The 72,089-nt window shown below is 37.0% G+C and overlaps 3 protein-coding genes across 4 annotated transcripts; all 3 read left to right on the top strand.

The window, feature by feature from the left end:
• The first annotated feature begins 31,346 nt into the window (after window positions 1–31,346).
• LOC145094767 (uridine kinase-like protein 5) lies at window positions 31,347–45,294 on the top strand. The gene is made up of 15 exons (XM_079032820.1): window positions 31,347–31,493; window positions 36,121–36,244; window positions 36,372–36,463; window positions 36,634–36,703; window positions 36,793–36,908; window positions 36,996–37,092; window positions 37,370–37,449; window positions 42,714–42,908; window positions 43,000–43,083; window positions 43,167–43,227; window positions 43,394–43,454; window positions 43,566–43,656; window positions 43,808–43,880; window positions 43,973–44,055; window positions 45,038–45,294. The coding sequence occupies exons 2-15, from the start codon at window positions 36,136–36,138 to the stop codon at window positions 45,218–45,220; spliced, it is 1,395 nt and encodes a 464-aa protein (XP_078888946.1). The 5' UTR covers window positions 31,347–31,493; window positions 36,121–36,135; the 3' UTR covers window positions 45,221–45,294.
• Window positions 45,295–50,149: 4,855 nt separating this feature from the next.
• LOC145093462 (GDSL-like Lipase/Acylhydrolase superfamily protein) lies at window positions 50,150–52,042 on the top strand. Its single transcript, XM_079031593.1, has 5 exons — window positions 50,150–50,384; window positions 50,495–50,704; window positions 50,778–50,950; window positions 51,356–51,629; window positions 51,746–52,042. Exons 1-5 carry the CDS (start codon window positions 50,150–50,152, stop codon window positions 52,003–52,005), a joined length of 1,152 nt encoding a protein of 383 aa, XP_078887719.1. The 3' UTR covers window positions 52,006–52,042.
• A 1,484-nt stretch (window positions 52,043–53,526) lies between these two features.
• LOC145093461 (uncharacterized) lies at window positions 53,527–57,445 on the top strand. Of its 2 annotated transcripts, none has more exons than XM_079031591.1 (15): window positions 53,527–53,770; window positions 54,176–54,343; window positions 54,411–54,522; window positions 54,593–54,742; window positions 54,824–54,928; window positions 55,026–55,109; window positions 55,222–55,337; window positions 55,439–55,540; window positions 55,634–55,747; window positions 55,827–55,883; window positions 55,993–56,059; window positions 56,729–56,782; window positions 56,895–56,969; window positions 57,080–57,115; window positions 57,206–57,445. In XM_079031591.1, exons 2-15 carry the CDS (start codon window positions 54,324–54,326, stop codon window positions 57,317–57,319), a joined length of 1,206 nt encoding a protein of 401 aa, XP_078887717.1. In that variant the 5' UTR covers window positions 53,527–53,770; window positions 54,176–54,323; the 3' UTR covers window positions 57,320–57,445. The 2 variants fall into 2 exon arrangements, with proteins under 2 accessions (XP_078887717.1, XP_078887718.1); XM_079031592.1 differs by having other exon boundaries at window positions 53,539–53,770; window positions 54,259–54,343.
• The last annotated feature ends 14,644 nt before the right edge of the window (window positions 57,446–72,089 follow it).

Raw genomic sequence — 72,089 nt, 5'->3', positions numbered from 1 at the left:
AGATCAGATAAAATGTATTTGGATATCAAGCAAAGTATTGGTGGCTTAATATGAAGGCAGGGATAGCCACTTTTGTGGGAAAGCGTCTTACTTGCACCAAAGTGAAACTGGAATACCAAAAGCCCTCGGGACTACTGCAACAACCAGTGATACCCGAGTGGAAATGGGAAATGATTACTATGGACTTCGTGACCAAATTGCCAAATACAGTAGATGGATTGGATGCTATCTGGGTATAGATTAACAAAATCCGCTCATTTCCTGCCAATAAAAGAATCCTACGAGATGGAAAAGCTTACCCGAATCTAAATCAAGGAGCTTGTGAGACTCCACGGAGTGCAAATATCTATTATCTCGAATCGAGATAGCAGATTCACTTCAAGATTCTGGCAATCTCTTCAGAAGGCAATGGGAACACAGCTAGATATGAGCACTGCCTACCACCCACAGACGGATGGTCAGGGTGAGCGCACCATCCAGGCACTCAAGGATACGCTCCGAGCTTGTGTGATTGACTTCGGCAATTCATGGGATACCCACTTGCCTCTGATCGAATTCTCCTATAATAACAATTATCACACGAGCATCAAGGTTGCTCCCTTCGAGGCTCTCTATGGTCGTAAATGCAGATCGCCCCTATGTTGGGCCGTGGTGGGGGACACTCAACTAGCAGAAGGGCAATCGCCGGCCAGTGCTCTTACAGGACCCAAAATCATCCGTGAGATGACCAAAAAGATAGTCCAAATCAAAGCTCGACTTCAAGCATCGCAAGACCGACAGAAGAGCTATGTTGACAAGCGGCGAAAGCCATTAGAACTTTAAGTTGGGGATCGCGTTTTGTTAAAGGTTTCCCCTTGGAAGGGAATGATTCTCTTTGGGAAACGAGGAAAATTGAACCCGCGATACATTGGACTGTTCGAGATTCTTTCTCGGATTGGTCCAGTGGCTTACAAGCTGCAACTACCCATCGAAATCAGCAACGTACACCCTGTGCTCCATGTCTTGAATCTGAAAAAGTGTCTATCAGATGAAACCCTTGTCGTCCCTTTGGAATAGATTGAGATAAACGAGAATCTCCTGTCCGTCGAAGAACCAGTGGAGATTATGGAGAGGGAAGTGAAGCGTACAAAGCAAATTCGCATTCCGATTGTGAAGGTTCAATGGAGCGCTAAACATGGATCGGAATTCATGTGGGAACGTGAAGACCAAATGAAGCAAAAGTACCCTAACTTATTCTTTCCTTCACAAACCTAGTCTTCGGAAGAATTTCGGGATGAAATTCCCTCTAATGGGGGGATGATGTCACAACTAGCATTTTAGCTAGGAAATTCTATTCTCGTGTAACCATTCAACTATTGTAAAACATATACTCTACGTAAATATCACTCAATGCTCATTTAAATTCACCTTTCATGCTCAACAAAGTGTAACACCCGTTTAATTATTAAATAAATTAATTAATTAATGAACAAATGGTAGCCCTAAAATAAACAATTATATATGCAGGGTATTGGTTTCGAGGAGTTAATTGGCATAATTTAGAAGTTGAGGGTTAAAGTGTAAAATCCAAGCATAATTGCTAAGTAATATTGAAGACAGGGGCTGCTTGGTAACAATTGGGACTCAATATGAAAGGAATAAGGAACCAAGGGATAAAATGTAAATTCTGGATTTATATTGTAAAGAATTATGAAGTTTGAGGTGAAAAAGGTAAACTCGGGATTAGTTTTGCAAAGATTCTCAAGGGGGAGGGCTGTTTTAGTAAAATTTGGACTTAATTTGTAAAGGAATTGAAAGGGCAGGGTTCAAATGGTAACTTATAGACTTCTTTTGAAGGGATTTCATGGAGGAGGGGCCGAAAATGTCATTATGCCAAAGATTTGATGGGGGCGGGGTATATAGCTTCATTACCCGTCAAGCCCTAACCCTAAGCCCCTTATGTTGCAGCCGCCATCGTCAGGGTTCTCCAGCCGCCGCTCTCACCCTTCTCCGACTTACAGCGTCGCACCACCACCTTTGTTGAGGTCTTCAACTACCGGACGCCACCACAATGCTGCTGCCATTTCTATAGAAGAAGAGTCATCAACCTTATGTCTCCCCTCCGCCACCAACCTTTCTTCGTCACCGTATAGTCGCGATTGAGGTCGGAGACCACCAGAGTAATTCATTCTATGTTGGAAGGGGGTAGGGCAGTCGGAAGTACTGATGTGAACCGCCAAACCCAACCGCCGATGTGTGGACGAGCCTACTGTCGCCGCTCCTTAGCCATTGACGCCACAACGTCGTTGTTGGGTTTCTTGTCGGAGGTTACACACCTTCCTCGTCTACGGGATTCTACTTGCGTAGGTTTTCGGGAGCTTCTGTTAAAGGCCCTATGGTGCTGGTGGGGTCTCTGGTCGAGTATAACTATGAAGAACCACTATGGCAGCCGGCCATGGTGGCTGCTGCCGCGACTCGTGAGTACGCTACCGCCACCGGACGCCGCTTGATCGATGGTTCGATCATATGTGCAATTCAGAACCGTATAGGAGTATGTGTTTGGTGTTGTGTTCCTTGAGCGTGTGTGTTTGGTTGCTGATCGGAAAAGCTAAAGGAGAAACCACCATGGTGGCCGCTGCCACACACCACCGCCGTCCACCGCAACGTGGCTGTTTATGCATTTTATTTTTGATATGTTATTTTGAGATAAGCATTGTAAAATTGTAATAGTGGCTAGAATAATGAAATGGAACTCAAAGCCACCACCTAAGGGTGCCTCCTGCCGCTACCGGCCGCCGTGTCGAGTGGCGGTGTGCTTTGCCTCGTTGTGATCGATTCGTTTGGGGTGCTTGAAACCCTAATGGGCCCAATGAAGCCTAATGGGCTTAGTGAAAACCTTAATGGGTCTAATAGACTCAAATTGACCCAATGCAAACCCTAATGGGCTTAATGATATTCTAGTGGGCCTAATAGGCCCAATAATGCCTAATTGACCTAAAATCCCAACAAATTAATAATGGGCTAGTATTTGAGTTGGAAAACCCTAATGCCAATAAAACCTTAATTTGGGGAATTAATTGAGACACACGGGAATTATTTAATAACTGGAGATATTAAATAATGATCATTGGTAAAAATTAATCTAAGCAATATTGGACTTAATGGATTAAGTCCTTAGTACATTAAGTACTTAATGGGTTAAGTGAGAAACACTTAACCCTAATCATCATTTTATGTGAAGCCCTAACTTCACTTGGGCCATAGTTGGGCCAAGATGATTATGAGACATTGGGCCATTAAAATGTCAATTGTTTGGACTGGAATTAATGGTTGGGCCTTAGGGTAAGACCTTTTAAAGGTTGGGCCCAATTTGGAAAATTTGGCCATATGTTGGGCCTTGATTCCTAGTTTGACTTTGGGCCTATGGATTGGGCCTTGGGCTTGAATAAAGCCAAGCAAGGGGCAATATAGTAATTACCCAAAGTATGTACTTATGGTTATGTAATGGAACCGAATTATTAATTGGGTGTTATTTTGGTGTTGACAGTTCGGGAATCTATCATCCAGCAACTGAGGTTGAGTCAACGGGAATTCAGAAGTGTAGGGTTGTGTCTACGGGACTTCAGTAGTCTGAGGTGAGTTACCTTCCAGTAGGAGTGGGTCTAAGGCCACAATGTCGGCCCACTAACAGGGTAGTTGGTAGATAATTGTCTTTGTGATAATTATCTTGGTATGTTTATGTGATAAGTGCATGAGTTATGCGTATGTGATATGCTTATCAGATATGCTTATGTGATATGCTTATGTGATATGCTTATGAGATATGCTTATGTAATATGCTATGTGTGTTAGTTGTAGTAGTAGGGAATAATTTTTCCCTGACTCGGTCGTTAGGACCGAAGGGTAGGTCAGTACCCCAGATATGTCTGACTGTATGATTATATCCTATTATTGTATGATAGTGATAGGGGTGAAATAGTCCCCGGTTACCGGTTGAAAGATACTGATGGCAGATACCGATGGCGGATACCAGTTGGAAGATACCGATGGCAGTTATTGGTTGAAAGATACCGAAGGGGTATACAGAACCCATGCAATGCTAATATGTTTGTTTATGATATGTTAGTATGTGATCAGCATGTTTATGATGTTAGTATGTGATCAGTATGTTTATGATATAATATTATGTGATAGTGGTAGGGGTGAAATAGTCCCCAGTTACCAGTTGAAAGATACCGATGGTATTATGTGGTATGTAGTATGATGGGGGAACTCACTAAGCTTCGTGCTTATGGTTTACAGTTTAGGTTTCATGTGCTTTGTTTTCAAAGGATAGGAGTCGGCTTGATCGCAGCGCATCACACTATGTTTTCCGCACACAGAATCATTGGGATTACACTCTGATACAGTTTTATGATAATATGTTTTGATTATTGACACTTTGGTTTTAACATGAGATATTATTATGAAAGTTTTTATATTGATCAGTTTTATACAATAACTTAATCAAAACGAAATTTTTGGCCTTGAATTTTGGGATGTTACAAGTTGGTATCGGAGCCTTGGTTTGAGGGATTCGGGCACACTCTCGAGTGTGTCTGGACTCAAACTGAGGGCTTGGCATGAAAATTGTCAAAAGAATATCATTTTTATAAAAAGAATTTGGAAGGAGAAAAGAACTTTCAAAATAACAAGGTGTGTGATGTATGCAATCTGTCGAGCTCAAGTAAGTTTTCCCCAAGATACCCATACAAGTTATGATATGATATGATATGATATGATATGATATGATATGATATGATATGATATGATATGATATGATATGATATGATATGATATGATATGATATGATGAGAACTGGATGCTAGATTAGGGCTAAGGATCTAGGAAGATGCCTTATATGCCTGTTGTATGTGCTTGTTGAGTTGCATGTTAGTAATGATCAGTTAGTGATAGGATAGCCTGTTTAGGTTATGCCTGACTGTGTGAGCCTTAGAATCGCATGCTAGTATAGATCCCTGACAAGAGGATAGACTGGTCTTATTAGAATATGTTGGTTAGATTTTCCATTGTCTGAATGTTGTTTGCTTGGTTCTTTGAGGGACTCTTAGTAATGTGAGCTAGCTACTAAGTGAATATGCTTAGTCACGAGTGGCTATATTCATGAGGTAGCTAGTTGACATTAATGGGAAATCCTTTAGCAGCTAAGGATTGGGTGAGTACGGGAACCTAGGAAAGCCTAGGATATGTTCAATGGGTTAGTAGTGAGGTTCAGTGAGACTTAGGTGTACCGGTTGAGGAATTGACTTGGAAGATTCTGAAGGATTGCTGAGGAAAGTATGGATAGGTTTGGAAGGTAGAATTGGACCCGTACTACTGAAAGCACATGATCCATACTCGAATCAGTGAGAGTCTTGGAGAATCTAAGAAGCTTCGGGGAGGAGTTTGTGACCCAATTTGGGGACAAAGGATGTTCCAGTTGGTGCAGTTTATCTATTGGCAAGTGAGCTAGTGAGTGTGACAAGGTGTTGGAACCTGAAGGATATGACTTCCAAGAGTTTGTAGATGCGAGATTGGTTTGGAGTGCCCGGGAAGAGACCCATGACTTCTGATCATCGAGTGAAAGGCCAGCAGGGTCGGAGTCAGTGCAGCACGTACGAGAAAGTGCACAAGGGAGTTTGTCACTCCAAGGGTTTAGGTTGCTACAAAGTAGCGGGGTTGGTCATGTCGAAAAAAGGTGGTAAGGATTATTGAGTATATTCGAATCCTTGGAATGTCAGTTCAATATGGTGTTAAGCACCCAAGAGTGATATTCAGATTCTGGTTCCAGCTCAAGATCAAGACATGGGCCAGGCAATGCGCGATTACAGGAGTTCATCTCATCAGATATTACTTATAGAGTTATGGGAATGGACCTGGATGGTCTTCCGTTCAGCCAAGGAAGGACTTTAGAGGCGCCCAGTAGTTGTCTCGGGGCCTTTTTGGGACAGAATTTCGTGGGGAAGTTAGGGGTTCATTGGAAACCCAAGGTCTGTGGACCCTTAGAATCCTTTGGGAAGAAAGATTCTATAGTTGGTTCCTGTCATCGGGATCACAATTTCGCCAGATGTTGCGGGAATGTCATCTTCTTTTGATACTAGATGGATTTCGGGAATCAATATCGCTTTGGAATTGTGAGTGAGTTTGGACAAGTTAGATCTCAGATCGGTTTTCTACTAGCGTTTGGGTTATCAAGGATCATATATACCATCCTGCATGCCGAAAGGTCCTTGATGAACCCACATAGGGACGCACCTAGCGGAGTGGATCCCGCATGTACCGTTATCATTTCGGGTCTGTGTCGAGATCTATGCAGGAGTAATGTTTAGAGGATATCAAGCCAGAGTTAAAGCGATAGTTCTCCAGGGAAGTCAGAGTTCAGTAATTCTACTATTGTTTAGGTATGGTCGTCAGCTATCTATGGGAGAACTTTGGAGTTTAAAGCACCACCATTTCTAGGAGAAGACTGGTAGAATGAAGATAGTGGAGTCAGTTGCGGGTGTTAGATGTATAAGTGTTCAGACAATGGTTGTTCAAGAGAAATGTACTTCCATATGGGTTGTGTTCGGTCAGAGTTCAGTGGTGCTGCAAGATAAGAAGTAGGGATGAGAATTCGTCAGCTAGGGTGAAGATTAAGGCCTCCAGTTGTTAGCATTGGTGGTGGATTGAGGTGTCAGACTGGACCATATTTCAAGAGTACTCTTCTAGATTTCAGAAAATGGGCGATCTTGAGGTTTGACTAATAACTGATCGTCAGCACCGATAAGCTTAGATTGTTGACAGTGGACTATTAGAAAGTAAGAAGGATCGGGGAACCCTTTAACTCTCACGTGCCGGGAAGACTTAGCTGAAGCTAAGTGGGGAAGAATTGATCAGGTATTCAGGAGTAGCATTAGGTGTGAAACTAGGATGAGTTTCACATCCCCGCCATAGTTGGAGGGCAGTCGAGTGGCCGTCTAGGTTGAGGATTGGGTGAGTTGGAAGTTTAGAACACGTTCCAACATTTGGTTCATGCTCTTCTTTGGCATCAGATAACAGGTTTTGGGAACCAGGTTAGAGCTTTAGTTATGACTCAATTTCGGTTGGTTGTTAAGTCGAGTGCGTGTTCAACCCGGTTTAGAAGTGTTGTAAGACTACGGGGGTAGCCGTAGCATTCACTAGCGTTCAGTCATCATGGAAAGTGTTGTAATACTATGGGGGTAGTCGTAGCATTCACTAGTGGTTAGATAATTTTAGGGTGTTGTGAGTCTACGGGTTTAGCCGTAGCATACACTAGGGTGGTAGATATCGTGTGCGCGTTGTTAGATCGCGGAAGGAACAGTAGTACCACCAGTTCGGGTGTCGCATTGAGGATATGGAAATCCACGGATGGGATTTCGGAATTACCCAGAAGGATTGGATCAGGTTGAGCCAGTGACAAGACTGTAGGAGTGCCCCTACGGTTATGGGATCAGGGAAGCATTGGAGTGTATAACATTGCTTGTGATAAGGCTACCGTCGGTAAGGTAGCAATCACTTTTAGAATATATGTCACACCCCAAAACCAAGAACGGCGGAAACATTCTGGGGCGGAGGACGTTATGTAAAGTATCACAACACAGTATAACAGTAAATAAGCAAACAACATCATCCATTGCATTAAATATATAATTTTAATACAAGTGTGTTATGCACAGTTATAGACACCAAAAGTAAATCAAAATAATAAGATAAGTCTTGGATGCACTCCATCTTCTCAAAGCTGGCCTCGGTACCTGTCTACTGACGACCTGAGAATACAAGTTATTATGAAAGAGTTTATCAACATTAAGCAGGTGAGTTCATAAGTAATTTAGTTTCAGTGTTTGTATCAAAACGTTTGAATATGGTTTTAAGTATGAGTTTGTAAACATTGGTGATAAAAGTATGTGAATGTTTGTAAGTGTTTGTAAAAGTTTGAATCTCTCAGAAAAACCTATATTTTCTATAAAAAGTAGCCTTCTACCAAGGCGTAACTGTTTTGTATGTTCATTTATTGTAAAAGTGCGTAATTTCCCAAGTGTAACTATCATTAACAAAATATAGTTTGTACATTAATGTTTAAGTGAAATAATCACTAAATATATGTGAAGGGTAAATTATTGTAGTACTGTAGTGTTGTATTATAGTAACTACTGTTGTACTAACTACCTTAAACCGGATTTATATTAAGGTATCATGTGATTAATTGTACCATACTATCGCCTGGGTAACGACAAATGTAGGTCGTAAAAAGATATGATGTTTGGCACCCGTAGACCAGCAGGTCCGGCTGTAGCTAGCAGCAAGGTGTAGGATAGTCAATCCAGTATAGATCTATACGCAAACTCACGCTCTCCCTCCAAGAGACTCTGGCTACAACTCGGGTCATGTCATTGAAGGCATGCTCCGATACAATGGATCACAATTTGTTAACGTATTCATGTATATGTAATGTATTGTTACTCGTTCTAGTATCGATGTATATGTTCTCTTTCTAGTATAGTTGTATATGTTCTTCTTCTAGTATAGTTGTATATGTTCTTCTTCAAGTATAGTTGTATATGTTCTTATAGTAATGTAATGTATATGTTCTCATAGTAATGTAATGTATATGTTCTCATAGTAATAAATATTGACTCATGAATGAACTGACTCATTCAACATCTCATTGATCTAGCAATTATATAAGTATTAACCCGTGGTACCCATATGGTAACACACTAATGAAGTAACTAGTACGCATGAATATGGAACAACTTTTATGACTATATATGTACACATGATATATAATTAATATTGAAACGACCTTCGGACGGCTACCCGATATCCCACCAAACCACATCCAAATCGAGGAAAAGGAAATAGGGCGGACGGCCTTCCTAAGCCTTTTAAACATTGCTTTTATAAGTATACATATATGGGCATGCAATTTATAATAATTATAACAAAGTTTAAGTAAAAGTATTTGATAAGTAAAAGAGTTTGTAAAACAGTTTGAAGTAAAACAGTTTGAACAGAAATAAAATCATTGGCTTTGTAGTTATTAACCACATGTGATTGATGTAATAACTATAAGTATTCAACTTGTATCCCCCCCCCCCATTAAAGCATTTAAAACATTTAAAAGTATTTCAAAGGTTAGTTAAAGGGGTATGAACTCACTTGTGGTGAGTGGATTGGATTGAAGTGTCGGGTACGGTGCTAGGTGACAAATGAAGACTTGTACACACGCACGAGCCTAGTTATCATATAATGAACATATATATAAGTAATTACCCAATTTATAACTAATAAATTAATTTGGGACACCCTAGAACATGAAAACACTTTGTTTTAAGTGTTAAAGATCACAAGGATTGCATCAGAGTGTTGGTAGGGCAAAGCTAGTGTGTTTGGAGTTCAAGGGTAAACTCCCTTGGAGATTACAGTTTTGATGGTCATAACCTAGGGAGTTTACGGCAGTAAACTCTAGAGTTTACGGTCGTAAACTCTAGTCCTAATGACCATGTGTTGGTTTGTGGTATAACAAGCCCATTGAAGCATTTCTACTAAGTGATTTGGCCTTTGGAAGGGACTAGGGCATCAAAAACACTCCTTGGAGGAGTTTACGGCCTCATGGACATTTACCTTTGGGTTTACTACCGTAAACCCTCATGGAGAAGGGTATTGCCATGTTTTCAAGTCCTTAACACAATTAGGTAAGTGTATAAGCTAGTTTCTAAGCCTAAGGAAGGAAAATGACCAACTTAAACACACTTTAGGGTGTTTACGGTTTTGGGAGATCCCCAAACCGTAAACACCTATAATTGTTGGTCTTTGATGTTTTTCAAGGCTTAAACACAATAAGGAAGGGTTTAAACATGTCAAGGATGGTTTATACATCAACTAGGACTTAGATTAGGGACTTAGGCACACTTTGGTGCCATTTATGGTGTTTACGGCCTAAGAACATTGTTGGACCGTGAACACCTCTAATCTTGTGTTCTTGACATGATTTCTTGATGTTTAAACGTAATACTAACTTAATAACACTGAAGGATGGAAGCACTTACTATTAGAAGGCTTGATTTGAGCTAAAAGGCCAAGAACACTTAGTGTGTGTTCTTGGTGTTCTTGGTGTTTTGGAAATCTAGACAAAATACACATATGAGTGGATGATTAGATGTATAAACACTAGATTAACTGTTTTACTAACTTGAAATGGTTAGAACACTTACAAGATTGAAGATTTGGAATCAAAACTAGGATGATACTTGAAAGAGTTTTTGGAGTTTACTCTTTTGTGAAATTGGGGAGTAAACACAAATGACTAGACTTTTGGGGAGTAAACTCATACATAGGTATGAGTTCACGGTTTTTGGGTGATTTTTCACCAAAAACATAAAAGTTTGGTCTGGAATTTCTAAGACGCGAGGTGTTTGTGGTTTTTAAACTTCAGAACCTGAGACGGCACTTTCTTTCACCCGTTCGTTTAAAAATAATATTAAAATAATCAAACGAACTTTATATTTCTTAAAAATAAGAAATAATGACATTGAATTATGATACAAAGTGGTTGACTTTTAGGGTTTGACTGAATGGAAATTTTGGGTTGTCACACTATAATTGGTGATGTCAGGATTCAACATATGGACCCGATCGGTTGGATCAGGAGGTTGTTAGAGCCACCGTGGCATGATAACTAGTTGCACCTAGTCCCAAAGAAGGATTTCGTTCAGAAGACTTTTGAGACGACTAAGTGGGAGTCCTTTGGCTCCGCAGCCGGGCGGAAACTCGATATTTCAGGCGACTGACGGATGAATTGAGACCAGGATGGTCTCAATATATTTTGGGAAGCAGCTATGTAGCAGCATACTACTTCAGGCAGTTCAGTGTTCAAGCAGTTTCAACATTGGGAAGTGTTAGCATTTGTGTTTCAGGTTGCGAGTATGGGCGGAATAGCTAGATGATTTGGGTCTGTGACCTTGTCTTATAGTAGGAACCTCGAGCTATCAGAGTGAGTAGCCTGTTGAGGGATAAACGGGCTAGACTAAATGCAATGATTCAAGATGAGTGATCTGTCATAGAATCAGACCATCTCAAGATAACATATTTTAGATGGAGTAGATGAGGTCTTGTTGCGAGAAATACATTCATATGAGGAGTTCAGTTCTTGCGAAGATTGGTCACGGCTACTCTGGGAAGACTAGGGTGTGCCTAGAATGGTGACCATGTTACGAAAATGATTAAGCGTGTAAGGAATGGTAAGGAATGATTTTCGAGGACGAAATCTAATTTAAGTAGGGGAGAGTTGTAACACCCGTTTAGTTATTAAATAAATAAATTAATTAATTAATTAATGGTAGCCCTAAAATAAACAGTTATATATGCAGGGTGTTGGTTTCGAGGAGTTAATTGGCATAATTTAGAAGTTGAGGGTTAAAGTGTAAAATCCAAGCTTAATTGGTAAGTAATATTGAAGACAGAGGTTGCTTGGTAACAATTAGGACTCAATATGAAAGGAATTAGGGAACCAAGTGATAAAATGTAAATTCTGGATTTATATTGTAAAGAATTATGGAGTTTGGGGTGAAAAAGGTAAACCCGGGATTAGTTTTGCAAAGATTCTCAAGGGGGAGGGCTGTTTTAGTAAAATTTGGACTTAATTTGTAAAGGAATTGAAAGGGCAGGGTTTAAATGGTAACTTATACACTTCTTTTGAAGGGATTTCATGGAGGAGGGGCCGAAAATGTCATTATCGCAAATATTTGATGGGGGCGGGGTATATAGCTTCATTACCTGTCAAGCCCTAACCCTAAGCCCCTTATGTTGCAGCCGCCATCGTCAGGGTTCTCCAGCCGCCGCTCTCACCCTTCTCCGACTTACAGCGTCGCACCACCACCTCTGTTGAGGTCTTCAACTACCGGACACCACCACAATGCTGGTGTCGTTGCTGTAGAAGAAGAGTCGTCAACCTTATGTCTCCCCTTCGCCACCAACATTTCTCCGTCACCGTATAGTCGCGATTAAGGTCGGAGACCATCAGAGTAATTCGTTCTACATTAGAAGGGGGCAGGGAAGTTGGAAGTACCGATGTGAACCGCCAAACCTAACTGTCGTTGTGTGGACGATCCTACTACCGCCGCTCCTTCGCCATTGACGCCACGACGTCATTGTTGGGTTTCCTGTCGGAGGTTGCACACCTTCCTCGTCTCCGGGATTCTACTTGCGTTAGTTTTCGGGAGCTGCTATTAAAGGCCCTATGGAGCAAGTGGGGTTTTTGGTCGAGTATAACTATGAAGAACCACCATGGCAGCCGGCCATGGTGGCTGCTGCCGCGACTCGTGAGTACGCTACCGCCGCCGGACGCCACTTGATCGATGGTTGGATCATATGTGCAAGTCAGAACCGTGTAGGAGTATGTGTTTGGTGTTGTGTTCCAGGAGCGTGTGTGTTTGGTTGCTGATCGGAAAAGCTAAAGGAGAAACCGCCATGGTGGCCGCCGCCACTCGCCACCGCCGACCACCTCAAGGTGGCTGTTTGTGCATTTTATTTTTGATATGTTATTTTGAGATAAGCATTGTAAAATTGTAATAGTGGCTAGAATAATGAATAGAACTCAAAACCACCACCTTAAGGTGGTGGCTGCCGCCACCAGCCGCCGTGTCGGGTGGCGGTATGATTTGCCTCATTGTGATCGATTCGTTTGGGGTGCTTGAAACCCTAATGGGCCCAATGAAGTCTAATGGGCTTAGTGAAAACCCTAATGGTTCTAATGGACTCAAATTGACCCAATGCAAACCCTAATAGGCTTAATGATATTCTAGTGGGCCTAATAGGCCCAATAAAGCCTAATTGACCTAAAAGCCCAAGAAATTAATAATGGGCTAGTATTTGAGTTGGAAAACCCTAATGCCAATAAAACCTTAATTTGGGGAATTAATCGGGACACATGGGAATTATTTAATAAATGGAGATATTAAATAATGATCATTAGCAAATATTAATCTAAGCAATACTGGACTTAATGGATTAATTCCTTAATGCGTTAAGTGAGAAACACTTAAACCTAATCATCATTTTATGTGAAGCCCTAATTTCACATGGGCCATAGTTGGGCCATAGTTGTGCCTAGATGATTATGAGACATTGGGCCATTAAAATGCCAATTGTTTGGAATGGAATTAATCGTTGGACCTTAGGGTAAGACCTTTTAAAGGTTGGGCCCAATTTGGAAAATTTAGCCATATGTTGGGCCCTTATTCCTAGTTTGACTTTGGGCCTATGGATTGGGCTTTGAGCTTGAATAAAGCCAAGCAAGGGGCAATATAGTAATTACCCAAAGTATGTACTTATGGTTATGTAGTGGAGCCCAATTATTAATTGGGTGTTATTTTGGTGTTGACAGTTTGGGAATCTGTCATCTAGCAGTTCGAGTTGAGTCAGCGGGACTTCAGCAGTATGGGGTTGTGTCTACGGGACTTCAATAGCGTGAGGTAAGTTACCTTCCATTAGGGGTGGGTCTAAGGCCACAATGTCGGCCCACCAACAGGGGTAGTTGGTAGATAATTCTCTTTGTGATAACTAATAATTATATTGGTATGTTTATGTGATATGCGCATGAGGTATGCTTATGTGATATGCTTATGAGATATGCTTATGTGATATGCTTATGAGATATGCTTATGTGATATGCTTATGTGATATGCTTATGTGATATGCTTATCTGATATGCTTATGAGATATGCTTATGTGATATGCTATGTGTGTTAGTGGTAGTAGCAAGGAATAGTTTTTCCCTGGCTCGGTCGTTAGGACCGAAGGGTAGGTCAGTACCCCAGGTATGCCTAACTGTATGATTATATCTTATTATTGTATGATAGTGGTAGGGGTGAAATAGTCACCGGTTATCGGTTGAAAGATACCAATGGCGGAAACCGGTTGGAAGATACCAATGGCAGATACCGGTTGGAAGATACCGATGGTAGTTTCTGGTTGAAAGATACCGAAGGGGTATACAGAACCCATGCAATGCTTATCTATTTGTTTATGATATGTTAGTATGTGATCAGCATGTGTATGATGTTAGTATGTGATCAGTATGTTTATGATATAATATTATGTGAGTGGTAGGGGTGAAATAGTCCCCAGTTACCAGTTGAAAGATACCGATGGTATTATGTGGTATGTAGTATGATGGGGGAACTCACTAAGCTTCGTGCTTACGGTTTACAGTTTAGGTTTGTGACAACCCGAAATTTCCATTCGGTCAAACCCTAAAAGTCAACCACGTCGTATCATAAGTTAATGTCATTATTTCTTATTTTTAGGAAATATAAAGTTCGTTTGATTATTTTAATATTATTTTTAAACGAACGGATGAATGAAAGTGCCGTCTCGGGTATTGAATTTCAAAAACCACAAACACCTCGCGTCTTAGAAGTTCCCGACCAAACTATTTGGTTTGGGTCGAAAAACCACCCAAAAATCCGTAAACTCATGCATATGCATGAATTTACTCCCTAAGACTAAGCCATTTGTGTTTACTCCCCAATTTCACAAAAGAGTAAACTCCAAAAAGGCTTTCAAGTATCATCCTAAATTTCATTCCAAATCTTCAAACTTGTAAGTGTTCTAACCATTTCAAGTTAGTAAAACACTTAATCTAGTGTTTGTACATCTAATCATCCACTCATATGTGTATTTTGTCTAGATTTCCAAAACACCAAGAACACACACTAAGTGTTCTTGGCCTATTAGTTCAAATCAAGCCTCCTAATAGTAAGTACTTCCATCCTTGAGTGTTATTAAGCTAGTATTACATTTAAACATCAAGAAATTATGTCAAGAACACAAGGTTAGAGGTGTTCACGGTCAAAGAATGTTCTTGGGCCGTAAACACCATAAATGGCACCAAAATGTGCCTAAGTCCCTAATCTAAGTCCTAGTTTGATGTATAAACCATCCTTGACATGTTTAAACCTTCCCTTATAGTGTTTAAGACTTGAAAAACATCACAGACCAACATTTGTAGGTGTTTACGGTTTGGGGATCTCCCAAAACCGTAAACACTCTAAAGTGTGTTTAAGTTGGTCATTTTCCTTCCTTAGGCCTAAAAACTAGCTTATACACTTACCTAATTGTGTTAAGGACTTGAAAACATGGCAATACCCTTTTCCATGAGGGTTTACGGTAGTAAACCCAAAGGGAAATGTCCGTGAGGCCGTAAACTCCTCCAAGGAGTGTTTTTGATGCCTTAGTCCCTTCCAAAGGCCAAATCACTTAGTAGAAATGCTTCAATAGGCTTGTTAAACCACAAAACAACACATGGTTAATAAGAATAGATTTTACGACCGTAAACTCTAGAGTTTACTGCCATAAAATCCTTAGGGTATGACCATCAAAACCGTAAACTCCAAGGGAGTTTACCCTTGAACTCCAAACACACTAGCTTTGCCCTACCAACACTCAGATGCAATCCTTGTGATCTTTAACACTTGAAATTTCATGTTCTAGAGTGTCCCAACTTAATTTATTAGTTGTAAATTGGCTAATTAGTTATATATATGTTCACCTAGAACCGTACCCAACACTTCAATCCAATCCACTCACCACAAGTGAGTTCATACCCCTTTAACTAACCTTTGAAATACTTTTAAATGTTTTAAATGCTTTAATGGTGGGAATACAAGTTGAATACTTATAGTTATTACATAAATCACATGTGATTAATAACTACAAAACCAATGATTTTATTTCTGTTCAAACTGTTTATCAAATTGTTTTACTTCAAACTGCTTTACAAACTCTTTTACTTAAACTCTTTTATACTTATTATAAATTGCATGCTTGTATATGTATAGTTATATAAGCAATGTTTAAAAGGCTAAGGAAGGCCGCCCGCCCTATTTCCTTTTCACGCTTGAGATGTGGTCTGGTGGGATATCGGGTAGCCGTCTGAAGGTCGTTTCAATATTAATTATATATCATGTGTACATATATAGTCATAAAAGTTCTTCCATATTCATGCGTACTAGTTACATCATTAGTAAGTTACCATCAGGGTAGCACAGGTTAATACTTATACTATTGCTATATCAATGAGCCAGTTCATTCATGAGTCAGTACTTATTACTACGAGAACATATACATTACATTACTATGAGAACATATACAACTATGCTAGAAGAAGAACATGTACAACTATACTAGGAAGAGAACATATACAACAATACTAGAACGAGTAACAATACATTACATATACATTAATACGTTAACATTTGTGATCCACTGTATCGGAGCATGCCTTCAATGTCATGGCCCGAGTTGTAGCCAGAGTCTCTTGGAGGGAGAGCGTGAGTTTGCGTATAGATCTATACTGGATTGACTATCCTACACCTTGCTGCTAGCTACAGCCGGACCTGCAGGTCTACGGGTGCCAAACGTCATACCTTTTTATGACCTACATTTGTCGTTGTTACCTAGTCGATAGTATGGTACAATTAATCACATGATACCTTAATATAAATCTGGTTTAAGGTAGTTAGTACAGCAGTAGTTCCTATAATACAACACTACAGTACTACAATAATTTACCCTTTACATACATTTAGTGATCATTTCACTTAAACATTAATGTACAAACTATATTTTGTTAATGATAGTTACACTTGGGAAAATTACACACTTTTACGATAAACGAACATACAAAATAGTTGCGCCTTGGTAGAAGGCTACTTTTAATAGAAAATATAGGTTTTTCTGAGAGATTCAAATGTTTTGATACAAACACCAACACTAAAATACTTATGAACTCACCAACTTAATGTTGATAAACTCTTTCAAAATAACTTGTATTCTCAGGTCGTCAGTAGACAGGTAACGAGGCCAGCTTTTGAGAAGATGGAGCGCATCCAAGACTCATCTTATTATTTTGATTTACTTTTTGGTGTCTATAACTGTACGAAACACACTTGTATTAAAATTATATATTTAATGCAATGGATGATGTTGATTGCTTATTTACTGTTATACTGTGTTGTGATACTTTACATGACATCCTCCGCCCCAGAACGTTTCTGCCATTCTTGGTTTTGGGGTGTGACAGATTGGTATCAGAGCATTGTTTATAGTGAATTGAGTATATCAACCCATAAAAGATATACTAACTATAAACCCATTTGGGATTAAAACACTCTGACCAAGAGTCTATACTTTAAATATTAAAATATTTAATTAAGTATACTAGTCTGCATTCATACTAAAATCAGTGTCACAATGACAAGAACAAAAGTATTACGATTGTTAAATATCATAAGTGAGCTCGGGGATGTATGGTCAGTCCTGGGAATGGCATAGCCTGATCAACTAGGCTGGTTCGAGGAGTGATTAACATATGCCCTAGAATGGTTATGATATGTTAACAAGTCTAAAAACTTACCAACAATACCATAAGGAGAACAGTAGAACCTAAATATAAAATATTATAGGGGTATTTTGTGCTACTACAAGCTATTTATACACTAGATTCTTATACCTCTCTTCTCGCATAGATTTAAATGGCTGGATTTCATCATGGCGACCCATACTTCCCAAATGAAGGCAATGATGGGTGGATCGAAGAAGAGCCCAAAGATGAGCATCCAATACCTTTAGATGATCACCTCGCAGAAGGCTTTTCTGATGGATTCGAATATGAGCCTGAAGTCAACAACCTACCGCCAGTAGGTCAAGCCCCAAACAACAACCACCGACCAGATTTTCCAGGTCCTACACCTTTGTGGGCAACCAACTTGAATCGCTGGAGCAATGAACAAGGTCAACCCTTACCTTACTTTGGGGACCGAAGCTTTTACAACCTCAGCGAAGGTGGCTCTGCGGATCGAGCTCTGCCCGTCATTATCCGCAAGATAGCTCATAATGGTGAACAAGGTCGAGCACCCATCGACCGAGTCATGGAGATTGATGCCAACTCTAGTGTCAACACAGTCCGCATCCGCCGTCTAGAAGAAGAAATGGAATGGACCAGGAGAAACAATGAAACATTGCAGCAACAGCTGGCTGCCTCCCGAGCCGAAGTCATGGAACTTCGAGCCCGTCAGAGAGCTCATGAGCGACACCTTCAAGAGGTGGTTCGTCAAGTGGCAGACCTTAGGGTTCGCCTGAGGAATTCCCATCGCCGTTAGAAGATATCTTGTACATCTTTGTCTTTTGGTTAAGGAATAGCCTTTAGTATCTGTGCTCTAAGAAGCACTTTTCTGTAAAATATTGCTAACTTTCAGTACTCTAACTAGGAATCTAAGGACTGTCAAACTCTCCGTATGGTATGATGTAAGACCTAATCTTAGGTCGATTTTCCCTCAACTTATTACATCAGTAATACCAGTATTATTGACAACTACCTAATATGTGGGAAAAATCTGTACACTTGTGTTTTCCTACTATTCTTCTATGTTGTGATCTCAAAACACTCATTCAACTGTTGGGCTATGGTTAGTTAGTCCATGTGTCACTCTCACCCCACTTACAATTGATTCTTACCATTGTGTTTATCTTTATAAACTTATAGCTGAAAGATGCCTCCTCGCAAATCTCCCAGGAATAACCCTGCACCTCCTCCTCCTCCGGTCATCGATATTGCAGCCCTGAATGCTGCCGCAGCTGCAGCAGTGGCAACTGCCATGGCTCAGTATCACTCTACTGATGCCAGCAGAGATGGAACCCCTGTTGACTCTATTCCTGCTGAAATCCTTGTGCGCTCGAGAGGGTGCTCCTACAAGGATTTCACCAACTGCAAGCCAAAGTCCTTTCAGGGAACCGAAGGAGTCATTGCCCTCTCACAATGGTTTGAGAAGACTGAATTAGTTTTTGAAATTTGTTCGTGCCCTGCTGCGAGCAAAGTCAAATATGTCGCATGCACCTTTGAAGGAAAACCCTGACGTGGTGGAACGGCCACGTTAAAGCACTAACTCTCGTAGTGGCGAATGACATGGGTTGGGAAACCATGAAGGACCTCATGATTGAGAAATACTGCTCGAGGGGCGAAATCCAGAAGTTGGAGCAGGAGCTGTGGAGCCTAACCATGAAGAGCTCCGACGTAGTCTCGTATACCGCCAGATTCAGCGAACTGGTGGCCCTCTGCCCCAATATGGTTCCCACTGAAGGGAAAAAGATCGAGAGGTACATATGGGGGCTAGTTCCTCCGTATCAGGGGAATGTCCTATCATCAAACCCTACTACCTTCGACAGTACCAAGCGACTGGCACAGCGACTCATAGACCATGGAGTCAAAACCCCTACAGCAACAACAACCCTAGCCATCTCGGAACCCTCCAAACTTGCTGACACTAAGCGGAAGTTCTAGGAGGAGAAGAAGAAACAGCGAGCTGCCAAAAAGCAGCAAGTTGTGGCAGTTCATGCCGCAATAACCCCTACTGCTGCTACTGCTCCAATGGGGCAGTATGCTGAAAATTTGCCTAAGTGCAACAAATGCAACTACCACCACAACGGCTCATGCCGTGAAATGCAGTTCTCTAACTGCAACAGGAAAGGACACACAGTCCGTTTCTGTAAATCTCCAGCGAGGCCGATCACCCAAGTCCCCGGCTCTGGCGTGAGCCAGACCTGCTATGGATGTGGCGAGGCGGGCCACTATAAGAGGGACTGCCCCAAAGCAAAGAATGTTGGCGGAGCAGGGAGAGTACTAGCAATAGGCCATGGGGAAGCAGTTGTTGACCCGACGGTGGTGACTAGTACGTTTCTCAACGATAACTCCTATGCATGCATTATGTTCGATAGTGGAGCGGAGCGAATCTTCGTGAACCATAAATTTGCTCGCATGCTTAAACAACAACCACACACACTTAAAGAACAATTCACAGTAGAAATTGCTAATGGAAAAACTGAGAGCACGAATAGCATATAGTTAGGTTGTACCCTAACTCTAGATAACCATTCATTCCCAATCGACCTTATGTCGGTCTCGATTAAAAGCTTCGACGTTATCATCGGCATGGATTGGTTAAGCCTTCATCGCGCCAACATCATGTACTATGAGAAAGCAGTCCGTCTAAACCTCCCGTCTAACGAAACTCTTATCGTCTACGACGACAAACCCGGTGCAAGTCTTTGTATAATATCAAGTATTCAGGCACAGAAGTATCTACGTAAAGAATACCATGCATTCCTTGCTCACGTTGTCAATACGAGCCTCGAAACGAAAGAACTAAAGAACATTCCAGTAGTGAGCGACTTTCCCGACATCTTCCCATAAGAGCTACCAGGATTACCTCCGCAACGACAGGTCGAGTTCAGAATCGACTTAGTCCCAGGAGCTACCCCAGTAGCCAAGTCGCCCTACCGATTAGCACCAGCGGAGATGCAGAAACTAGCTGGTCAACTTAACGAACTGCTCAGCAAGGGCTTTATAAGACCAAGTTTCTCTCCTTGGGGAGCACCGGTCTTATTCGTTAAGAAGAAAGACGGATCATTTCGTATGTGTATCGACTATAGAGAACTCAACAAACTAACGGTCAAGAATCGTTACCCTCTGCCTCGCATAGACGATCCATTTGACCAACTGCAAGGGGCGAACTACTTTTCCAAAATTGATCTAAGATCCGGATATCACCAATTACGAGTGCTAGAGGAGGATGTTCCAAAGACAACCTTCCGAGCTTGTTACGGACACTACAAGTTCGTGGTGATGCCATTCGGATTGACCAATGCGCCCGCAGTCTTCATGGATCTGATGAATAGAGTATGCCGACCTTACTTGGATCAGTTTCTTCATTGTTTTCATTGATGACATCCTGATCTACTCCCGAAGTAAGGAAGAGCATGGCGATCATCTGCGACAAGTTCTAAGAACTTTACGAAAGGAGAAGCTCTATGCGAAGTTCTCTAAATGTGAATTTGGATCCGAAGAGTCGAATTCTTAGGACACGTGGTAAGCGAAGACGGAATCCATGAGGACCCATCCAAAATTAAGGCCATTGAGAACTGGTCAGCACCGAAGACGCCTACAGAAATTCGTCAATTTCTAGGTCTCGCTGGCTACTACCGCAAGTTCATACAGAACTTCTCCCGAATAGCGAAACCTCTTACAACACTGACCCAGAAAGGCGTGGCCTTTGACTGGGAAGAGAAACAGGAAAGAGCGTTCCAAACGCTCAAGCGAGCTTTGTGCACCGCACCAATACTATCCCTCCCCGAAGGAATAGAAGACTTTATAGTCTATTGCGATGCACCGAATCAAGGGCTCGAGTGTGTTCTGATGCAGCGAGGTAAGGTCATCGCCTACGCCTCGAGACAGTTGAAGACACACGAAGTTAACTACACGACCCATGATCTTAAGCTAGGAGCAGTTGTGTTTGCTCTGAAGATCTGGAGACATTACTTGTACGGAACGAAAAGCACTATCTTTACCGACCACAAGAGTTTACAACACATATTCGATCAAAAGGATCTCAACATGAGACAACGACGATGGGTTGAGCTACTCAGTGACTACGAATGTGAAATTCGTTATCATCCAGGTAAAGCCAATGTAGTATCAGACGCCCTAAGTCGGAAGGAATATTCTGGTCGAAGAGTCAAGTCGTTGACAATGACTATCCATTCACACTTGTCTAAGCAAATTCAGGCGGCCCAGCTTGAAGCCATGAAACCTAAAAACGTGACGAGTGAATCCCTAAGAGGAATGGATAAAAATTTAGAAGCCAAGGGTGGCGGAGCCTTATATTTCATGAACCGGGTCTGGACACCGAAGCACGGTGGTTTCCGAGACTTGGTCATGACCGAGGCGCACAACACTCGGTATTCTGTCCACCCAGGTTTAGATAAGATGTATCTAGATCTTAAAAATGTATACGGGTGGCCTAATATGAAAGCAGAGATTGCTACCTTCGTAAGTAAATGCCTTACTTGCGCAAAGGTTAATGTCGAGTACCAGAAGCCCTCCGGTTTACTACAACAACCAGAGATTCCGGAATGGAAGTGGGAGCGGATCACTATGGATTTCATAACCAAGTTGCCCAAGACAACGGGTGGACTTGATACCATATGGGTCATCATCGATAGATTGACCAAGTCCGCACACTTCCTGCCTATCAATGAAACTGACAAGATGGAGAAGCTTACGAGAACATACATTAGGGAAATCGTACGGCTACATGGTGTACCTATATCCATTATCTCTGATAGATATAGTAGGTTCACCTCAAGATTATTGCAATCGCTACAACATTCCCTGGGAACAAGGCTGGACATGAGCACAGCCTACCATCCACAGACCGACGGACAAAGTGAAAGGACCATCCAAACACTGGAATATATGTTGAGAGCCTGTGTGATTGACTTTGGAAAGGCATGGGATACTCATTTACCCCTTTTCGAATTTTCCTACAATAACAGTTATCACACGAGCATCAAGGCTGCTCCATTTGAAGCCCTCTATGGCCGAAAGTCCAGATCCCCTCTGTGCTAGGCTGAAGTGGGTGATACCCAATTAGCTAGGGGGCAAGTTTCTGACAGTACTCTCATAGGCCCGGAAATCATTCGGGAAACAACAGAGAAGATCGTTCAGATCCGTGAACGATTGAAAGCCTCTAGAGACCGATAGAAAAGCTACGCTGATAAGCGAAGGAAACCTTTGGAATTCCAGGTGGGAGACCGAGTCCTTCTTAAAGTCTCACCCTGGAAGGGCTTGATACACTTTGGTAAGTGTGGGAAGCTTAATCCGAGATATATAGGGCCCTTCGAGATTCTCACAAGAATCGGCCCTGTAGCTTACAAACTCAATCTACCCAACGAACTTCATAATGTACATTCTACATTCCACGTATCTAACTTGAAAAATTGTCTGTCCGACGAGACTCTTGTAATCCCACTTGACGAGATCGAGATCAACGAGAGCCTCAACTTCATGGAAGAACCAGTAGAGATCATGGACCGAGAAGTCAAGCAGACGAAGCAAAGTCGTATCCCGATTGTGAAGGTTCGCTGGAACGCCAAGCGAGGACCGGAATTCACTTGGGAGCGTGAGGATCATATGAAACTGAAATATCTTCATCTTTTTGCTTAGTTATTTGTAACTACTTTATTTGTTTAGACTTTAATTTCGGGACGAAATTCCCTTTAACAGGGGGATGATGTGACAACCCAAAATTTCCAATCGGTCAAACCCTGAAAGTCAACCACTTCGTATCATAAGTTAATGTCATTATTTCTTATTTTTAGGAAATATAAAGTTCGTTTGATTATTTTAATATTATTTTTAAACGAACGGATGAATGAAAATGTCGTCTCGGGTATTGAATTTCAAAAACCGCAAACACCTCGTGTCTTAGAAGTTCCCGACCAAACTATTTGGTTTGGGTCGAAAAATCACCCAAAAATCCGTAAACTCATGCATATGCATGAGTTTACTCCCTAAGACTAAGCCATTTGTGTTTACTCCCCAATTTCACAAAAGAGTAAACTCCAAAAAGACTTTCAAGTATCATCCTAAATTTCATTCCAAATCTTCAAACTTGTAAGTCTTCTAACCATTTCAAGTTAGTAAAACACTTAATCTAGTGTTTGTACATCTAATCATCCACTCATATGTGTATTTTGTCTAGATTTCCAAAACACCAAGAACACACACTAAGTGTTCTTGGCCTATTAGTTCAAATCAAGCCTCCTAATAGTAAGTACTTCCATCCTTAAGTGTTATTAAGCTAGTATTACATTTAAACACCAAGAAATTATGTCAAGAACACAAGGTTAGAGGTGTTCACGGTCCAAGAATGTTCTTGGGCCATAAACACCATAAATGGCACCAAAGTGTGCCTAAGTCCCTAATCTAAGTCCTAGTTTGATGTATAAACCATCCTTGACATGTTTAAACCTTCCCTTATTGTGTTTAAGCCTTGAAAAACATCAAAGACCAACATTTGTAGGTGTTTACGGTTTGGGGATCTCCCAAAACCGTAAACACCCTAAAGCGTGTTTAAGTTGGTCATTTTCCTTCCTTAGGCCTAAAAACTAGCTTATACACTTACCTAATTGTGTTAAGGACTTGAAAACATGGCAATACCCTTTTCCATGAGGGTTTACGGTAGTAAACCCAAAGGGAAATTTCCATGAGGCCGTAAACTCCTCCAAAGAGTGTTTTTGATGCCCTAGTCCCTTCCAAAGGCCAAATCACTTAGTAGAAATGCTTCAATAGGCTTGTTAAACCACAAAACAACACATGGTCAATAAGAATAGAGTTTACGACCGTAAACTCTAGAGTTTACTGCCGTAAACTCCTTAGGGTATGACCATCAAAACCGTAAACTCCAAGGGAGTTTACCCTTGAACTCCAAACACACTAGCTTTGCCCTACCAACACTTGGATGCAATCCTTGTGATCTTTAACACTTGAAACAAAGTGTTTTCATGTTCTAGAGTGTCCCAACTTAATTTATTAGTTATAAATTGGCTAATTAGTTATATATATGTTCATTATATGATAACTAGGCTCGTGCGTGTGTACAAGTCTTCATTTGTCACCTAGCACCGTACCCGACACTTCAATCCAATCCACTCACCACAAGTGAGTTCATACCCCTTTAACTAACCTTTGAAATACTTTTAAATGTTTTAAATGCTTTAATGGGGGGAATACAAGTTGAATACTTATAGTTATTACATCAATCATATGTGATTAATAACTACAAAACCAATGATTTTATTACTGTTCAAATTGTTTATCAAACTGTTTTACTTCAAACCGCTTTACAAACTCTTTTACTTATCAATTACTTTTACTTAAAATCTTTTATACTTATTATAAATTGCATGCTTGTATATGTATAGTTATATAAGCAATGTTTAAAAGGCTTAAGAAGGCCGCCCGCCCTATTTCCTTTTCACGCTTGAGATGTGGTATGGTGGGATATCGAGTAGCCGTCCGAAGGTCGTTTCAATATTAATTATATATCATGTGTACATATATAGTCATAAAATTTCTTCCATATTCATGCGTACCAGTTACATCATTAGTAAGTTACCATCGGGGTAGCACAAGTTAATACTTATACTATTGCTAGATCAATGAGCCAGTTCATTCATGAGTCAGTACTTATTACTACGAGAACATATAGATTATATTACTATGAGAACATATACAACTATACTAGAAGAAGAGCATATACAACTATACTAGGAAGAGAACATATACAACAATACTAGAACGAGTAACAATACATTACATATACATGAATACGTTAACATTTGTGATCCACTATATCGGAGCATGCCTTCAATGTCATGGCCCAAGTTGTAGCCAGAGTCTCTTGGAGAGAGAGCGTGAGTTTGCGTACAGATCTATACTGGATTGACTATCCTACACCTTGCTGTTAGCTACAGCCGGACCTGCAGGTCTGCGGGTGCCAAACGTCATACCTTTTTACGACCTACATTTGTCGTTGTTACCTAGTCGATAGTATGGTACAATTAATCACATGATACCTTAATATAAATCCGGTTTAAGCTAGTTAGTACAGCAGTAGTTCCTATAATACAACACTACAGTACTACAATAATTTACCCTTTACATACATTTAGTGATCATTTCACTTAAACATTAATGTACAAACTATATTTTGTTAATGATAGTTACACTTCGGAAAATTACACACTTTTACGATAAGCGAACATACAAAACAGTTACGCGTTGGTAGAAGGCTACTTTTAATAGAAAATATAGGTTTTTCTGAGAGATTCAAACGTTTTGATACAAACACCAACACTAAAATACTTATGAACTCACCAGCTTAATGTTGATAAACTCTTTCAAAATAACTTGTATTCTCAAGTCGTCAGTAAACAGGTACCGAGGCCAACTTTTGAGAAGATGGAGCGCATCCAAGACTCATCTTATTATTTTGATTTACTTTTTGGTGTCTATAATTGTACGGAACACACTTGTATTAAAATTATATATTTAATGCAATGGATGATGTTGTTTGCTTATTTACTATTATACTGTGTTGTGATACTTTACATGGTGTCCTCCGCCGCAGAACGTTTCCGCCGTTCTTGGTTTTGGGGTGTGACAAGGTTTCAGGTGCTTTGTTTTCAAAGGATAGGAGTCGGCTTGATCGCAGCGCATCACACTGTGTTTTCCGCACACGGAATCCTTGGGATTACACTTTGATATGGTTTTATTATACTATGTTTTGATTATTGACACTTTGGTTTTTACATGAGACATTGTTATGAAAGTTTTTATATTGATCAGTTTTATACAATAACTTAATCAAAACGAAATTTTTGGCCTTGAATTTTGGGATGCTACACAAAGAGTCTAAAAACCCTAAGAATCTCGGTTTAAGTTCATATTGGACTAGGATTTCCTTATTGGGCCTAATGGACCAATAAGCATTCAATTCAACTATTTTTGGCTTGCAAACCCTATTTGGATTCTAAATGGACCCAATTCACAAATCTATAACTTTTTGGACCATTAGGGCCTAGAATGATTCATTCTAACCCTAATGGGCCCTACTGGGTCATAACTAATCCAATTAACCCTAGAAATGGGCCAAGCTAATCTACTTCCCTTCTCTTTAGCCCATTTTCGGCCCAAGTAAAAAAAAGAGAGAAATGGCTAATTAATCCAAACCATGACACATCATTTTTGTTTAAAGGATAACCAAGCTTAATGCATCACATACATCTAGACAAGTCCCATATATCTATGCACACCCTTCTCCTTCCCCTCTTCTTCTACTCTCGTCCGAAGGTAAACACACACACACATCTTCAAATTTCCTTCAAACTCTCTCAAGCTCTCAAGAACAACTCCTCCTTCCTCCTAAGTTATTATCAAACACAAACATCTTCTTTCCTTTTAACATCAAGAACTCCTTCTTACATATATTTATTCCATGATCATACTCTTAGAAACTCCTTAAACTCGAAATCCACTCAAGGAGCTTGCTAGGACCAACAATCTCTTCACCTCTTCTTCAAAAACCGAAACATCAAGCAAAGGTGAGTTCATACCCCCCCCCCCTTGTTTTCGGTTTTACATGATTTTTGGGGGAAAATACAAGTAAAATGTGTAGATCTATGTGTTATATGCATGTCTTGTGTGATTTTTTAGTTTATTTTGTTAAAATGTGTTAGATCTTGACAAATCTCGATATCTTAAGTAACATTGAGTAAAGATCCATGAACTAAGACACCTTATACATCATAATATCAAGTTAGAAGTGTTTATATGTTAAGATATAAAAAAATTCAAAGCAAAAACCTTTTTAAGGGTCAAAATTGTCAAGAAAACAAAAGATAAGGGCAAAAAGTGACATTTATGTTTTTATAAGGATCAAACAGGTCCTACTTGTATAAAAATGGATTTTTATGATAAACATGCTTTCTAAAGGGGAAAAAATGTAATTTTTAGCTTAATGGGCCAAACATTTGGGCCTCACGGTTTTGGGCCCAAGTTTGCGAAAAAAATGAAAGTTTAGGAGTAAAAATGTTATTTGACCAAATTTTGAGTCATAAATGTAAATAAACCAAGTTTAGGGGTGAAAATAACATTTATTTCTAAATTGGACCAAAAATGTAACTTTTATCAAAATTGGGCCGAAAGTGTCAATTTTACAAACAAGGGGCTGAAAATGTACTTCTTCTACAAAACTGGGCCATAAATGTCAAAATATAAATTTTTGGATTAAATCCGTGAATTTCTAAACATTTGGGACGAAATTTTTATAAATTATGGACTAAAGTGTTATTTTTACAAAACTTTGGGCCTTAATTGAAAATTTGAGGCTTATTGGCCAAAAACGTCGTTTTTACAAAAGATGACTTTTTACATTCAATTCGATAAACCTCGAACTAAAACAAACAACGAAATAATAACAAATTGACGAAATACATCGATAACAATTTTATTTGGCCTAATATTCACGTTACATTACCAGTGGGCCTTAAGGGCCCATTCAAGTGTATATTGAGCCCAATATTTTCCATGACATGTTTATTGGGCCTTGAGATTTACATGTTAATTTGGGCCTGCATTATGGTTCACATGTTTGTTGGGCCTTGGTGGTCCACTTGCATGCCTATTGGGCCTAAATTACCCTATTACATGTTATTGGGCCTTTGTGGTCCACTTACATACTAATTGGCTTGAACTGAAATTCACATGTTAGTAGAGTGTAGCTATACCTTTACATAATTACTTAACTTCGTGTACTTATATACATACCTTTGGATTTGAAAATCTACAACATACACGTAAACATTATACATGGTGAAAAACATAACAAACATGAAAGGTTGAGAATCTAGTGAGACATGTCGGTTGGCACCTCTGAGTGTACAATCGTAGCCTGTAATTATAACCAGAGTTTCCTGGAGGGAGAGCGGGAGTTTGTGTATAGATCTATACGGGGTGACCCCCCACGCCTTAGCTTTTCGCTACAGCTAGACTAGGCCAGTCTAGGGCGACAAAACCTTGAGCAAATATCGGCGTTTGGAAAATGCCAAGACAGACAACCTAGTCATTATCATGCATGGTTATAATGGCTCATATAGAGATCCAATACCAATTTAACATATCGAAGATTAATCCTTCGATTGTGTCGATACGAAACAACTTAATTAATGATACAAGAACCACAACATTATTATAAATTAGAAAATATCGAATTTTCTAGGGAAATACTATAATTTGATTATCACTTACGTACAATACAAATAAATTTAAACTGCAATCATATATGTTACTGCTATGAAATTCACACATGCATTTATACTTGATTTTCACATCATTTTCAGACATTTTACAGAAAATATCGGATTTTCTGGGTTTTACAAAAGATACAAAAACTTTTATTCAAACATACTTATGTACTCACCAACATTATATATGTTGACCATTTTCAAATAATTTGTATTCTCATGTAATCGTTAAGTAGGAAGATTTTCAAGTGTGTATGGATTTACTTTGTGTAACATCACTCATCGTACTATTAATACTTTGAATTTATGTTATTTATAACAATGTACTTGATGTGAACAATGATGGTTGTTATATGTAGTGTTGGTGATGAATGTGTTATGTTTCATGTATATTCATTGTGATGATAATTTAATTGTTAGTCACACGAGCCCCCGGACGTTTCCGCCGTCTGGTTCAGGGGTGTGACACCACTTGACCTTTATTAATGACAGGTACAACTCCTATGCACTGTGCCCTAAGCCTTACATTGTCATTTTTTTAAAGAATAGATTCCTTCTTGTTTCTAGTGCATGCACATCAATTAGCTCCTTTAGATCTTTTTTACTTTTAAACTTTTGTCCAACTGAGAATGATTGTATATGTATTGACCCAAGGCTGGACCTTTTTTCTTTTCCCAAAATTTTTATAAGAGCTCTTCTTTCTCTGTCTTGTTTTGATCCTTCGTCCAATGATTTGAACTCATTGTTGATCACTTCCATATCTTCAGGTTCATGACCATGAATACCATTAATACATGCTCCTTCAACATCACTTTCAACATTTAGACAGAAGTTTGCCATGTCTACATCAACATCTTGTATATTGTTCTCCTCATCCATTATGTCATCCACTTGATCTTCACTTTCAGATTGTTTCCCATCCTCATCATCACCTTCATCCTTTTCATAGTGTTCATCACTCTCTTGAGATTCATCATCTCCTTCATACTCTTTAGCATCCTCTCACTTCCAAGTAAATTGTCCATAAGGTTATCAAAAAAGCTCATTATATTGTTCATCATCATTAACAGGTGGGGTGTTGTAGCGTCCTTCAATATGGTCATTATCCTGAACCCCAATCATCCCATCCCCCACATTAGCAATATTTGAAGTAAATGGCTTGTAGCATCCTTCAACAACAGTTGCAGCCTCCTGAACCTCCTTAACACCCTCGTCAGTGTTTTCCTTCTCTTTTAAATCATCAATATCCTCTAAATTAAGCCTCTTGCTACAAGAACCTTCACCTCTTTTTGAATTTCCAACTCTACCCCTTTTATACTCTGGTGAGAAAGCATCACTTTTACTCCCAAAAAGAATCAAAGACATGTACTCACCAATTGGCTCATCATTGACATGGTTCATATTTCTCAATGGAGATTCTACATGAACTTCAGCCTCAGTTTTAACCCCTTGATCATCATTTTCTGGTAATTCCTCAATGATAACTTTACCTTTTGCATTTAGAGACATGAAGTAAGTGAGTAGATTTGTCTTCCCATGTTCTGTGTACACCTCAATCAACTTGTTATTTCGAATAAATTTAGAAAGATTGATAACATCCTGATCATTCCCTAAAGCTCTAAGACCAAATTGAAAGTCACCATTAGGTATCCTGAAATCATAGTATATCACTGGGGATTCATCAGTCAATTCATCCATCCGTGGGTCTGGGTAACCTAGGTCAAGCATTATGGCATCAAGTTCATGTAGAGAAAACTCATCTATGTCCACATAATCAACATAACACATTTCACCTCCAGTGTACTTTATATCAGGTAACTTCCCACCGTGATGAAGCTTAATACTAAACCATGTGGGTGTACCCACTACAAGTCAAAACTGTACATGATAACAAAATCAAAATTTTGCAGATTTTAGTATAAATCAAGGGGAAAATGCAAAATAGGAAAGTTAAAGAAAATAGAGCAACTTACCATATATGGATGATACGTCCATAACTTCATTTTTTGGTCTAATCTGCCACATTACGTACACCATTTCGACTTTAACGTATGACCTAGTCTCCTTTTGCTTCGATTAGGTTCTTTGGATAACGAACGAGGTTTTTTTTACAGGTTTAATGGAGTAGAAGAAAGAAGGAGGGAGGTGGGGAGTTGATAGGTATTTGGGAATGTAAATGAGGGATAAAAGGTAAAAGGAAGCGTTGACATTCTTATGCGAAAATGGTCCCTAGAAGTAAAAAGACAGAAATACCCTCACGTGGAAGGCGCATGAGGGGGTTAACGGATTCCTTTTAACGGGAGTTAAGTACAAGGACCATTTTCACAAACAAACCAGTTCAAAAGGACTACGAAACCAAAAAACTCGTGGTTTGGACCTAAACCCCAAAAAAATGCATACCATAGGGACCATTTTTGCAATTTTGTCTATGTAAATTCTGGAAAATACCAACAACTTAATGGAAAATGGATTTGGGGTAAGTCTACCAAGAACCAAAAGTTCAGGGACCAAAGTGAAAATTTTGGGAATTAGGTTTACATAAACATACAGGAACGTATCCTCCCAGAATAGGTCGTATTCTCTACGTATTCAAGCCTTGATCGCGTCCTATTCCAACACAAATTCCACACCTTATATAAACAACCGATACCATCGATATATATTACGCATCGGGAATTAGAGAGAAAGAGAGATACGAACGAGAGAGATATGGGAAAGAGAATCGGGATAGTACGTGTTGAATTGAAGCAGTAACACCACGAGACTTCCTGGTAAGTTCTTAACCATCTTCTGCCTTCTCATGTTTGACGATGCCTTTCTGCTCAATCCACTTCTTTCAGCCTTGAAATCAGAAGCATATACATGTAATACACACTTGTCTCTGCTTTCTTTCCTTCTTTTTATTTGGTCCGGCCATGTATCAGACACACACACACTTTCTTTTGTTAAAAGATTTGATGTTATATACGTGTTGCTTCATTCCCTTATGATTTAGAGGTGTACAATCCATCTATTCCCTTCTCCATTTGTGAATTATTTAATTGCTGACCAAATCCATACCCTTCATCAGGGCTTCATGGCATGAATTGTAACCCAAATTAAGTTCAAGTTAGTGTACAGATTAATTCCATATTGCCCATACTATTGCTGTCAATATACATCGACTTAGCATTGAACTATCATGCATGTAATACCCGATTGATGCTTCCTCACGTGGCCAATACATAACCTTGAACTTGTGATACCCTAGTCCACTTTAACAAGTAATTACCACATAAAGGACTTGTTTTATGAAACTAATAGTGGCTGGAAATTTATGGACAATAATAACCCTATAAACTACATGAAATTGAATAAGAATACACGCGATACATGTACGTAGGGGTGTACAAAGGAGTTTGCTAAATACCTATTAATATATCTATATATATGTAGAAGTGTGTGTTTATGAAAATGAGTAAACAATTGCTTGTTAATCTATATTGACATAAGTATGTGAGGGTGAAAAGAAGTAGCAAATCATTATTAAGGTATTTATACATATGTGGGTGTAAAAAGAGATCAACAAAACATCTATTTGTATTAAATCGTTTATAACAATGTACAAAACTACAAATGTATGTGAATGTGAGAAAAGAAGACAACAAATATTAATAATACATACATATATATGTACCTAAGCTTAGGTATAGAACATTTTAAACGACGTAGTTTTAAACAAAACAAATCCAATTTCATTTTCTCTTAGTTTTGTTTTAATAGAATACCATTGAATTAAGTTCAATTATGGAATAAAAAATATCAATTATATATATTTTTATTGCAAATAATTATTGAAGTTTATAGAGAAAATAGAAAACAAATATTTTTTAACAAATATAACTCAAACGTTTTGTCTTTCAATTGAAAAATTATATCCAATGATTTTGTGAAAAGTTTGATTAAGTTATGACATGTTTTTCTTTTATCTTTTATTCTATTAGTTTTTATTTATAATTTAGTAGCGTTGATTAAATGGTCACGACTTTTAATGTTTTAAGTTCTTAGATACAATGAAGAAAAAAAAACATAAATTTGATTGATTTAGTAAGTTACATGATTAAGAAAGAATAGTAAAAGAGATATCGTGATTAGTTTGGATATAAATAAATCAAAACTACATTGTTTGGAGGGTTATATATATAAGCTTAGGTATATGATCATATATATATATATATATATATATATATATATATATATATATAGTGGTAAATGTAATATATCCAATTAAGTGTATAAATTAATAAACGAGAAAGTGAAGAACAATATATAGGTAAATGTATGTCTAAGCAAGGAGGAGCCACCCTAGGACCATAGTAGCCCACGTCTACCCTCACATTTTCATTTTTTTTAAAGTAAAATATCATTTAGGTATTTATGATATATGTTATATTTTTCCTCAAGCATTTTTCCTCATTTGTATTCTTTTTCCTCATGTTAAATTGAAGAACACCTTAATTTTTTTTTTTTTTTGGCTTCGCACCTATGTGTAAGAGAATAACAAATATATAAGTATGTATAAGTATGTGTCAATATGTGTTTAAATAAGTTATAAAGGGAAGTTTAATGATCAAAAGCATAGGCTATAAAGTAAAACCATATAAGTCAACTAACTATGTAATACATACAAAAGAGTGGGCATTAAGATGTCAAAAACAAAAGCTTAGGAATTTAGTAAAAGTGTAATATAGTTGCACAAATCTAAGAGACATCAACTATCCTTGATCTTCCATGCGATATAGCTTAGCAGTATCCGGTGTTGCCCCTTCTTTGAGGTTGAAGATTCAAGTCCCGTTGTGAACATAGGAATGGTTTAGGAATAGGTTAGATTTGCCGATTCAGCAAAAAAAATAAGGACTTAATTGAAAAATAAATAAATAAAATCAAAGATAAGAGTTATAGAAAATGTTGTCTCTTTCCGGAGCCACCGGAATCAACTCAATCAAAGTTATGGTTTATGAGTTATAACTTAACATTGAAGAGGGTCGGGGTAGGGATATTGTGGAATCTCATAGATATTGCACGCAAACAATGCATAATGATAAAGCTCAAATTATATTCTTGTTACACCTAAAACCAATTGGAAATATGGTTGTGCTTGTTAATATGGCTATTAAACATTATTGTGTTATGTTTTACATTAGTTTTGGTTGATATGTCATCAACTGACGGTTTATATTGTGTTTACCATATTTTGTTAGTTCATGGTAAGTAAAGTTATGAACTTGCAATGGCGATTTCTTTTAATTGGTAAATGTATTGATGAACACAAAAATGTATAGTTTTAACAAAACAACTTTTCTCCATCAAACCAAAATATGCCAATATTATAATATTCTCCAAACTAAACCCTTACATTACAAAATATAAATGACTAGATTGAAGAAGAACAAGAACAACACTTAACAGAGAGAATGTCACATCCTATAAAAAATAAATTATGAAAAATAAAAACCTAACTTGCAATCAACATCATATACTTTTTTTCTTATGACGTAGCTTTAATAATAAGAACTTAAATCACATTCTTTTGGTAAGGGAACATCCCTAACAAGGGTTTTCGGGCCAGCTTCAGCATACCGACTAATCTTCCGCTGCAAACATGAGGCTTTGCCTCATGCCCTGGAGTTACTGCAGGCGAACCTTCATGGCCACGAGGGCTGAGTAATGTCAGGACTTGAACATGGGTCAATAGGTTATCCACCATATCTCCCACATGTCCTACCAAGTCACCACAACCGAAGTGGTTTAAATCACATTTTTTTACCTCAACAAACATGGAATGATGTCGATGGATCTAGGGCACAACGACAGTTTGATCCAACCAATAAATAGGCATACGGATTTGGTTTTAGAACATCCATAGAAACAAAAACTAATGTTTTTGCTCATATGAGAAGTATGATCATAGATCAGCCAAAACTAAAAATCACCATTTTTTTTTCTTTGGAAATGAATATGGCAAACGAGAAAAAAGATGTGCATGGTTGAGGGAACAAGGCGTGAAGTAGAGAGAGAGATCTTTTACACATTATTGATTAGTAGGTATGAATCATGTAATACACGGATTGATTAAAAAAAGTTATATACGAAGATATAAATATTAAATATTTTTTTAAGGAAATGTTAAATATCAAGGTGTAAACATTAAGTATTTTTTAAAATAAAACTTCAAAATATATACAAACAAAATGATGAATAAACAAACCAATTTTTACTAATAAAACAAACTACGGAGAAATAATTACATTTTTTCCATATAACCTTTTTTTTAGTTTTATCAATGAAAAACAACAAAGTTCGATTATTTTTCTTATATAGACCATTTTGTCTAAAATGACAATAAACTTTGAAAGAAACATGCCAATTTTGAATTATATTCATTGAAGGATACATATTAAAATTTGAAAATATAAGGAAACAAATTAATGACACATTAATTATTTTAATTACTTTTTATAACCTAAAAATTAGAATAATTAATTAAGAAAATTAAAAATTACCACTAAATGATAAGTGAAAATTAATCACAAACTTGCATTTGTTAAAATGCATGAAAATATGACAAATGATAGAAATGATTTTTATTTATTAAAGTAGATTTATTTATTAGAATAGATATGTCAATACAAAGATTCACAACTCACAAGAAAGAAGTAAAAAGAGAGACAAAAATGTCCCTCACATGTAGGACGGGAGATAAAGGTTATCAGGCTCTCATTAACTATGTATGCCCATAGGACTATCGAGTGATCGTGCATGAAAAACAAAGAATGAGTGGTGCAAGTTATTTGATCCGCCAAACCACGACAACCATTTATGTAATTTATTCTTTAAATAACCAAAAATAATTAGAAAATACTAAAAAGGAACAAAATATGAAATAGTCAACTACGGACCAAAATCAAAACAAAAACAAAAAACAAAAGACAAGATGGTCCAAGTTAAAAAATAAATAAATAAATAATAGGTACTAAGTACGTAATATACCCCAAACTACATATACCATTCACCCAATTTACTCTGAAAAGAAATTAAAAAGGAAATCATGATTTTCCATGTAATAATGGGCTACGTCATCAACTCAAAGAACTGTGATTTTCCCGCTTGCTCTCTTTTCTTCTAAAACAACGAGATTTTATTCGATCAAAATATGTCTTGATATGTTCATCTACTTGTATATTTTCTATATCATCGTTATGTTGATTATTGTTTCAAAACTTTAAATCTAATTGGGTTGAACTTATGTTTGTGTGGAATGGAGTTTGACTTCGTATTGAACTAAGTGAACTCCATTGTTTCAAATCAATTTCGTTAAGTGAATTTAGTTACAGAACTAACTGTTTTTATCGATATCAGATTTCCACACTTGTGATGGATGCCAAAAAGTCGGATAAATCGAGTAACATTGTTAAAGATCAATCTTCTTCTCAACAAGACAGTGCATGTGCACAAAAGCCAAACAAAGTGCCTTTCATCATTGGTAAATAATCTGTCTCAGAGTCTTGATACTTCAAAACTTCACTTTTTTTTCAGAAAGTTGTGTTCACGTTGTGATGTTAATACTTAATATTAACAAATTACTTCATTTTTTTGAAATGTAAACGAAGGTGTTGCTGGTGGAACTGCATCTGGAAAAACAACTGTTTGCAATGTGATCATATCAAGACTCCACGATCAAAGGGTTGCTCTTATCAATCAAGTAAGACACAAGCTCTATTCACATTGAAACCCTACAAAAGGTTGTAAAGTAACATGCATTAGATGCTACAACTACAAGCTACATGGTTTTGTATGATTATTGATTGAACTCTAATTCTAGCAATGCTAAACTTTAGTTCAAGTACTTTAATTAAGTTCAACTCTTTATAGGATTCATTTTATCGTTCTTTGAGTGATGAGCAATCGGCAAATGCACAAGATTACAATTTTGATCACCCTGGTAATTAACTTATTGATCTCAAAATTCCTAATGCTACAAATCCTTTAAACATTTAGAAACTTTACACTATGTCATGATGATTTATACAGATTCTTTCAACACTGAGCTTCTTTTATCATGCATGGAAACGTTAAAAAAGGGACAACCAGCTAACATTCCAGATTATGATTATAAGATCCATAAGAGCAGTGGATCAGGTCGCATGGTATGTGAAGTTGAACTAATTATTATGATCATGAACAAATTTTAGTGTATGAAAAATGAATAATTTTGATCTTTGAACTAAATGTAGGTAAACCCTTCGGATGTCATCATTCTTGAAGGAATTCTTGTCCTTCATGATAGCAAAGTTCGAGATATGATGAGCATGAAAATCTTTGTTGATTCAGGTTCATTACTTATCATAATTTATTCACATTGATTTTCATGTACTTTTAACTAAATTAAATTAAACCATTTAAAAATTCTATAACGAATGTTGGATTTCATATAGAGAATAGAAAATCAATGTGGGAAAAATAATATAATGGAAAATGAAGTGAAACTTACATGGCTAGATACTATATCATCTTTCATTTTACTATATAACTTACTTTTTTTTGGATTCACATGTTTCTTATTAAATTTTCCATTATTTAATAATAACTTTAGAATTCATGAGTATAGATTCTGATGTGCGATTGGGAAGGAGGATAAAGCGTGACACCGTTGAGAGAGGCAGAAATATTCAGTACGTGCTTGACCAAGTTAGTAGAGCTCTCTTTTTGCTTAATGAACTTTTATGAAATAACAAAATCTACTATCTTAAGAAACTTTTTTTTGAAAGGGTACTCTCTTAATAAACTTTATGAAGTAACAAAATTAACTTTATGAAAAATTGCATGAATTTTACAAGTAGTATGTGTATAATTAGCTTAAGAGCTAGAAGATACCAACTTAGTGATTCTAGCTAATGTCACATTTGTTTGTACCTTTTTCAAAAAATATAAGGTAACCATTTATCAAAGGATTAAATGCAATATACTTTTGTTGATTTGTTTATTATAGCATTCTACTTTCATTTCTTCTTATTAAAGCAATATACTTTCAAAAACATATCCAATTATAGCAATATCTTCCATGTTCAAAGCAAATTTCATTGTTATAATTTAAAAGATAATTCAAAATATAATGTCCTAATAAAAAAATTGGAATTGTCATGTTATAATTGGTTTGATTTTTCAAAGTACAATGTCTTCAACAAGCTTTAATGTTATAATTTACTAAAGTAGTGCTCTTTAGTTCTTTTTGAAAACAATATTGGAATTTTTAGTTGATTTTATCATTTTATTATAGTTTTTTTATGGGACTTGGATTCGAGTACTGGCAAACTCCAATAACCAAAGGTTAACTTTTTTATTTCTTCCCCTAAAATAACTATGGATCGTTATAACGTCCTACTACTAACTGATCCTAAATAGCTGGAAAAGATAACTCTAACAAATTGAATACTAGATAAATACTAGATAATAACTAATTTTGTAGATTAAACCCAACTCCACTAATCCACATTATCCCCTCCAGCCGTACACCAGGCCAAACCTCTTTGAATTATTCCCGGATATAACATCACTCTCCGTCCAATTTTGAACCTTGTCCTCAAGGTTAAAGTCAGGAAATTGCACATTCAACACTTCAAACTCTTCCCAAGTCGCTTCATAATCATGTAAGTCCTTCCAACGAATCAACACTTCATACCCTTGACACCCTCTCAAACTCATTCCATGTCATCTGGTTGTAAGATAACCTCCATGTCTTCAGTAAGGGTAGCTGGCAAATGAGGACCAGCAATAAGGTTCCCAATGGCCCTTTTTAATTGGGACACGTGAAAAACAGCATGAATGCGAGTTGTTTCTGGCAACAACAGGAGATGATACACCACATGTCCGATATTCTCAATGACCTCATAAGGCCCAAAATACCTAGGTGCAAGTTTCTTGTTAACCCTTCTCGCCACAGTGCGTTGTTGATATAGGGGAAGCTTTAAGTACACCTGATCTCCAATATCAAAACTTTCCTCTCTCCTATGCGCATCCACATTTTTCTTCATCTGCTGTTAAGCTTTGAGCATATGGACTTTAAGTTCTTTTAGCACTCGATCCCGCTCTTCCAAATATTGCTCGACCGTGCCTACCACCATTTTTGCTTTCCTGTAATATACCAAATGAGGCGGATCCCTACCATACAATACCCGAAAAGGTATCGTCTTTGTTGAAGTATGAAATGAAGTGTTATACCAGTATTCTACCCACGGTAGCCATGTGACCCATTGTGACCCACTTCTTTGGCGTTTCCGCCGCAAAACAACACAGATACGTCTCCAAACAATGGTTGACCACCTCGGTTTGATCATCGATTTGAGGGTGGTAAGTCGTACTCCTTCTCAACTTGATGCCCATTGCTTTAAACAATTCCTTCCAAAAACTACTAAGAAATACCTTGTCACGGTCAGAAATAATGGACTCCGGTATCTCGTGAAGCTTCACGGCCTCCCTCACAAATACATTTGCCACCGAACTGGTTGTGTATCGGTGTTTAAGGGGTATAAAATGCGTGTATTTGCTGAGACGATCCACAACAACAAAAATGATGGTATTACCCTCCGACTTTGGTAGCCCGTCAATAAAATCCATCGTAAGCTCAGACCAAACTGTAGATGGCAACTCGAGTGGCTGCAACAACCCACTTGGGGCCATCGTTGAGTACTTGTGTTGTTGACACGTGTCACACTCGACCACCCTCTTCGCCACGTCACCTTTCATTCCCGCCCAGTACACTTCACGAGCAAGGCGTTGATACTTTTTTTATACCCTTGAATTCCCGCCAACCACACCTTCATGAAACTCCGTAAAAAGAACCGATACCCAATGCAACCCCTTAGGAATTACGAGCCGGCCTTCAAACAATAGTCGTTGTTGGTTCCCTCTTTTACTTTTTCTTTCATGGAACAAATCTCTTGATTTGACTGCAGGTCAGTCCATAATGTCCCCCAATCAAACCGACAGGCTGGAGCCATGACAGTACCCAGCTGCGCCTCGGGAGTAATTCTTGATAACGTATCAGCCACGCTATTCTCGTGACCCGGTTTATAAACAATGTCAAAGTGTACCCCATAATTTTCGAGATCCATTTCTGGTAGTCTTCCATGACACCCCGTTGCTCGATTAAAAACTTCAAACTCCGTTGGTTGGTTCGAACAACAAACCTCCGACCCAGCAAATATGGTCTCCATTTCTGAATGGCTAACACAATTGCCATTAACTCTTTTTCGTAAACCAACTTGAGACGTGCTCATGTTCCCAAAACATGACTAAAATAAGCCAACAGTCTACCATCTCGCATGAGCACCGCCCCCAAACCGTACCCGGACGCATCCGTTTCGAGTGCAAATTTCTTAGAAAAATCTGACAACGCCAACACGGGTACCTGAGTCATTGCCACCATCAATATTTTAAATGCTTTGGTTGCTTCTGAGGTCCACTTGAAATTATCTTTCTTTAATTGCTCTGTCAGGGGCACACTATTTTACCATAATCCTTCACAAACTTATGGTAGTAACCGGTCAAACCCAAAACCCCTGGAGTTCCTTCAAAGTCTTTGGTACCGGCCATTGCAACATGGTTGAAAGCTTGGTTGGGTCAGCCGACACCCCTTCTTTGGCTACGATGTGACCAAGGTACTGCACCTGCTCCTAACTAAAAAAAAAAAAAATTTTTGTTTGCATATAAGTTATTTTTTCTCAGAACCATGAGAACCCTGTTTAGATGTTCCAGGTCTTCCCTCTCAAACTTACTGTATACTAAAATGTCATCAAAAAACACAAGTACAAACTTCCTTAAAAATGGTTGGAATACCTTGTTTATGAGGGACTGAAAAGTCGTGGGCGTGTTCGATAAGCCCAAATGGCATTACCAAAAATTCGTAGTGGCACTCGTGTGTTCGGAAAGCTGTTTTCTGCACATCCCCCACCTTCATACGTATTTGATGGTAACCGGACTTAAGATCAAGTTTAGAAAATACAACCACCCCATGAAGCTCATCCAACAATTCATCGATCACAGGTATGGGAAACTTATCTAGCACCATCTCCTTATTAAGTGTGCGGTAATCCACGCAGAACTGGAAACTTCCATTTTTCTTCTTAACTAACAATATCGGGATTGAGAAAGGACTCATGCTCGGTTGAATCACTCTTGCCTTGAGCATCTCACAAACTAGTCTCTCAATCTCATCTTTCTGTGCATTCGGGTACCGATAAGGTCTGACACTAATCAGTCCCATACCCTCCCAAAGATTGATGGCATGTTCATGGTTCCTTTGCGAAGGTAGGTCGGCTGGCATGTGAAAAACATCGTCAAATGACTCCAGAACAGTGTGAACCAAATGTGATGTTCTTCCTAGTTTCCATTCCCCTTCGATGGTTCCCACGTGGATCATGTATCCTTCCACCTCCTTTTGTAGCATCCTACACAGAGATTTACACGAAACCGAAGTTTTGGCTAGGCTAGGATCACCCCGGACAGTGACCAATCTTTCACCATCCCAAAATTGCATCCATAACTCTCGCCAATTAACTATCATATCTCCCAAGGTTTGAAGCCATGACATGCCCAATAATATCAGGTCCAATTAACTATCCCTTCAACTCATCTTTGTCCTCGTCTTCATCACCTAAAATTAAGACCTGCAATGTCTTGCTCGAGCAGCGATGACCGGGTAAGAATTTTTCGTCACACTGGAAACATATCCCTTTGGCCCGTTTTTCTGCCAACTCAGCTGTTGTCAAACGCTTAAACGTCCCACACCCACTTCCTTTCTTTTAACTAACTTATGTGTTAGAGACGAGATCCCCTTAGAATCTACCCCGCTGTTCCAACATGTCAATCTGGTCCCCTGTACCAACTTTAACGCCACCAATAGCCCTGGTCTCATCAATTTTGATAGCCATACGGATTGCCTGAACTAGGGATTCCGGTTCCGCAATCCGGACGGCTGAATGTATCTCTGCTTTGAGCCCCTTGATGAAAGTACTCTCTTGAACCGACTCGGGTACGCTCGCCAATTGGCCCGCAAAACCTTCAAGCCGATCCACGTAGTCACGAACGGATCCTTTCTGTTGTATATCTAAAAATTGCTCCTTAAAACGCTACCCTCATGGGAGGATTGGAAACGCTCCAGTAATTTCCGCTTAAACTTCCTCTAAGAGCGGAACAGTGTTTTTGAGTCATGCCAACGGAACCACGAGAGAGGAGCCCCCTCTAAACAAATTGCCACCGCCTTTAACTGATCCTTTTGACTGAATTCTTGAACTTCAAACTACCTTTTCGACAACCCTTGAGTGCGTTTCTTTTCCTGTTTCCTTTTTTGATTTCTTTGAACTTTGCGCGTTTCGATCAGAATCATCGGAGTCATCATTTTCATTCCCACGATCAGTTTCTGAATCAGAGGATGAACCACTGTTTTTCTTGGTGGGTTTCTTGATCGCCAGGGTTAAATCAACAATTGCCCCAGTGAATTCTTCCATTTGCACTGCCACCTCCACCCTATGAGCTTCCATGGAATCAAGGATTCGGTTGACAGATGATTCCAACGCCGCCAAACGCTCTCCATTGGTTCCCTTTCCCTCTAGCTTTTCCGCCATCAAAACCGTACAACTTTGATACAAAAATGATAGGACCTGGATTTGAGTACAGACAAACTCCAATAACAAGGTTAACTTTTTTATTTCTTCCCCTAAAATAACTATGGAGCGTTATATTTATAACGTCCTGCTACTAACAAATCCTAAATAACTAGAAAATATAACTCTAACAAATTGAATACTAGATAATTACTATATAATAACTAATTTTATAGATTAAACCCAACTCCACTAATCCACATTATCCCCTCCTGCCGTACACCAGGCCAAACCTCTTTGAATTATTCCCAGATATAACATTTTTTAATACATTTAAACTTTGATTTGCAGTATGATAAACATGTGAAACCTAGTTTTGAAGAATTCATTCTTCCATCAAAGAAGCATGCAGATATTATTATCCCTAGAGGATCAGATAATGATGTGGCCATTGACTTGATAGTCCAACATATCCGTACAAAGCTTGGCCAACATGATCTTTGTAAAATTTATCAAAACCTTTTCGTTATCCCCTCAACATTCCAGGTAACAAATAAAAACATTCTATCAAAATTTTTATTAATATGTATTCTTTAATTTATTTCAAATAATTTTATTTCACTCGTTGTTCTTTTAGATTCGTGGAATGCACACACTCATACGTGATGTGAAAACAAGAAAGCATGACTTTGTTTTTTATGCGGATCGGCTTATTCGCTTGGTATGATGACAATTTAAAATATTTAAAATATGATTTAAGATTATGATCTTATATTCATTTAAAATGTCGGAAATAATTTTTAGGTTGTGGAGCATGGATTAGGTCATCTTCCTTTTACAGAAAAACAAATCATTACTCCAACAGGTAAGTTACACAGGACAAGACAAAACATAACACATAGTACTGGGTTGTGTGTATTGATGTAAATGGGATAAAAATATAATTTTTTTTTCTCTTACCCAAAAAAGTAAGACATGTACAAAAGACGTAAATGCCCTCTCACCGGTCTAGTTATTTTTACCTTTTACAGGATCCATCTACACAGGAGTGGTATTCTGCAAAAGGTTATGTGGGGTGTCAGTCATTCGAAGGTATTTTTTTTCAACAACGTATTTTTCCACACAAAAGAACATAAGTCTCTCACTCTTCTTCATTTCATATTTATAAAAAATATAAAAAGTCTGAATTTCACAAATTTTTAGTGGGGAAAGCATGGAAAATGCGTTAAGAGCTTGTTGTAAAGGAATCAAAATCGGTAAAGTCCTTATTCAACGCGAAGGGAATGATCGACAGGTATAATTTCTCCTACAAAAACCATTAAATAATAATAATAATAATAATGTATGTTGTTATTTATAGATATAAATAAAAAAAATAAAAAAAACTCGTATTCTTTATACTTTTTTAAATATTCTTATTAATCAAATTAAATTTTTTGGTGCAGTTAATTTATGAGAAGCTACCTAAAGATATTGCAAGCCGACAAGTTTTATTACTTGATCCGGTGCTTGCTTCAGGTTTTATACAATTGATACACTTGAACTTATCATCAATTTTTTTAATAAAAAATAATGTTTATTCTTTAAACCTTTTTTGTATAATTAATCAGGTGATTCTGCTGTGGAGGCAATTTCCTTGTTGCTCAACAAGGGTGTATCTGAATCCAACATCATTTTTCTTAACCTTATTGCAGTAAGCTCAATTCGGATCAATTAATATAGCAGTGTACTTATATTCTCTACCAAAAATAGCAATATATATGTATATATATATATATATATATATATATATATATATAAGTAGATTGCCTATATTGGTAGGGAAATTCGAGTATGTTGCTGTTATTTGTAATAAGTAAAGTTTTGTGTGTTGCTATTATTGGTAAAAAATCAAGTATGTTTCTATTATGGATAATAATTTAAGTACATTGTTATTATTTGTATTAAGTACCTTTTACCTATAATAACAATGTATATATTTCCATATCCATAATAGCAAAGTACTTGCATTTTGAATAAAACATTAAATATGTTGTTATTATTTGTAATAAGTAAGCTACCTTTTACCTATTATAGGTATGTGATCATATTTCTTAAAGTCAGATTCCATAAAAGCCATCTAGTTTTTTTTTTTTTTTAATAACCATTCAGAGTATTTTTTTTTTCTGCTTTGATCTCTGAAAGTTTGTTTTTTTTAAGAAAAAACACTGAGTTTTTTGGGTTAATGAATTTCAAAAAACAATCAGAAGATCAATTTTATGGTTAAAGATGTTTTTCTTAAATTCAATGTTATAATTGTTAAATCACAATAATAATAATAATAATAATAATAATAATAATAATAATAATAAAATCTGGTTATATTAAAAATAATTCCAAATTATAGTGGTTTTTATATAATTTAAAGTTTCATGTAATACTTTTTTTTTGAAAAATAATATAAAATCTCAATATAAAAAAAAATCTTTCTATGTTTAAACAAAAAAATAAAAAACCAAAGTAGAGTCCTTTCATAAATTCATCTCAATAATGTCTTGATAATATTTTTTTTTAATTTTAGCTAACAACTATAATTTATTTTATTTCAACATTATCTTAAAATAAAATAATATCATTATCAATAAAAAGATAAATATAATGATGATTGTATTTTTATTTGGTAATGATATGTGAAGGCACCAGAAGGAATACATACAGTTTGTGGACAATATCCAAGACTGAAAATAGTGACGTCAGAGATAGATTCCGGTCTAAACGAGCATTCAAGAGTAATTCCAGGAATGGGTGAATTTGGAGATCGTTATTTTGGTACTGGTGGTAATGACTCTACACCTTTCTTACCAAAAAATAACAAATAATAAATCAAAAAAAAAAAAAAAAATCCTTCATAGTTTTTGTACGACGTATTAGAATTGCATGTTACCTTTTTTTTTGGCGCAATCTTGATTGTTACATATTAATTGAAGAGATTATATTTATCTGATTTGTAGATGTTAATTTTCATAAAAGTGTGACTCATTATAACAACTCTAATTTGCAAAAATACACATTTTTAAAAGGTTATGATCTCTATGAGTTAAATGTGGCCTATTTGTGTTGAAGATTGGTGAAGCATAACGGCATGTATACGTCAACATGACGCCAGATGTGTGTTTTAAAAGTAAAGAAAAGAGATAAAGTACATTTATTGGTTTTCCATTCTAAAAAGTTATCTTTTGAACATTTAATATGAAGTATAATACATTCGTGAAATCCTTCTTTTTTCCGTAAAATTGTTTTTATAGGTAATTGCCCCTTACTTCTTTTCTTTGTATGAAAGAAGTGTCATGAGTTTGAACATCTATTTTTGTTTTTTATTTGGTGTTAGAAAGAAAATGAGATAGTTATGTGAATAAAAGAAACGGCTTATCAATTTGCAGTCTCATTTCCTATATAGAAGAGTTGAAGAAAAGTAAACATGAATTACCCAAGATTAATTGATTATGATAACTTGACGTATTTTGCTACAATACAAAATCTTTTAAAACATTCGTGATTTTTTCTCATACGAAATGGCAACATCATTTTGCAATTAATGATGTCATTTGTGTAAAAATATATTATGTGAACGTATTTTGCAAATATTTTTTAATAGATATTTTAAGAATTGGACAAAATTGTAAAAATGGTCCCTGTGGTTAGCAAAATTATGTGATTTTGGTCCAAAAAAGTTTTGTAATACATCGGTGATCCAATTTCGGATACCATGTATGGTTTTGGTCCCTATGGTTGGCATTTTTGTATGGTTTTAGTCCACATCCATCCTAAAATGACCAATATACCCTTAAAACAGTTTTTTCTATTTATTTTAATTAAATTCTTTTTCCTTTAATTAAAAAAACCAAAAACATATCACCCTCTCTCTCTCTCTCTCTCTCTCTCTCTCTCTCTCTCTCTCTCTCTCTCTCTCTCTCTCTCTCTCTCTCTCTCTCTCTCTCTCTCTCTCTCTCTCTCTCTCTCTAGACGACATCCTCCCAACAACACCACTGGAGTACCATTTTCTGATGGAGCACCACCACCAGAACCCTAACTATAGTTGTGTCCGCCTCCATTCTAGCACCTGCACAACCTTATTCCATAAAAGGTTCAAACGTGCACTAGAAAAATCTCAATCCTCAGGCCACAACGAGATCTAGAAACTCTAGATCTGACGATAAGTATGACGAGATTTGGGTTTCAGATCTAAGAAGAAGAGGCGTGGTTGAAAATGGATGGAGGCAAGCAGTGAACAGATGGTGTAGCGAGTAATGGATGGGTATAGTGGTGAACGATATCTTCGACGAGATCCGAGTCTTAGTTATGGATTTAAGAGCTTTTCTTCGGAAGGAGTGTAGGTGGTGTTCTGACAAGGCGGAAGTGGCCGGAAAAGATTGTGGTAGTTGGAGGTTCTAATGAAGGACTTCTCATAGGACGGTAAAAGCTTTTCGCTGGAGAGAGAGAGAGAGAGAGAGAGAGAGAGAGAGAGAGAGAGAGTGTTTTTTTGGCATTGAGAAGTATAGAAGTTGAATCCAGCAGTGGGAAGGGTAGATGTGGAGGGAGGTGGCAGCTGTAAAGAGATGATGAAGGAGACACTGGTGACAGTCGATGTTAATGGTGGCGCACAGTATCGGTAATCGGTGGTGATGGTGACGACAGTCGCCGGTGATGGTGGCGACAATCGATGGAGATGGTTTTTGTGCTCTTTAGTTTTCATCAAATACAAAGAGAGAGAGAGAGAGAGAGAGAGAGAGAGAGAGAGAGAGAAAGGTGGGCCTTTTCTCATTTTAAATTAATTAAAAACATTTATATAAATATAAAAATATATATATATATATATATATATATATATATATATATAAGGGTCATTAAGGTCATTTTAAGTGTATAGGGACCAAAAACAGTAAAAAGATCCAATTTTGGACCATTGATGCACCACCAAAACTTTTTGGACCAAATCGACAAAATTTTGCCAACCACAGGGACCATTTTTGCAATTTTGCCTAAGAATGGTTCTTAGAGTTACCATGCATTTTGAATATTTTAATAATTAGCCTTCCCTTTAACAGATTAATAAACCTTTTAGAAGGTCTGACAAATCTCGACACGACCTGCAACATGATACGAAATAAATGGGTTTAGGTTGAGTTTTTCAATCCGTTAACCCGCCAACCTGTCAACATGTTTATTAAACAGGTCATATATGTGTTTCTCAAAAAATATACGGGTTGACCTGTCAACCCGTTTATAATTTTAATAAAAAAAATTATATATTTTTTAAATGTATTAAGTATTATATATTATATAGTTTATACTTTGTACAAGGATAGGATACCCGATACCATTGACCATTTGATATGTAGGTAACTATTTGTTGATTTGCATTGCAACACATTTGACGTTTGCCCTAAATAATCTCAATATCTCACGAAAATAATCGAATAAGCTCTCTCCCGGTCTCCCATCTGTGATGAACGATAGAATGAACTTACGAAGAACGATAACATGAATGATTGAATCATTATTGAATGACATCGACACGTGCGATTAAATTTATCTATGTTTGTATTAGTGTTTTAGTTTGAACATGTTTCCATGAATGTTTTACTTTCCATTTGGATGTTTAAGACTTAAGTTTCTAAAATTCTGATATGTTTGCATCAAGAATTTTTTCATGTTTAATTATCAATTTTATTTATGAAATTTAACATACGAACGCACGAACCCAAATCTGGCCCACGAACCTGCCAACCTGTGAACCCGTATAAATAAGTGGTTTGACGGGTCATATATGAGTTTATGTTCCAAACCTGTCACCCTGTGACCTGTATAGTTAAATAGGTCGTGTTCAAATTTGTATATTTTGACTCGCCAACCTGCGATCTGTCAACCCGAATACGACACGATTGTCAGACTTATTTTAGATGCAAGGGCTATACATATTGTATTATTTTGTATATTAAAATAATATCTTGATAATGATACTTTAGTATTGTTGTTATTTATCCACACTAGAAGAGTATTCAAAATATATTAATTTTTCTAACTTATGTATATTTTTTAATAATACTTTAGTTATTCATTTTATGTACATTTTTTTGCAAAAATAAAAAGAAAAAAGAAAAAAGAAACTTATTAAATAACACAACTAGTCAACTGTATGTAATTAAAAATTGAAATTATTAAATGCGTTCATAAAATAAAATAAAAAATCAATATATATCAAAAATTAATATCAATTTAGCATATAATATAATATTAAAGTAACATCATAACATGTATTATTGTTAAAATATCGTTAGATACGGGAAAAACTATATAATTAACACCCAAACTTGAATGATAAAACTGTACACAAAAATTATAGTAAACCCATAGTAAAGTGTTAGATTTAGGTGTTGTTTGTTTTTTCTTTAAAACCTCTTCAAACCACTTTCTGTTGTGGGGCGCAACACACGCGCAATACTTTCCCTCTCGTAACAGTTTGTTTTTTGGAAGACTTCAGACTCCAAAACCTCTCGTAACAGTTTGTTTTTTGGAAGACTTCAGACTCCAAAACCTCTACGCATGTGCTACGTGGCGCAGCACTTGACTTGTCTCTTCAAACATCTTCAGCTTTCATTTTTTTGAAGTGTTTTTTTAGAATTTTGGTATAACTTATTTTTTTAAACTTTTATTTTTTAAAAAAAAAATTAGATTTTTTTAAACTTTTATTTACGGATTTGATACAATTTCTTATTATTGTTTCCACAAAATTTTTTTAACTTGATTTTTTTAAAAAAAACTTTAATTTTTTTTACCGTTTTTATTAATAATATTTTCAGTTTCAATTTCATCTTTTTTAACGTGTGTAATTTTTTACGAACTTTGTAGACATCGTTTGCAATTCTTTCTTATTTTTTTTTATTTTTTTTATGTTTTCTAAAATTAGTTTTTTTTTCTAGAATAAAGTTGTTAGCTTCTTTTATATTTTTGTAAGTTTTTTTAAAAAGTTTTATATTTTTGTTTTTTTACATGTTTTTTAGTATTCTTTCAATGTTTTAAGACTAGAATTATTTAAATTTCAGTGTTGAAAACTATTTTCAGTTTATAAAATTAATTTATTTAAACTTCAGTTTACTGCAGCAGTCTGCAGATGTTAAAAAACAAACATGCTTCTTATTATGGGTTGCAGCCGTTTGTTCCACCTCTTCTACAGAGGATTGCAGAGGTGGTCCGCAGATTTCACGAATTTTCGCTTCGAAAAAATAAACAGCACCTTAGTTTTTTTTTTAATCATTTATATCAAAATGGTATAACAATTATGTTAGGTTTGATAGACAAAACATTTAATTTGGTATAAAAAATTAGTTTTAATGTTTAGTTGGAGATGCTCTTACATAAATATAATTATCAATTTGTCATAGCCATTTTACATTTTTTATCACAAATGTTTTTAGTCAGTCAATTACACAATCTTATTAAATTTTGAAAAAAAATGTACAAAAAATACAACTAAAACAAGAAGACGAGCGGAAAGCAAGTTAACGGAGACAACTCTTAAATAATTTGATTAAAACTAAACAATAATGATTTAATTAATATTATAAAAAGCTTAAATGTATAATTATTAAACATCTTTTATTAAAATATACGTAATTTAAAAATTTTGGTTGTTCAATATTCAAAATAGTTGGTGAAAGTAGAGGGGCTAAAGTGACACTTAAGCAAAGTGAAGGAAATGGTGCTCGTGTATATACATAAAGGACCACCGGAGTTTGCTTGAACTCATCATGGCAGCTATCATATTCTTACTCTCAATGGCTGCCGGAGTAGCCACCAGCCAGCCATCTCCACCGCCTTCCGGTAACTGCCATATTCCAGCTATATACAATTTCGGTGATTCAAACTCTGACACTGGCGGCATAGCGGCGGCATTCTATCCTCCCGGGCCACCCTGTGGTGAAACCTTCTTCAAGAGGCCCGTCGGAAGAGCCAGCGATGGCCGCCTGATCATAGACTTCATTGGTAAACAAAAAATTATACGAATTACAAACAAATAATCGTGATTTTATGTTTTATTAATAAGAATTTATTAATTTATTAACAAAATTTATTGTTTTACGATATATAATTAGCCGAGAAACTTGGATTGTTGTATTTGAGCGCATATTTGGATTCAATCAAAGCAAATTACACGCATGGTGCGAATTTTGCAACGGGTGGTGCGACCATTAAACGTGTAAATGAGTCGTGGTTTGCAAATGGGGTTAGCCCGTTTTCTTTGGATGTCCAAGTTGAACATTTTAATCAGTTTAAAGATAAAACGACTTATTTGTATAATCAAGGTAAATTCCTTAAAATAAATATCCGAGCTAAATTATCTGTTTTTACCTAACTAAAAAAATATATCTTTGGTAGCTAAGGAGGAGTCTCAAAGAAGTAATTTACCTAAACCCGATGATTTCGTGAAAGCTATATACACAATCGATATAGGCCAAAATGATATTGCATACGCTTTTAGGACATTGGGAGTTGAAGCGAGTCGAGTTGTAATCCCCGACCTTGTCAATCAATTTGTTTCTTGTGTTCAAGTAAGTTTTTTCTTTTTTACCTTTTAGATTGAAACTATGAATTATAAGTTAATAATATGTTATAAAATGTCCACATTTATGTCAAAGTGGGACGCACGTCATAGAATATTTCCATGAAAATAGCCATAGATGATAAAGATGAGAGTGAGACAAGATATTGTGTCCAAGTTGGCTACTAAGTCTTGTCAACCTATTTAAGGCAAAATATGGGTAGATGTTGCCTCATAAGTCATAACTCAATACACATGCGTGTTTTCATCATAAAGAGAAATAAAGAATGTGGCATCTATGTTAAGAGTTAAACCATATTTACACTTATTGCACTTGTTTTGAAGATACATTTTCTAAATATGATAAGGTTATATTAATTTCATAATAACATGTACCTAAAACATGAACATATAGCAATTATATGGAAAAGGGGCAAGGGCATTTTGGATACATAACACGGGACCCATAGGGTGCTTACCCGTAATATATGCGAAAAATCTTGATCCACCACCAGGTTCCCTTGATGAGGTTGGATGTGCAAAAGACCAAAACGCTATAGCCATTGAGTTCAACAAACAACTTAGAGCTAAAGTAATTCAGTTGAGATCAGATCTTCCAAAAGCTATATTGATTTATGTGGACATGTACTCTGCAAAGTATGAACTAATTAGCAATGCAAAGGACCTAGGTGTGTCACTTGGAGCTCAATTTGTTATAAAAGTTATTTTATCAATTACAATATTTGTTTTTGTTAATCATGTATGAATAAGTTCTTTGATATGTTGTTATATGGATTTATGATAGGATTTAAACAATGGTTCACGATATGTTGTGGGTATCATGATGTGGATGAAGACGTGTATTGTGGGAATCGAGGAAAGATTAATGGTAGTGAAGTGTTTGCTGATTCTTGTAAAGACCCAACTAAGGTCATTAGTTGGGATGGTGTACATTATTCTGATGCTGCAAACAATTGGATTGCGACCAAAATCACTAAAGGATTATTTTCAGATCCATCACTTTCTATTACTGAATTATGTCCTAAACATGTATCAATAATGTAATATAATAATAAGAATAATATCATTTGTTATGAATTTATACTAATTGAAAAAACTCATTTCTTAATTCTTGGTATTATCTTTGAGATTGTGAAAGAAGTGTTTTTTAATGTATAACTTATTAATTTATCAAAAAATATAACCAAGTTAACTGTTTGGGTCCTTTGGGTCCTCTTTATTTGTTGTCCTCTTTAATATATTGTTCTCTTTTAGTAGATTTCTTGTCGGATTTATAATCTTTTTGACCTACTTAAAGATTTCTTATTTAATTATGACATAAAGTCGTATGTTGGATTTTCTTTATATCATGTCTTTAGCTTCAAAAATGATCTAGGCATCATAGAAAGACATAACAAATTTACCCTAATAGAAAACGTGATGATAAAATTACCTACAAACAATATTATTACTTTTTATATTTCTAAAATTGGTACTAATATCATGGTTCTAAAAAAAATAAAGCGTGTGATGTGGCCGTAAGGCTAAACTTTAAGTTTTATGAGTCATAATAAAGTCAGAATGTTTTTCAAGATCTGATGTAAGACGACAATGTTGTATTAACCTATAACCATATTATAACATAATTATAGGTTTATATCTGATTTTTAGAATGTTAGATCATAACTAATAACAAAAAGTTAACAAAATTTATTAGTTGTATGTCCGATCAGAAAATGCATAAAAAAATGTATACAAACAATAAAACTATTGTTATAACAAGCATGAAACATCATATCATTTTGGTCTATGTTTAAATACACCACCAAAACTAATACAACTGAATATTTTTAGTTCTAGTTTAAAATTTTATCTAGTTTAATTTTATTTTTTATTTTATTTGAAACGATAAATTTAATCTACTCATAAACCACTCCTTAAATTAACTTATATTTACAACGGGACTTGAACCCTCAATCTAAAAGAGAGAAGACAGCAACGAATATCGCTAAGCTATAAATATATTTTTTTTGTTGCAAGATGATACAACCTTTGCTTTAATATTTGTTTGAAAAATAACACTGTTTTGACTTTTTCTATTGCTCATAGAAATATATAGAAACATTAACCTCAAACTACAAACGAATTAATGCACATAATAACAACATTTTTTTTTTACTTTTCTATAAGCGAACCATTTTGTTTTTTTTTTTTTAAAAAAACTACATTTTTGAGATACGCTTAGTTTCAAGAGAAAATACCCAATAAAAAAAACTAATGTTTAAATCCAAAATTGAAAATCGAAAAATTGAAACTCCAAAAATGAACTCAAATGTAAACAAAAATAGTTAAATACATTTATATTTATGTATTTATCGATGTATTATATTTATTACTTTATGTATATGTACTTATTATATAACGTATAAAAAATGCGGGAAGAGTTTTGAATCATTATTGTCCGTACACGTTTCCAAACATAAACCATAACCAACGGTCAAGATCTTATTGTTTCTGACACAAATACAGAGTGGGGCAACACAGTGTCTTGCCCAACGATCTTCCACGCTCTCAAATAAACAATTCGCATCAATCATCATAGAATTTTGTCTGTTCAAAGATTCTTCGTGCAAGCTTTTACAATCAGCTTTCATGAATTTAATCGATCTCCCATGAAATCATTTCGTAATCTCTCCGTTTAGTTACTTCAATTTTGCTCGGTGGAACTTACTCAGGAGATTAGAAGCTGTAACTGGTGTTTGATAGAGTAGAAATTTGAGCACTGTTTTCGCCTCAAATCTAGGGTTTCTTCTGCTGTAGCTCATTTCAGGTAATTGAAACTTACGATAGCGCTATATCTGTGTATAGTTCATGTAAATTGATTACGAGAGTTGATTTGCATTTTGTTCTGGTTTATATTATCAGATTACGATCTAGGCTGAGTTGATTTGCATTATGTTTGCATTGGTTGATTTCGTTTTCTCCCGATTTCTCTCTCCACCTTGTTTGTTTCTGAATGCCGTATGTGGTTTGGTAATTTGGTAAATACAGTTGTCGGTTGGTAATAAATAGAAAAAATCTGTATTTCTGTAGCTACACAAGAAATTAAACTGATCGATAACTTTTTATAGCTTCAGATCTGGATTTAAACAGCATAAACATTTCGAAGTAAATAGCAATAGTCAGTATCGAGTGTTTAGAACTGATTACGCTTATGTTTTTCACATCTTATTAGGTGAAATAAATCAGATTTTGACGAACTAAAATCAATTGATCATCGTTCTTCAAGCCTCAATAATCGTTCACATTCAAACACAGGTTATGAATCACTCAACCTGATAGATTCACAAGAGTTCTAAAAGGGCATCCAGTTCAGAATAAACATGGGAACACCTATGCGCAGGTTCTTCACTCTTTCCTTACAATGAAAAATATCTGTTCATTGTCATTTACGATTACTTTTTATGCAGTGGAATGATAAGAAGACCAAATGAGACAATGAGGCTAATAGTAACAACTTTTATCAGTATTGTATTTGGATTCTTTTTAGGAGTATCCTTCCCAACAATTTCATTAACCAAGGTATGCTTTCAAGTTTCAACAGTTTTATCATTCTTTCATTCACATGAACCTAATTTTGTCTTTGAATCAGATGAACCTTCCATCTACTCTACTTCCATCCATTGATCTTGGTTACATAGAGGACAAATACTCAGGCCTCTCATCACAAGCCCTCTTGAATGTTTGGTCTTTAATAAGGCATCACAAGGGATTATCATCATACGAACCAGAGGACACAAAGGTAAATTTGCTTATTGTTTTTCCATTTTGTGTATCTCTATGTGTTTTCTTTCTATGTAAATCCTTGTAAATTGTAATGCAGATATGGGTGTCAACAAATCCTCAAGGTGCTCAAAGACTCCCACCAGGTATAGTTGCATCTGAGTCTGATCTCTACCTCAGAAGACTCTATGGTATACCCAGTGAGGTAGAATATCTTTTTCAAAAAATCCATTATTGTATTTACTTTAATTTAATATTGGTTATTACATTTATTTAAAAGGGTGAAATCTTGAATTTTTCAGGATTTGATTATCAAACCAAGGTACCTTGTAACATTTACAGTGGGTTATGAGCAGAAGGAAAACATTGATAAAGCTGTGAAGAAGGTTGGTGAATGATGATATGGTTATTTCACTTATTTCATATTTGTGTCCTTTTTATTCCAGTGTGTGTGTGTGTGTAAATAAAACAAAACCTATCTAATTATAGAAAGTTTAGTTCTCAGAGAACTTCTCAATTTTATTGTTTCACTATGATGGTCGAACAACTGAATGGGATGAATTTGAATGGTCAAAGAGAGCTATACATGTCAGTGTTCTCAAGCAAACTAAATGGTAATATTTAGCTATTTACAATTTACAAAATTACCCTTTTGCATAAATTCAAAAACTTAAACTGTTTGGTAGATAAAGAATGTTGAATGGAATTTTTTTAGGTGGTATGCAAAACGATTTTTGCATCCAGATATATTGGCGCCTTATGATTATATATTCATCTGGGATGAGGATCTTGGATTGGAGGATTTTGATGCTGAAAGGTGAACTTTTTTTTTTTTTTTTTTTTAAATTTATCTTTTTGGTAAGTGAAAAGTAAATAATTTTTTTAAGACTTTGTAGCATTTGATACACAGGTATATAAGTTTGGTTAAGAAGCATGGATTAGAAATTTCTCAGCCAGGTTTATCAGCTAATAGTGGATTAACATGGCAAATGACAAGGAAAAGAGATGATAGTGAAGTGCACAAGTAAGAAAGAAAATTCATTTTCAATTGTTGGATGTAGGGGTAAATCCGTAAATTCACTTATCAACATTTGCATTCATAGAGAAGCTGAGGAAAGGGATGGGTGGTGCACGGATCCACATTTGCCACCATGTGCAGCGTATGTTATTATTATTTTTTTGTTACTTTACATATTTTTATAAAATCTCAATCTTAATATTTGCTTTATTGTTAAAACGTAATAAATTTTTTTTTTTTATGAAACACAGATTTGTTGAGATTATGGCCCCTGTTTTCTCCCGGAATGCATGGCGTTGTGTTTGGCATATGATCCAGGTTTTTGACAACGATTTCTGTCTGTCTGAATAAATGATGTTTAAAAGTTACTGCTAGCTGAAAAACTAGCTGATAAAAAATGATGTTTGGTAAAAACTAGCTGATAAGCTAACTGAAATATATAAAATGGGCATTTAAAATAATAAGTTTCTATAATTATTAAGGGGTATATTTGGAAATTTTTAAAATAGCGTCTGAAAGCTAGTCTAAGTAGCATTTTCAAAAGCTAGCTTATAAGCTACTTTTTGGCTTGCCAAACATAACAGTTTAAAAAAGCTCGAAACATAAGCTTTAGGAAAATTAAAGGAAAAAAATAAATTAGGGAAAATATAGTAAATTTAGAATTTTATGTGAAAGAAACGATTAAATGTTATCTGAATAAATGATGTTTAAAAAAAATAATTAAACGTGCACATTTAGAGAAATTATATAGAAGGTTGGAACTTAATGAGAAAGGTGAAAAAAAAATGATAGTAAAATGTTTTATGAATAACTAACGTTTAAAAAAAATATTTAATTAAAAAGACAACATGGGTAGGGAAATCAAAGGAAAAAATAAACGAGGGTAAATTATTAAAAAGTTATAAATGGATAAAGCCTCATTTCCTATTTTCTTTATATATTAGAAACACTGATATATAGCTTACCAGATTAAACCCTGATATACAGAACGACTTGGTCCATGGATGGGGTTTGGACTTTGCTCTTAGGAGATGTGCCGAGGTGATAATATATATTATATAAAATATCAAAATTATATTATTTTATTTTATTCCAAAAATATAATAAATTTGAATAAAAAGTTGGTTGTTTAAAATTTAAATTTTCAAAACAGCCCGCTCACGAAAAGATAGGAGTCGTAGACGCTCAGTGGATTGTTCATCAAACGGTTCCTTCACTCGGGAACCAGGTGACTCTTTTTCTCAAAATCCCATTTTTCAAAATATCAATCTACTTTATATAATATTTTTTCAACCTACTTTATTTTGTTAAAAATAAATAATTTTTTTTTTCTCTTAGGGAAACTCCGAGAATGGAAAGGCACCATGGGAAGGGGTACGGTTGACTTTTTTGACTTTTTTTTTTCTTTAACATAAAAGAAAAATAATAAAGTAGGATGCTATTTTGAATTGTTTTTGGTTTTAGGTGAGAGAGAGGTGTCAAAAGGAGTGGGCAACGTTTCAATCACGGATGACATTAGCTGAAAGAGCGTATTTAAAGGAGAAGGGGATCGAATACAATACTTCAACAAATGGTTAGTGGGTTTTGGATTTTGTTTAAATTAAATAAATTTTATAAATTAATGTAAGTATAACTAATGGAGATATAGTTATGTAGTGTTTGGTAAAAAGGAAAACATTTTAATTCCATGAGTTTTATAGTTAAGTGTTTCTATCTTATCTGGTTTTTTGTTTAAATATATTTAATTCCAGTAATTGATTGCTAGAAATAAAAGTAATTTATTATTATTATTATTATTATTATTATTATTTTATAAAATGTAGTGGTTTTTATACTAGATATTCAAAGAAACTTAAATTTACGATATCTACTAGACACTCAAAGAAAAAAGACCGAGAAACTTGTTTATCAAAACATATAGACAAAATTGCAAAAATGGTCCCTGTGGTATGTATTTTTTTGGGGTTTTAGTCCAAACTAGGGTTGTTCGTTTGGATGGATCGGTTTGATCTGATCCAATTGATTTCGGTTTTCAAAATATGAATCCGAATAGTCCAAACCAAAATTCAAATCCGATCCGATCTGATCCAATTACAATTCGGTTGGATCGGTTTTTATAACTTGGTTTTCAAAAACCAAAACATTTTAAAATGACATATAATTATAATATTTCACAAGCAGCAAAAACAAATTATTTAGTTGTCATTTGAAATTTATAAACAACTAATTAGAAGATATATTATAGTTAAATATTTTATAGGTAGAAAACTTTTGAGAGAAAATGCATATAATTTTTTTTTATCGTGTGAAATGTTTTGAACTTATTTGAAAAAATAAATTATAAAATTAATAAATAACTATAGATATATATTATAAATAGATAAATAATAAATATTTATTCGGTTTTTTTGGACTATTCGGTTCTTATTTTATAAACTAAAACCAATCCGAAATCTAAAATAATAATTCGGTTTTATTGAAAACCAATCCAAAAATCCGAATATCCGAACCAAATTGTCCAATTGGATAATTCGGTTTTATCCGAATAATGAACAACCCTAGTCCAAACCTTGACTTTTTTGGATTGGTGGTCATTTTGAGCTAGTTTCATTGCAGATTTGGTCCCTCAATAAACTGAAATGACTGTAATACCCTTGGGGTATTTATTTTTTATTTTTCTTTATTTTTTTAAATATAATATCTATTTATTTATTTTAATAATTATTTTAATAATAAAAAATGGCCCACTTCTCTCTCTCTCTCTCTCTCTCTCTCTCTCTCATACCTCATCGGACCAACCTTCCCCTTCCTTCTTCTTCACTTACAACCAAGAACCACCGCTGCCGGCTACCGGAGCAGCTCCCTCCGCCACTCCATGCTGACATGGTAAAAACCCACCATCACCGTGTTTATTTTGTCAAGTACAACAGCCCCAAACATCCCCGACCTTTACTCCTTCCTCCCGTCGTCTCTTACGAGTCGACCTCACCAGAAGAAATAAACAGAAGCAACGGGAGTCGCCAAATCGAGCACCACAGGCTGCCATCGTCGTTCTCAGCCCACTCTGCCCTCCCCTGTCGTGACCCACTGTTTCGACCGCCTTCCTTATTTCCACCAAGGTAAATCACAGTAGCCGCCACCTCCTTCATTTGTGTCGGTTCTTAGTTCTTTCACAAGCTCCACCATTTGACACTTGTTGGAATCACTACCAAGATTTTCCAATAAACAACATTATTTACAAAAACAACTTCAAACCAAGAAATTAAAGTCCATCCAATGTACCTGGAACGAAATTGGGGATGAGAGGGCCAAATCGGAGACCAAATATACAGATGTAGGTATACACAAAAACATACAGATGTAGGTACACCAAGAAATTAAAACCTAGAAATTGATATAGAGGCGGGAATGATAAACAATCATCAATCTGTAGAGCTAGGGTTGTGAGGCAGAGAATGATAGTTTCTTGGGCAAACACGGTGATTTCTTCTCTATTGATTTTCTTTCTGTTGAAACAAGGTCTGTTAAAAGAAAATAGAAAATGACGAAGGTGGAAGAAGGAAGAAGGAAGAAGATGAAAGAAGGAAGAAGATGGTGGTTATGGGAATTGGGTGTGTTTCTTTTTCTGGAGAGAGAGAGAGAGAGAGAGAGAGAGAGAGAGAGAGAGAGAGAGAGAGAGAGAGAGAGAGAGAGAGAGAGAGAGAGAGAGAGAGAGAGAGAGAGAGAGAGAGAGAGAGGGCCCAATTTTTTTATTTAATAATAATAATAACTTTAAAAAGTGAAAGAAAAATGAAAATTAAATTCATTAAGGGTATAATAGTCTTTTTAGTTTGGACATGGACCAAAACTGCATGTAAACTAGCTCAAAATTACCACAAATCCAAAAAAGTCGAGGTTTGGATTAAAACCCCAAAAAAATGCATATCACAGGGACCATTTTTACAATTTTGTCAAACATATATTCATTCTTCTATAAAGATATATTCTTTTGTTTAGAAATGACAAATATATCCATGTTTTAATATGGTTTTTCATAAATATCCCCAAATTTTAAAATTTCTCAAAATAATCACAAATAGGTTTGGCGATCGAAACCCTTAAAAATTATATAGGTTTGGAGCATAGTTTTTTTTGTTTCTTTTACCCGTTAACAAATCGTACCCGTTTAACTTTTTTATTAAAAAGGTCGGGTATGGATACCGTTTATAACCTGCCCCGTATAAATTTTAGAATCATATATTTGTATTTTATACTGTCTAAAGTTTAATTTCAATTTTAATCCAAAGTCCAAATGGCAAAAGCCAAAAGCCAAAAGCCAAACTATTTTTACATAGAACTCGAGGAGTCGACTTCTAGATGGTCTTTTACCAAGAATCATGATATCATTTCATTAATATTTCATCAAGCAGTCGCTAATTTCATTTATAAATCAATAAAGTCATTATCAACCGGAAAAAAATATGCAATTGTTATTCTCTATCACCGCATTCGATATTCAAAAATCAATCGAAGTTACTACAATAGTGAATTTAATTCCAATTGAAAGTCCTCAAGTATGTAATGCATTTTCTAAATAAACATTTTTGTTTGATTATTCAAAAAAAAACATACGGGTTATGGGACGGGTTTGGAGATATGTTGATTCAGTGGATAAAGGTATGAGTTTGATTATTCAAAACCATGCGGCTTACAGAGCAAGTTTGGATTGGATTTTGAAAATTTTTAAACAGGTTTAGATCAATGTTGATTCGCTCCAAACTCAACTCATTGTCAGGTCTAATCACAAATTTCACTGTGGGCTAATGTAAAATTGTTTTTTTCTTCTTTTAAAAAGTGATCTATCCTTTGTGTCATTAGGTTTCGTATAGCCAAATTGTTTATGTATAAAATAAAAAGGCGTGAAATTGTAATCTTTAGGTTAATATCCAAGTCTTCAAACATTCTTTTTACCCAAAAATGAGTTATTGAACTAGTTATTCATAGTTTTTGGGTAGGAGGTTTGTGGGAGACAATCAATATGTTACTACGTTAGGAAATATGATAAATTATGGTTTAGATATGTTATCATATATAAACCTATAAGAGTTTGGACAAACATCATCGACAACATTAATGTCAAGTTATTGTTGCTCCTTATGTTTGTCCAAATGTTTTATATCTATATCTTGTAAAATGGTGCCCCTATACATGTATCGGTTCATGTAATTAATCGACCGATAGTTGAAACCAATCGAATGGAAAAAGGGTTCGAAGGAAAGTTGTCATGTGTTGGATATAGTATGCAAGATCCAAGCAATGTTTTGTACTATAAATATATGAATCTATAGGATTACATATGAAAAGTTTGAAAAATGATATAGAAATAACTAATATACTTATAAATAATACTTTATTTGTTATTAATTAAATAAAACATAATAAATATAATGTTTCATTTATTTTATTATTATTATTTGAAACGGCAAACTAATCTAGTTCTAATTATCATCACCTATGTCTCCAACAAGACTTGAACTCATGACTTCTCAAATGAAAAAGTCACTCATTACCGCTAGGACAATGGCTCTTTGATTAATGTTTTATTTATTAATAAAATAAAATAGCTTATTTAACAAAGGCAATTAATAAGTAATTAGTTAAATGGGATTGAACTACTTGATTAATGTTTTGAAAAAATTCCCATAAAGCCCACCTATTAATACAAGATAAATTAAATCTCCTATATTTTTTGTAACAACCCGAAAATTTCTATCCTGTATAGTCAAACACTTCATTGAAAGTCAAACTCATTGTTGTTATCTTTTAGCACAATTAGGAGTTTATTTGAGTGTTTTGAGCCTTGTGCACTTAAGGGATAAGTGACGGGGTTTATCTGTTGAAGTTATAACTCAAAGAAATGACCTTAAACACCCTTACAAGGAGTTCACGGCCACCACATGGGAGTTTACGGCCGTAAACTCCATGTGGGCTGTAAACTCCATCTTATATGATGAAAGGGTGGCCATTAGTTCACTCCCTTCTTTCCCTTGGCTAAAATCCTCTCAAGTATCATCTCGATCTTCGTCCCCGATCTTCAAAACTCGTAAGTTTCTTGTCCTAACTAATTGATATCTTACTTAATCTAGTGATCTTACACAATTCCATCCGTGAAATCATTCCAGTTGTGTTGATCTTCAAGTGTTCTTAGTTTCACCAAGAACACACACTAGTGTTCTTGGCCAAAAAGCGACCATTCAAGCTCCTAGATCGTAAGTACTCTTGTTCTAACTCGTTGTACACTAGGTTTAACATGTTTAGGGCTTAGAAAACATAAAGAATCACATGATCCAAGGAGTTTACGGCCAAGACATGTTCTTGGGCCGTAAACCCCTTTAAGTGGGGCAAAATGCACCCTAACACCTTGCCAAGCCTTGGATCTTAGTCTAGAACCTTACACCATTGAACTATGTCACACCCCGAAAACCGAAGGCGGAAACATTTCCGGGGTTGACTCCATATTGAGTATCAAATCCAATGCACATAGTAAAACAGTAAACACAAAACATTACATTACATAATATTGTTTACATCAGTTTGAAAGAAAAGTTATACAAGTGTTTTACACATGTAATATAAACAAAAGTAAAGACGAGTCTTCAGGACGCTCCGTCTTCTCCAAATGGTTGCGGTGTACCTGTCTAACGCTGACCTGAGAATACAAGCGGTTTGAAAATCAGCATAAAGCTGGTGAGTTCATAAGCGGTTTAGTTTTGAAATGAACGATTTTCTTTTACTTTCTGGAAAAGTTGTTGATCAAGAAAATCCCATATTTTCTTATGATAACAGTTTGGTTATCCTTTGTTACAATTTCGAAAACAGTTGGTTATGTCGTTCCAGGAAAATCCCATATTTTCCTTTTAGTTTTAGTTATTCGTTTGTTACGTTATCCCTTTATGTGTTGTTATGCTACCCAGGAAAATCCCATATTTTCCTCTGTGTTGAGTTGTCTATTTGTATCTAGGTTTGTTATTGATTGTAATGTTATCCCAGGAAAATCTCATGTTTTCCTATGTGTTGAGGTTGGCTCTTAGGTCTGATTTCGAAGTATTAGTAATTACCATGTAAGTAGTATTAGTTATGTGTTCTAAACCCTTAGTTATTCTACATTCGGATGACTATAATCTACTAACTTAGTTGTATTTTCGAATATTTGGAATCACATAGAAGCGTACATTATAGTATTTTCGAAGTTCTGCTGATTTCCAAATGAGTATATTAGTTGTGTATTCGAAGCTCTGTCGACATTCTGAGGCGGATATATTTGAAACTCAGTAGAGGTCCAGAGGCGTATTTTCGTATCAGATTCGAAACTCTGGTGACACTCAAGGAGTACACTAACTGTATTTTCGAAGTCTTAGTGTCAACCAAAGGCGTCATTTCGCATTCGTAGTCGTATTCGCATTCGTATTCGTATTCGTATTCGTATTTGTATTCGTATTCGTTTTTGTATTTGTATTCGTATTCGTATTCGTATTCGTTGATCTTAAATATGATTAGTATGATTTCTTATTCAAAAAGAATGTAATTATAACTCTTTTTAAAAGAAATCTATGTTTAACCTACAATTCGAAACGTCAGTTACCACAAATCTTTGGAAATCAAGACATTTAGTAAGTAAAACCATTGAGTTGAAAATCAGTTTAAGTACAAAATACACTTGTACTTTTTGCTTGTATCCCCCCCTGAAAACATTGAAAAACCATTGAAAACACGGAAAAAGGGTAGGGGTATGAACTCACCGGTTGAGAAACGCGTCGGTTTGGATCCTAAATGTCAGTTTTGGGTTCGCGAACGCACAAGGTTCCTATGGATTATGAAATGATACATATTTGTATTTAATTAGGACATGATTAATTTATTTTTTAAGGACATACACTTCTAGTTGCGGAAACACCCCATTTCGAGTGTTTGGAAGGACTCGGGTGGCGTTTAAGGACTTGAATGACCGGGAATTGGAGTTTACTCTTCAAGAGTAGACTCTTACAAGAGTTTTCGGCCTAGAACACCCATTCCCCATGTGTTTACGGCCGTAAACTCATGGTGGGGTGGTTTATGGTGCAAATTTGCTTGAAACACTTAGGGGAAAATTTCTAGGTTTGGTTTAAGGGCTTGGAATGAATTTTAAACACCAATGGACATACTTAAGGGAGTTTACGGCCTTAGCATGGAGCTTATGGCCGTAAACTCCTATGCACCCTTGAATAATTGTTTTGATGCTTCCAAATCAATCACATGTGATTCTAAAAATTTCTACAAGCCTTGAAATGATTTTTGGGCACAGTATGACATGTTTTTAGGAGTTTACGGCCATGGAGCACCTTCTATGGCCGTAAACTCTCAAATGAAGAGTTTTGATGTGTTTAAGGTCCTTAAACTATTTTTGGTTGGTTCTATGATTTATTCCAAGGCTTTTGGTGGTGTTGGATGGCTTTCTAACACCTTAGAAGTGAGTTTACACCCATGTTTTAGGAGTTTGCGGCCCAAGCACATGCCTTGGCCGTAAACTCATACAAACCCCTCAAAATTCATGTTTGAAGTGTTCTAGGTCCATAACCAATATTGTCACACCCCAAACCAGGCGGCGGAAACGTTCGGGGGCTGTCGTGACTCAATTGAATACCATAACATTGAATATATATGAAACGTAACAACATTCGTCACCATGCATTAATATTGTACAACCAGTAAAGTTTACATGAAGCACATTGTTTAACCATTACATTCCCAAAATAAATTGTTCGATTCGTACATAAATAAACGGCAAGCCATCACTGAATACGATTTCCTTTGATTCACTGGTTCCCTGAGAATACAAGTATTTTGAAAAACGTCAACATATGAAATGTTGGTGAGTTCATAAGTTTTATTTGAAAAGCAATGTTTCGTATCGTTTGAAAACCACCAGAAAATCCGATATTTTCTGAAAAGAGAAGCTTTTGAAAACGTTTGTGAAGATCCATAAGTATGCTTGTTTGTTTCTATACTTGTAAAAAAAAAGATTGTTTATTTAAAATTGTAGGTATTTCGAATCTGTATGTATTGAAAACCCTAGGAAAACCCGATGTTTTCCTAATTTTTTTGAATTCCATGAATTTACATTGAAACCATTGCAACGCATGAAGTTATCATTACCAGGCGACATTGGATTATTTTTGAGCATGATTATCTGCTACAAACACGCGTTACACAAACGACTAGTCTATAGCAATACTAACGATCCCGTAGGCGTTGTCCGTACTAATCACGTTATCCAACCGCCCTGACTACGTGTAGTCCCACATCCGAAGAGAAAGAGGACACGAAGGCCTCGATGACTCCATTAGCCGGTTAGGGATAAAAAGGTACGAGGGGTCCCAGACCCGCCTCGCATAAAAGGTAGACTCTACTAGCGACACCAAAGGACCCTTGGGGACCAGTAGTATACAAGCCATTGAAAGTCCGGTTACGTCGTGTCGGATCGGTAAAACCCAACACTTCGTAAGATAGAAGTCTTCGGGCCTTAAGATCAGGTCGTTGGGCTAGCTAGGCTCAACAAACAAGATTTTACACTTGTGGGGCCCAAAGATGATGCGTAGACGTCTGTGCACACTCGCATGTATAATGAATTCCCAATCGTTATTTGTATGAATCGTAGTGTTGAAGTATCATAGTGTCGTCGTGTTAGTAGTTTCGGATTTTTATTGGTTCGAGACCGAACCAATTCGTTTAACAACGACTTTTGGTGTTGTAATGTATTGTATTTTGTCGATAGTCGTGGTACCATTATTTGGTCAAATTGCATGTATTGAATTAGTCTTGAAAATTTTCTGTTTTCAGCCCCTCCTTGTTTGTAAAATTTACTTTTTCAACCCTTTATTTAAATACTTTCTGGTTTGGTCCTTAAATCAATTTTCTTGACATTTTAACACCAAAAATTATTGAAATAAATATTTTCCAGCATATTTTTCATAGAAAACAGCTTAAGTCCCTGAAATTTCAGTTTTCTCGGTTATAACCCTTCTTTTTCGCAAGTTTGACAATTTTGGCCCAAATTGTAAAATTTTTGCAACTTTGGTCCTTTTTAAATTTAAAAAGCATTTTAACCCTTTGAAAAGGACTTGGATCACTTATGGTCCACTGTTTTACAGAAAAACACAGTTTTGGCCCTCCAAAACAGAAAATTTCGCATAATGGGCCTCATTGGGCCAAAAATGTCATTTTTAGCCCATTAAGCTTGAAATTTATGTTTTTAATCCTCTAAATGAGTATATTTCCAGAAATTGTTTTATTGAAACTGTTTTGACACACTTCATCCATCAGAATTCGTGATTTGTCAATTTGGGCCCTTAAATTTTGTATTTTTCACATTTTAAGTCCAAAATTTGTGTTTTTAGCCCAAAGAAATTGTTACTAAGCCATGTAGCTATTTTTCTAGAAACACATTGTATGTAGAAATATATTTGATGCTAAAATCATTTAACATGAGGTATATCACGGTTTTGAGGGATTTTATGGCTAGATCCAACATTATAACACACATATAAGCATGGAAATCATACAAAGCATACAAAACACATATAGATCTACACTTTCACTTGTATTCCCCCCCCCCCCCCCCCCCAAAAAAAAAAAAACTCATAAAAACAGAAAATAGAGGGTATGAAGCTCACCTTAGGATGTAGTTTCGGTTTTTGAAGAGAATATGGAAGAACACTTGGTGATTTTTGGCCTTAGCACTCTTTCCTTGAAGATCTCGAGTTTGAGTGTTTCTAGGGTGTAAGATCATGATTTTTGCATGGATTAGGAAAAGATTTTGATAACAAAAAGAATCTAAATCATAGATCCAAGCATAATCTTACCTTAGATGAAGAATTTGTGGAAATTTCTTCTTGAATGCTTCCTAATTTTCGAGATTTTGAGTGGAGAGGAAGGGATGTTCTTGAGAGAGCTTGAGAGATTTTTGTGAGTGTGTGTGTGAGTATGGCCGAGAGTGAGAGAGAGGAGAGGATAGAAGTGATTTTGAAGTGATGTTGCATGGAAATATGGACTAAATTGCATGGATATCCAAGGGACAATAATGAGGTGGCATACTAAAGTCAACTCTCTTCTTATCTTCTTGGATTTGGGCCTTGGGCCGAGATTTTTGGGAGGGAAAGAAAAAAAATTGGGCCTTTGCCCCTAAGACCACTATTAGAGTTAATCTTGGGTATTTATTGGCCTTATAAAATAAAATTGCGATTTTTATGCTTTAATAAGCTAGATTAGGTTAATCATGGATCAAAGCTTTCAATTTATTTCATTCTAGGCCCAATATGGCCCATAATATTGAAATAAATGAATGTGGGTCCAATTAGAGCCCAATTAGGGTTCTAAGCCCATGATAGTCTAATTGGAAGCTTATTGGTCCATTTGGATCCAATAAGGGAGTCCTAGTCCAAAATGGTCTTAAACTAGGACTTCTAGGGTCTCCAATTGTTTGATGACTATTTGTAGTACTTGTATAATGTATTTGATTGAAGTTTTTGAAGTCATAATCATAGGTGTTACACATGTTCTTAAGTTTTTGATTCACATTAGCTTGAGTGTATAGATTACATGACACAAAATTTCCAGTTGTGACATCATCCCCCCGTTAGAGGGAATTTCGTCCCGAAATTCTGTTTGAAAGCTAGATTTGAGAATGCTAGAATAGGTGAGGGTACTTTTGCTTCATTTGATCTTCGCGTTCCCACGTGAATTCTGGCCCACGCTTTGCGTTCCACCGTACTTTCACGATTGGGATGCGGCTCTGTTTAGTACGCTTCACCTCCCTGTCCATGATTTCGACTGGTTCTTCGACGAACAGGAGATTCTCATTGATTTCGATTTCGTCAAGAGGAATGACAAGGGTTTCGTCTGATAGGCACTTCTTTAGGTTTGAGACATGGAACACGGGGTGTACACCGTTTAGCTCCGCGGGTAGTTGTAGTCTGTAGGCTACCGGACCTATTCGGGCGACGATTTCGAAAGGTCCAATGTATCGCGGGTTCAGCTTTCCCCGTTTTCCGAAACGTATAACCCCTTTCCAGGGTGAGACCTTCAACAATACTCGATCACCGACCTGGAATTCTAAGGGCTTTCGCCGTCTATCAGCGTAGCTCTTTTGTCGGTCACGCGATGCTTGTAATCGAGCTCTGATCTGGACGATCTTTTCTGTGGTTTCGCGAATGATCTCCGGTCCCGTTAGTGTCCTGTTTGACGTATGCGTTTTTGCTAGCTGGGTGTCACCTACTTCCGCCCAACATAACGGTGATCTACATTTACGCCTGTACAGTGCTTCGAAAGGAGCCACCTTGATGCTCGAATGGTAACTATTGTTATATGAAAACTCGATCAACGGTAGGTGGGTATCCCAAGACTTTCCAAAGTCTATCACACATGCACGAAGCATGTCTTCAAGCGTTTGAATGGTTCGTTCACTTTGACCGTCCGTTTGTGGGTGATATGCGGTGCTCATATCGAGATGAGTGCCCATTGCCTTGTGGAGTGACTGCCAAAAGCGCGACGTGAATCTACTGTCCCTATCCGAGATGATAGATTTTGGCACTCCATGGAGTCTTACGATTTCTCGTAGGTACAAACGCGTCAGTCTCTCCATCTTGTAGGACTCTTTGATTGGTAGGAAATGGGCAGATTTCGTCAGTCGGTCGATTATTACCCATATGGTGTCCAGTCCGTCCGACGTTTTGGGCAGCTTGGTCACGAAATCCATAGAAATCCCCTCCCATTTCCACTCAGGGATTGCCGGTTGCTGTAACAATCCTGAAGGTTTCTGGTACTCCACCTTTACTTTGGCGCACGTAAGGCACTTACTAACATAGGTCGCGATTTCCGCCTTCATGTTAGGCCACCAATAGTGTTGTTTAATGTCCAAATACATCTTGTCCGATCCAGGATGAATGGAGTATCGTGTCTTGTGGGCTTCCTTCATAACGGTCTCCCTAAATCCTCCGATTTTTGGGACCCAAAGACGGTTCATGAAGTAGTATACCCCATTCTCTCTTGCTTCTAGGTTCTTTTCCATCCCGCGCAACGCCTCGCTAATTCTATTTTCCGCTTTCATAGCCTCCGGCTGGACTGATGCAATTTGAGTGGCCAGATGAGATTGAATGGTTATCGAGTGCGTTTTCGTACGACGATTAGTGTACTCCTTCCGACTTAATGCATCAGCTACCACGTTGGCCTTACCTGGATGGTACTTGATCTCACATTCGTAGTCGTTTAGCAATTCCACCCATTTTCGCTGTCTCATGTTCAGCTCCTTCTGATTCAAGATGTGCTGGAGGCTCTTGTGGTCCGTGAAGATGGTGCACTTTGTACCGTACAGGTAGTGCCTCCAAATTTTTAGAGCAAAGACCACGGCTCCCAGTTCTAAGTCATGGGTCGTGTAATTTACCTCGTGCGTCTTTAGTTGGCGGGACGCATATGCTATCACTCTTCCACGTTGCATGAGAACGCAACCTAAGCCCTGATTCGACGCATCACAGTAGACTACAAAATCTTCCGTTCCTTCAGGCAGAGATAGTACAGGAGCGCTACAGAGAGCTTGCTTCAAGGTTCGAAACGCAATCTCTTGTCGGTCTGTCCACTTGAATGGCACGCCCTTTTGTGTAAGCAAGGTAAGCGGCTTGGCGATCTTAGAGAAGTTTTGGATGAATCTCCTATAGTAGCCTGCTAGGCCTAAGAACTGACGAATTTCTGTGGGCGTAGTCGGAGTTGCCCATCCTTCCATAGCTTTGACCTTAGAGGGGTCCACATGAATTCCGTCTTGGCTAACCACGTGGCCTAGGAAATTCACACTCCGAAGCCAGAACTCACACTTGGAGAGTTTGGCGTAAAGCTTTTCCGATCGCAGAGTGTCTAGAATTTGTCGTAGATGTTGGCCATGCTCCTCTTTGCTTCGAGAATAGACGAGGATGTCATCGATAAATACAATGACGAAGTTGTCAAGGAACGGTCGACAGATTCGATTCATTAGGTCCATAAATGTGGCAGGTGCATTTGTTAGACCGAAGGGCATTACGACGAATTCATAATGTCCATAGCGGGTTCGGAAAGCGGTTTTGGGAATATCCTCTTCTCGGACTTTGAGTTGGTGGTATCCAGACCGTAGATCTATTTTGGAGAAATAACTAGCTCCTTGGAGCTGGTCGAATAGATCATCGATTCGTGGGAGTGGGTAGCGGTTTTTAACAGTGAGTTTATTCAACTCTCTGTAATCGATGCACATTCTGAAAGATCTGTCCTTCTTTTTGACAAAGAGCACCGGAGCTCCCCACGGCGAGTAGCTAGGTCGGATAAATCCCTTGTCCAGAAGCTCACTGAGCTGGCTGGACAATTCCTGCATTTCAGCAGGAGCCAACCGATATGGTGATTTAGCGAGAGGAGTCGCTCCTGGAACAAGGTCGATTCGGAACTCAACCTGTCTCTCTGGGGGTACTCCTGGAAGATCTTCAGGAAACACGTCCGGGAATTCACACGCTACCGGAATATCTTGGATGTTAGTTTCTTCTTTGGTCCTGTCCACTATGTGAGCCAAGAACGCCAAATTGTTCTTTCGCAGATGTTTTTGTGCTTTGATGCACGAGATGAGGCGAAGATTCGTACTGGGTTTGTCTCCGTAAATCACTAGGGTTTCGTGATTCGGAAGACGAAGGCGAACGGCCTTCTCGTGGCACAAAATCTCAGCATGGTGGGGGCTTAACCAATCCATGCCGATAATTACATCGAAGCTCCTAATTGATCCTGGCATTAGGTCTATTCGAAAAACGTGCTGGTTAAGGGTTAGGGTACATCCGGTGTAGATCTCCTCAGTGGATTCGGTTTTCCCATTGGCCATTTCCACCGTATATGTTTCATTTAGCTTCTGGGGTTGTTGTTTTAATAAATGTTTAAACTTCTCGCTCACGAAACTTCGCTCCGCTCCAGTATCAAATAAGATGCATGCATAAGTGTGGTTTAGGAGGAACGTACCGGTCACAACTGCGGGATCCTGAACTGCATCACTCTGACCCATAGTCAGCATTCTTCCTGCTCCTCTGTTTCTTGAGTTGTTGTTAGGGCAATCTCGGCGGAAATGCCCCGTCCTTCCACACCCGAAGCAGGTGTGGCTAGGCCCTGTATTATTGCCGCCGGCATTGGTGTTGTTGTTATTGCGGTAGTTGTTGTTGTTGTTGTTGTTCTGGTTGTTTCCCTGACTCTGGTTCCTAGGAGGGTACGTCCTGCAGAACCTTGCAGTGTGTCCCCTTCGGCTGCAACTGGTGCAATGGAGTTCCCTGCATTCGCCGTGATGGTGGAGGCCGCACTTATTGCAACTGGGAAGATTACCGGAGTAGGGTCTTGAAGCATTTGAAGCAGCTGAGGCTGGAGCATGTGGTGTGACTGGAACCGGTGCGGTGACAACGTTAACTGCCACTGTTTGCTGCTTTTTAGAGGTCTCGGGGCCCTGACGCCCCTTCCTCTTGGGGTTCTTCCCTCTCCTGCCATCACCCTCCTTTTTCTTCTCAGTCTCTACTGGCTTCTCGCCCCTTTTGTTGTTATGATCGTACAACCTCTTGGCCAATCTCTTCGCACTGTCAAACGTTTCAGGGTTCGTAGCTATCACATTTCCTTGAATGGGGGATGTCAGTCCCCAGATGAATCGTTCAACCTTCTTTCCTTCTGACGTGATCATACCCGGGCACAATAGAGATAATTCGCTGAATCTCGAGATGTAGGCGTCGATGTTAGCATTCTGCACCGTGAGGTTCCATAGTTCCTGCTCCATCTTTTGTATTTCGCCTCGGGGGCAGTACTCAGTCATTAACATTTCTTGCATTTCTGCCCATGGGATAGAGTTGGCGACAGGGAGCGTCATAGCTTCCACGTGTCCATTCCACCAAGTGAGGGCTTGGTCCACAAAAGTGCAGGCCGCGAACTTCACCTTCATCTGCTCGGGGCAATCGCATATCTCGAACACCGACTCTACCTTCTCGATCCATCGCTTCAAGGTAATCACCCCTCCAGTGCCGTTGAAAGTCCGGGGTTTAGCGTTCGCAAAGTCCTTGTAGGTGCACGTTTTAGTGGGTCCTTGATTCGTCCCGTTGTTCGAACTTCCGGAGCCTTGCCCATTGCCTCCTCCGTTGTTCCCTCGGTGAAGTTGTGCCATAGCTGCGGTGACCGCAGCGGACACGGCTTCCTGGAAAGCAGTGGTGTCGACTTCGGGCGAAGTTGGCTCGGGATTTCCGCGAGCAGCTCGGCGAGGCATCTTTCTGTCATGAAACGGAGAGATGTTGAGTGTATGTGGTCTCTG

Source organism: Lactuca serriola, chromosome 3 (genome assembly GCF_051521515.1).
Source record: "Lactuca serriola cultivar US96UC23 chromosome 3, Lser_US96UC23_V15, whole genome shotgun sequence".
Lineage (NCBI taxonomy): Eukaryota > Viridiplantae > Streptophyta > Magnoliopsida > Asterales > Asteraceae > Lactuca > Lactuca serriola.
This window is presented reverse-complemented; position numbering and strand designations above follow the sequence as displayed.

Excerpts from the sequence above, each read along its gene's own strand:
- LOC145094767 (XM_079032820.1), top strand. The coding sequence starts at position 36,136 with ATGGATGCCAAAAAGTCGGATAAATCGAGTAACATTGTTAAAGATCAA. Across the intron at positions 42,909-42,999 it reads TTATCCCCTCAACATTCCAG|ATTCGTGGAATGCACACACT; the intron begins GTAACAAATAAA and ends TTGTTCTTTTAG. Across the intron at positions 43,657-43,807 it reads GCGAAGGGAATGATCGACAG|TTAATTTATGAGAAGCTACC; the intron begins GTATAATTTCTC and ends TTTTTGGTGCAG.
- LOC145093462 (XM_079031593.1), top strand. The coding sequence starts at position 50,150 with ATGGCAGCTATCATATTCTTACTCTCAATGGCTGCCGGAGTAGCCACC. Across the intron at positions 50,951-51,355 it reads AATTTGTTTCTTGTGTTCAA|CAATTATATGGAAAAGGGGC; the intron begins GTAAGTTTTTTC and ends ATGAACATATAG. Across the intron at positions 51,630-51,745 it reads TAGCAATGCAAAGGACCTAG|GATTTAAACAATGGTTCACG; the intron begins GTGTGTCACTTG and ends GATTTATGATAG.
- LOC145093461 (XM_079031591.1), top strand. The coding sequence starts at position 54,324 with ATGGGAACACCTATGCGCAG. Across the intron at positions 54,523-54,592 it reads CAACAATTTCATTAACCAAG|ATGAACCTTCCATCTACTCT; the intron begins GTATGCTTTCAA and ends TCTTTGAATCAG. Across the intron at positions 54,743-54,823 it reads ACGAACCAGAGGACACAAAG|ATATGGGTGTCAACAAATCC; the intron begins GTAAATTTGCTT and ends ATTGTAATGCAG.